The 72089-nt window shown below is 36.4% G+C and overlaps 2 protein-coding genes across 2 annotated transcripts in view; one reads left to right on the forward strand and one right to left on the reverse strand.

Moving 5' to 3' along the window:
* The first annotated feature begins 12961 nt into the window (after window positions 1-12961).
* Window positions 12962-16559, forward strand: LOC126966940 (39S ribosomal protein L52, mitochondrial). The gene is made up of 3 exons (XM_050811286.1): window positions 12962-13128; window positions 13235-13383; window positions 15956-16559. Exons 1-3 carry the CDS (start codon window positions 13095-13097, stop codon window positions 16142-16144), a joined length of 372 nt encoding a protein of 123 aa, XP_050667243.1. The 5' UTR covers window positions 12962-13094; the 3' UTR covers window positions 16145-16559.
* A 25922-nt stretch (window positions 16560-42481) lies between these two features.
* The window catches only part of LOC126967910 (GTP-binding protein REM 1), an 82074-nt gene continuing 52466 nt past the window's right edge, over window positions 42482-72089 (reverse strand). Inside the window, exons 2-5 of the mRNA XM_050812613.1 lie at window positions 59983-60189; window positions 51186-51271; window positions 48496-48685; window positions 42482-47683 (exon numbers count right to left, since the gene is read on the reverse strand). Coding sequence (XP_050668570.1) covers window positions 47406-47683; window positions 48496-48685; window positions 51186-51271; window positions 59983-60189 — 761 coding nt within the window. The 3' untranslated portion in view covers window positions 42482-47405. The remainder of the gene's footprint in view (window positions 47684-48495; window positions 48686-51185; window positions 51272-59982; window positions 60190-72089) is intronic.

The raw sequence follows: 72089 nt of genomic DNA on the forward strand, positions 1-72089 counted from the left end.
AATTTATCAACGTAGGTATGATCCAATGAGGTAGATGATGTTTGTGTGTTTATGTCCAAGAAATCACTTGGTAGACGAAGGTTATAGCCGTATGTTAGTTCGGCGGCGCTAACGCCTGTGTCCGATCGTAGAACTGCGCGCAGGCCTAATAATACGGTTGGTAGTTCATTGACCCATGCACAGGTGTTCGTTAACCTTGAACGAAGGGCTGTCTTCAAGCAACGATGAAAGCGTTCTACCTTTCCATTACTCTTTGGCTTATAGCTAGTACTTCGTATCCGTTTAACTCCCATAGTTTTCGTGAGGTTGGTAAACAGAGAGCTTTTGAACTGTCGACCTTGATCGCTTGTTAGTGTCGCTGGGCATCCAAATCTTGAGATCCAGTGATTGTATATGGTATCTGCAATTGTCTCGGCTGTAATATTGTCGCTAGGGATTGCCTCAGGCCAACCAGTATGTCTGTCGATCATTGTTATCAGATAACGATGTCCTTGAGCAGAGGTAGGTAGAGGTTCAACAATATCTATGTGTATATGCTGAAAACGATCGCTGGCGTCAGAACATTGAATTTTGCTGACTGTGTGGCTTTGTATTTTACTTTTCTGACAATTTATACAAGTTTTACTTCACTTCCCGATGTCGATATTCATTGATGACCAAATAATTTTTGAGATATTAATTTACGTGATGTTCGTATTCCTGGGTGAGTAATATTATGTACACTATTAAAAATTTGTTTGCGGAATTCTGTAGGTATGTAAGGACGTATATGACTTGTTGATGTTTCGCAATATAATTCTAGGTTCGTGTTAGGTACATTTATTTTCTTGAAGGTTAAGTTTGGTTGTTGAATGAGTAGTGTTATGCTGCTGTCTCGCTCTTGTGCGTTTGATAATTCGCTGTAGTTGATCGTAGGTGATACGGTTATTGTTTCTATTCGACTTAATGCGTCGGCAATAATATTGTTTTTTCCACTGATGTGTCGAATATCGGTTGTGAATTCACTGATGAATTCGCGTTCGGCGTGGCGTTTCGTTTGCAGTATGTGTTTTATTCATAGCGAATGTGAGGGGTTTGTGGTCTGTGAATATAATTAATTCACGTCCTTCAAACATCTTACGGAAATGTTTTACTGACTTATAGATGGCTGAGAGTTCTCTGTCATACGCTGAGTATTTCTTCTCCGCCTCTGAGAATTTCTTTGAGAAGTAACCGAGTGGTTGCCAATTATTTTCAATGTATTGTTGTAGGACTGCACCTACTGCATTGTCAGACGCATCGCAGAATATTGCGATAGGGGCATCATGTGATGGGTGAGCGAGTAAGGTAGCTTTGGATATACTATTCTTGCACTCTTCGAATGATTGTGATACTTCGTCGGTCCATTCAATTATTGTTTTATCACGTTTCTTGACATGGTGTAGGTAAGCTTTTAGCGGAGCTTGTATTGATGCAGCATTCGGTATGTGGTCACGATAGAAATTTAACATGCCTAGAAATCGTCTTAAACCTTCTATAGTTTTCGGTTTTGAATATTCGGTAATAGCTTTAATCTTCTCTTCTGGTGGCTGTATACCGTTTTTTGATACGATGTATCCAAGAAATTTGACTTCTGTTTGGCCTAAGTTACACTTCGCGGGGTTGATAGTGATACCGTTTTCTTCCAATCTACTAAGAACTGTTCTTAGGTGATCGCGATGCTCAGTCTCGTTTGCTGAGGCTATGAGCAAATCGTCGATGAATGGGAAAACGTAGTCTAATCCATGGAGCACTTCGTGAATAGCGGTTGAAATAATCGGGAACGCATTAGAATTTCGTAATAGCCATCCCGTAGTACAAACGGGTTTTGCAACATTAATGTACGAAATTAGAACTATTAGTCAACAGTCAATAGGTACTAACAGTTCTGGGGATTGTGACAACAAACTGTGCTATGGATTTCCTTTCATTATAATGTTATTCGGTTTTTTGAAGTTATACTTCTTTAGGCGTGCAATGAAAAAATTATGAGAGTGAAATATTAAGCGCGCGCGTATATAACATTATCAATAATAAATTTAAAGGCAACAGTTAAAATATTTATTTCTTTTTTTCTTAACTATTATTTTGAACCTTACTTATAAATAGCGCGAATAGCAGGGCTATCTGCAGCACAAAGCTGGTATTGATATCGGCTGCACTGACCCATAACGATATTCCATAGAACATTATCCTACGAAAACAACGAAAGTAAACTAGTCGCGCCTTATCTATGTTAGTTAATTGTCAAATCTATAACCCGTGTATGCTGCAGAAATCAATCTATTAGCCAATTCCTTTCGATTCGGGGGCCCCTTTGTAATCTGGAATCAAGACTAATGCCTTATCGATGATAGATAGACTCCACCTTCGCACGACACGCCACAAGTTAGGATATCATCCTCACCATCTGGATGTGTGGCGATCCTCCACAGTGCTAAGTACTAAGCTATGGAATGAGGTTCCTTGTGCGGTGTTTCCGGGACGATACGACATGGGTACCTTCAAAAAAAGCGCGTACACCTTCCTTAAAGGCCGGCAACGCTCCTGTGATTCCTCTGGTGTTGCAAGAGATTGTGGACGGCGGTGATAACTTAACAACAGGTGATCCGTATGCTCGTTTGTCCTCCTATTCCATAAAAAAAGATAGATAGATAAAGATTTTTTTATGAAAATAAGGGACGAGACGAGCAGGACGTTGATCTGATGGTAACTGATATGCCCTGCCTATTACAATGCAGTGACGCTCAGGATTCTTGAAAACCCCAATAATTCTGAGCAGCACTACAAGCGAGGAAATTCGAATAAACCCATTGGTGTGATGATAGCTGTTTTCTCTATATCCTGTTCCCTGGTCTTCAATTGTTGGTAAGCGCGGTTGAGGTCGATTGTGGAGAATATTGTTTTGCCAGACAGATGATGGGTGAAGTCCTTGACTCTCGGCACTGGATAACGATCGGGTTTGGTTATGCTGTTCAATCGTCTATAATCACCGCATACCCGTATATCGCCATTCTTCTTAGGTACTATATGGAGTGGTGAAGACCATGGACTTTTACTCGGTCTGCAGAGTCCTTGTTGCATCATGTTTTCGAATTCTTTCTTCACTATTTCATAACGATGAGGTGGAATGGGACGAGCACGGCAATGTAATGGAGGTCCTTGTGTTTCAATATAATGTTCCACATTAATTTTTGGCGATAATTGCATCGATGTTAATCTCGTGGTACCGGAGAATTCGTATTGTGGGTGAGGTCGTTGACATTATTGGCGCGTTGATTTTTAAATTTGTGACGGCATCAATTAATCTTCGATTTTTTAAGTCTACGATAAGTTGATGGTGGTTGAGAAAATCGGCACCTAAAATTGGTTTCGTGACGTCAGCTACAATAAACTTCCACATACAAGTGGAAGGTATGGTCGACGGAGGTTGAGATCGAGTTCTAATGTTTTCTAAAGTTGAAATTGTTGTTTTGTTTGCAGCGTACAATTTAAATGGTAGAGGCGTTGCTTTCAGGCCTGGTTTTCTTGGTAGGACGGATATATTAGCACCAGTATCTACTAAGAATGACATCTTTGTTTTCTTGTCTGTGACAAAAAGGCGGTATGAAGTGTGAAGGACGCCGGGTTCCGCCGCAGCTAACGTCCGTTCTAGTTTCCCGATGGCTCTTTCTTGAAACTGCAGGGCGTAGTACAACGACGTGCTTCACTACCAAATCGGCGATGGTAATAGCAGTAAAGTGTTGGTGAGCTATTGAGTGTGTGGGAACGGTGTTGTGACGAAGTTCTATTTCGAGATGACGAGCGAAATCGGTGGCGATGATAGTGTTGAGATGGCCTTTACTTGAGTTCGGCGACTTCTAGTGATAGTTTTCGTATCTCGTTAATAAGGAATTGTGTGTGATCTACCTGATTTGACGTCGATGATTCTGGACCTGATGCTGGTGGCTGGCTGCAGACGGCTGGTGGCAGGCTGGAGACGGCTGGTGGCTGGCTGGAGACGGCTCCAGCGTGGACTTTGCGCTGAATGACTCGCTGACGGCGAGCACGGAGCGGACGTGGGCTGGCAGCAGCTTACTCCACATCATGCGGAGGGTGGAGTCGGTAACCTTGTCCCTTGCAAGGTTACGCATGCGTCGCAGTAGCTGTGAAGGCTTCTGGTCTCCGAGCTCCATCTCGGCGAGTAACTTCTGGAACTTGCGGCTGTCGGATTCTTCATACACCGATATGAGACGTTCCTTGATTGCTGAATATTGTTTGTCTCTTGGTATGTTAAATAGGATGTCGGAGATTTGTTCGATGTCAGCCTTTTCTAATTGGACGAGCACCATCTGTGTCAGCTGGGCTTGACTCCTCTTGAGATCATCGGTGGCGATTCAAAGCTGTGATACCACAATCGCGGATTTTCCCGCCAAAATGGTGGTATGCGCATCGACAGTGAAATGCTGGAGATTTCTGTCGCGGTGGGCGCTGGGAGTGGCTGAGCCTGGTTTCTGTCTTCCATTTCTTCGTCGGGTTGATATTCCTCGAGCAGAGATTCGTCGAACAGGAATTCATCGTTTCGGCGAGCTGGTGAAGCTGTTCTTCGATGTGTAGCTGGGCAGAGGTTCGGTGTTCTTCTGTTCTGGCTTCCTTCCGTCGGTGTTCTTGTTCGGGTTCCTCCCGTCGGTGTTCTTGTTCGGGGTCACCGCTTTAGAGACTGAACGTTTGGCGATTAAAAAAAAACAACTGCTTGACTGTGAGGAATATGTGGAAGATATATGGAAGATATCCTTTATTAAAAGGTTACACGATATATATACAAAATTCTTAAAACTAGTTACCCAATTACAATCGTTACTTAAAAAATATTTACAAGTTCAGGAAATACACACCAATACTAAAGCTTACATTTTAACCAATAGTAAAACGTTTCATTCAATAAGAATTGAGAATAATATTATGTGTTCTATCTCGCTCTAAAACTAATGCTATTGCAGTTTGTGTAAGCTCGCGTCGAACCTCGATCGTACGATGTCAATGAGCATTCCACACCTACTCTGTTGCTCATTGAATCATTGATTAGAATTGCATGAATAGCGATCGAGTCGACAGTTCGATTCAGGCAGGCAACGCGAGCACACGTGCCGCGTTATCTGTCCTCCTTCTAATACTTATTACCTGCGTTATCGCACTATCTGCTCAGGCCACCTGGGCTAGCTATTGTTATCGCGCGCTATTGTTCGGGACTCTTTGAGTCTCGCACCTGTTACGTTCCTTCGCGGAACGTAGCTTAGTTATTATCAGTGTTAATTACCCGGTTTTACGATGGTGTTAGTTAGCACCTGTGCTGTGTTTCGCGATTCTGCACGCTAATTGTGTGTGTTTGTGAGTTGCAGTTCGTGCCGTGTGTGTCTTCTCCGCGGGGGCCTGCACAGCGTGCATCGGGGTTCCGGCCCAGCCTGTCTACATCCAGCAAAGCTAAGTCTTAGACTATTATTATTAATTTCTTTTAATTTTGCATATTTTATCATTATTAATATTATTTATTAATGTGCAAGTGTACAACTTAACTATAGTTGTCCACTCAATTATTATATTCCCCCTCTGCCTGACTCGGGCAGCGGGGGTTGTTGCCCGCTCAACCTAGTTAATAAATATGACAACCATGGCTTCACCAATGGTTGCCGACGAGGGCCTTCTAAGCGCCCTATTAGATAGGTTATTCACGGAGAAGATCGCTCCGCTAATTAAGGAAACAATAGATCAGACAGTGGATCCGGCTTTTAGAGCGAAATCCAAAAAATATAACTCATCATCTGACGTTTCGGGTTCCGACGGGGAATCCGAAATGGAATTAGGTAATGACTTCGACGCAAGCTCCGTAGCTTCGGTCATACCAAGGAAAGTGATCACCCGATCAGCCCGCCCGCCTGTCCTTCAGGCTTACTTTGACGCGCAGGCGACCCCTAAGGTCCCCGCGGTCACTCCTGACCGCACGGAAGCCCCTCAGGCTTCCAGTGCTTCACCGGCCCAGCCGGAAACCGCTCTACCGTCGAGAGCGGAGAGTGTCGCGTCGGACACGGATGGCTTCACCACCGTGAGCCGTAAAAAGAAGCGCAGTCGCGAATCCCTTTCTGTCGATGGCACGCCCGCCAAGAAAGCCGCGGCCACGATTATCTCCACTCCCGCGCCCGCGCCCGCTAAAGCCCGCGTACCGCCTCCGACCAAGCGCCCGCCCCCTATTTTTATAGGAGACCGAGGCCGCTGGTTGGTGATCAAAAATAGGATCCCAAAGACGCTCTCCTTCCAGGCGAGGGCGTACCAATCTCTTATCAAATTAGAGACCAAAGAGGTAGCGGACCACCGCGCCTTGATATCTCTTCTTAGAGAGCTGAGTGTGGGTTTCCACACGTACGCCCTGCTCGAGGAGAAGCGTCTGAGGGTCGTTATTAGGAACGTCCCGAGAGAGATAGACGAGGCCGACATTCTGTCGGACCTCAAAGAGCAGGGTTACCCTGCACACGAGGTGCACCGTATGCGCGGCACCAACAACAAACAACCATTTAACATGGTTCTCGTCGTCCTCGACCTCACGCAAGAGGGAAAGGAAATTTTTAATATAAAATTGGTTTGCTCCCTTCAGGGCATCCGGGCCGAAGCTCCTCTCAACCGCGGGGGGCCCGGTCAGTGTCACAGATGCCAGTTATACGGCCACTCGGCACGCAACTGTGAACACACCCCGAGGTGTGTGAAGTGCCTCGGCAAACATGGCACGCCGGAATGCCCTCGACCAGCGCAATGCGCGGAGCCCCCGGCCTGCGTCTTGTGCGGGGAGAAGGGGCACCCCGCGAGCTATCGCGGGTGTCCCTAGGCACCCAAACACAGGCGTCACCCAGGGTGCCGCCAGCCGCAAGGCAGAACAGAGAAGGTGGAGTTCACTCCGACCTTCAAACCTGCGCCGCCTCCTAAGGTAAACGCCTGGGCGAGGTCTCCTCCGGCTGCCAACGCTGCCACAGAGGCCACTCTCGCGGCCCCCGCGCCCCTCCGGCCACCGCTAGCGTCCCGCCCGGCGGCGTCGGTCCCGCGACCGAGGCTACCGGCGCCCGCGTCTGCGGCAACAGGCAACCAAGGCGGCAGCGCCTTTGCCTTTATGTTCGAGTTGTCAGAGCTGTTCGACATAGATGAAATCACAGCCCTGGCCAGCAGGCTCGAGGCTGTCCGGGACGACCCGCCGTCGCTCCTGCAAGTTATGACAGACAAAGACAAAATATTCCGAGCCCTCACCGATATAGGGCGAAAGTATAAAAACATTCGCGATGCCTAATTACGTAAGCGGACGGGTTAAGCCACATACGCTCCGTATAGCGTATTTTAACGCCCAAGGCCTTAAGCCGCAACTAGACTTGGTGAAGGAGTTCGCTCACGAACATCAATTAGACCTATTCTTAGTGCAAGAGACATTTCTAAAACCACGTATACGTGATCCGCGTATCGCTAATTACAACTTAGTCAGAAATGATCGCACCACCCGAATGGGCGGTACGCTCATTTATTTTAAAAGGTCTCTACACTGTGTATCTATAGATCCTCCTGTCCTCACTAACATCGAGGCCTCTGCCATCCGAGTCAGTATGGCGAATCACCAGCCGATCACTGTTATTTCAGCTTATCTTCCGCCCTACAAACAAGTATTAGACACAGATATAGAAGCATTACTCGGCCACGGGGCCGCAGTCATAGTGGGCGGCGATCTTAACGCCAAACACTCCAGCTGGAACAGTAGAGCCACAAATAGAAACGGAATCTTATTAGATTCGCTGACAGACACGCTGAACTTTTCAGTAATAGCACCCGACGAACCAACACGTTATCCGGATAACGTCGCGCACCGACCCGACATTCTAGACGTTGCGTTACTTAAGAACGTAACGCTCAATGTAAATTCAATCGAGGTTTTTCACGAATTAGAGTCAGACCACCGGCCCGTCGTCTTAAATCTAGGCCCACCGGTTAACTTTCAACCACCGACGAAAACAGTGATCGACTGGCAACGGCTGGAAAAGGATCTCGAGTCTATCAAGTCCGACGACCTTGACCTTATACCGGACGTCATCGACTCGGTCGACACGGCTCACAGTGCTATCTCTCATGTGACGTCACATATACAGAATAGGATCAAGGCCTGCTCCAGGCAGGTTCCGACGATGCAACCGCATCGCCTAAACCTGCCACCAGAGGTCAGGAACCTACTCACACAGAAGCACAGAGCCACTAGACTTTACGATAGGTATTCATCGGTCGAGAATAGGCGCCACCTCCGCTACCTACAGCGGGTGGTACGGGAACGTATCGCGGAACTCCGCGGCGAACGTTGGGACCGCTTGCTCGGCAACCTTAAGCCATCACATGTGGCTTTCTTGAAGCTGCCTCGCGCGTTCAAACAGGAGCCGCCCACTGTCATACCTCCTTTGGACAGACCGGGACTGCAGCCGGCGCTCGATGACGATGAGAAGGCTGAATGCCTCGCCGATAGTCTCGAGAGTCAGTGCTCTCCAAATGCAGCAGCCGACCCGACACACGTTGACGAAGTTGATCGTGAAGTTGAACGTCGCTCCGCTCTGAGCCCTTCAGGCGATGTAATAAAACATACCTCTTACGAAGAGGTGAAGCTAATCATTAAGGAGCTTCACTCCAAGAAGGCCCCGGGGCCCGACACTATAAACAATAGGGTTCTTAAAATCCTACCCTCGACTCTTATTACTTTATTGGTTACTAATTTTAATATTCTATTGTCTAATAGCGCGTTCCCCGAACAATGGAAGGATTCCATTGTTATCGGTATCCCAAAACCCAATAAACCTAAAGCTAATCTGAGTAGCTATAGGCCTATTAGCTTAATTAACTCGATCGGGAAACTTTACGAAAGATTAATTCTCGCGCGTCTTAATCATTACATCGCGGAGCTCAACCTGATACCCGACATACAGTTCGGATTCAGAACCGCTCACTCGTGTCCCCAGCAGGCTCACCGATTCACCGAGTACATTCTCGTACGGCGTCAACTTCACGCTACCACGGCAGCCGTGTTTTTCGATGTCGCGAAGGCATTCGACAAGGTATGGCACAACGGCTTAGTATTCAAGCTGTATCAATTGGGAGTGCCAGACAGGCTCGTGCGCATCATACGAGCCTACCTTACTGATCGCTCCTTCCGATATCGAGTAGAGGGCACCCTATCCTCACGCAGACCCATAGGGTCTGGCGTGCCACAGGGTTCAGTCCTCTCTCCCACTCTTTCTCGCTCTTCACGAGCGACATTCCCAAGTTTCCGAGTGTCCAGCTCGCTCAGTACGCTGACGATACGGCACTCTACTTTGGCTCCGCTCTATTGAACCGCTCAACCTTGAGCAGGAACATTAAAGTGCTTCAAACCGCCGTCGATGAACTAGGCAACTGGTTCAGAAAATGGCGGATTGAAGTGAACCCCACCAAGAGTGCAGCTGTACTCTTCGGTAACGCGAATAGCATCCGCGCTAAAAAACGACCGACCGACGTCATTAAATTGGGTGAAGGATTACAAATACTTAGGAGTCACGTTCAACAGCAATATGAACTTCAAGAAACATATTGATACGGTATGCAATAGAGCCCGATTTGTCCTCAGTCGCCCTTATCGACTTTATCGCCTTGTAACTAATTCTAGTAGGCTTCATAAGATACATAATAGCTTTAAGGGTAAATGTATACACTTCTACAATAAAGTCCCAGCCACTGTTCAGGCATTATCTATAAATAAATTTAAATGTTTTATAAAAAAATGGCTCTGTCGTAAATCCTATTACTCCACTGCTGAATATCTAAATGATCGGACAGCCTGGGACTAGATTGTGATTATTTTATAGCAACTGTACAATATTGTATATTTTTATTGCAAAGAGCGCAAAAAAAAGAATGCTGGGAGAGTTTCTTGCGCCGCTTCTTCTCTCTCAGAGCGTCATTTGTTTCCGAAGCGGTAGTAGTATCTAGTAGTATAAGAAATGACATCAAAAAGAATTCTAAAGGAATCAATTTTGAGAAAATAAATGCCTTTTATGCCTTTTTATGCCTTTTATCCACTTGTGTGTGGGCGAAGCAAATTTCCGCTCAAACACAAAGTGACGCTGTACAAAACCATCGTACGGCCCATACTGTCATACGCAAGCGTCGTTTTCGCGCACACCCGGTCGAGCTACTTACGTCGTTTGCAAGTAGTTCAAAATAAATTCACGCGCATGGCAACCGGAGCCCCGTGGTTCATCCGAAACGTTGACCTTCACCGCGACCTAGAGCTTCCGACGATAGCTCAACACTTTAAAGAGATCTCGCGACGCTTCTTTGACAAGGCGCCTAACCATCCCAACATCTTGGTTAGGAAGGCATGCGGGTACACCCCCCTTCACCATAGTCTCAACCCAATAAGACGTCCCAGACACGTAACGGTAGACCCGGATGACGACATCACCATCGCAAACGCGACACCCACACAAACACCGACACAGACACGCACACACCGCCTTCAGGCGTAGGCGCGGTCAACCACCGCAAACCAATGGCACTCGTCACTCTGACGATGGTCAGCGGCCCGCACCCTAGATACACCACACATTGTTTTGATACCCGACGAGACGCTAGTCCTCGTCCTGTAATCGTTTCACTACACTCACTCACACACGGACTGACTGACGGACTAACATACACCACTTACACAATCACAAACACACTCCACAAACAGACTCAAACATACATGCACACTAACATTTACACATACATACAAACAAACATACATACAATCATAAACACATACACACTTACATACATTACACAAAACATCACCACACTCGCCGGCGAGTGTGTTCTTATCACCTTTTCATCTTTCATCTTCATTTTCATTCTCTCTCCTTCGCACAAGCACACAGCCGGTCTGAGGTTCGAGTCTCCTTAGGAGACGCCCCGCGACTGTTGTTGCGTAGTCTTTGCAGCCTCCACGGCCCACGTCCTACTTCGCTGTGAAAGCCAGAGCTGCTAACAGCACAGAGTAGGTTTTAGTCGGTATGGGGTGTCCGCTTACGTGGACACTCGAGTCCGACGTATTACGCCCCGTTCCGGGGCGTAAATACGTAACAGTATTTCCTCCTCTCGAAAAAAAAAAGCGATCGAGTCCCGACGCTTCACTCGTCAGTCGAGTCCGCTCGGCCTTGCTGTGCGGTTGTGTAACGCGGAGCATATTTCTGATCACGTGAGTATGGCTGCGATCGTCGAGAGAAAGTACGATGCTTGAAACTTCACTGAGATGACTACTGGTGATCTGTATGATTCTATGAGTTGATGTACAGCATTATGAAATGGTTCTTATCAGAGCTAATATTACGTTATATAAAATAAAATGTTCTTGTCAGAGCTAATATTACGTTATATAAAATAAAATGTTCTTGTCAGAACGAATCTTTCGGCATACGCTTATTACAGTTATTATGCACGATTACTATTTCTACGATCTATAATGCTACGTTACAAGTTAGGTATTAGACATTTGTGTTAATTGATATTATTGGTTGTAGGTACACAGCCTTCATCAAAAAAGACATTAGGCTAAATAGTCAGTCATGTCATGCATTAATCTGCTGTTATAAAATTACTGTCACATTTATGGTTAATCTTTGTTAAATAAAGACCTTTCTAATTTCTTATTATGTTTAATTTCTAAGGTGTGTTCTAATATTACATCAAAGCCCGCCATCATCGGAGGTGCTACTCACTAACTTTGCATACTCACATACTACGATAATAAAACAAGGAACACTATATAGGGATGTTGGATAGTGTCTAGTAAAATAATAAACAAAAATATAATCTATTTCAGGTTTCCATTAGATCCAATACTAAAAAAAATGTATAAAAGTAACAGGGTGAACAGATTTATGGGAACCAAATAAACATGTAAGAATTTCTTCAGTCCACTTTGATGCGACACAAATAATAACAAAAAATATAAACAAACGGCTCATTAAAGGTGCAGTTAAATTTATTTATGTTAGTGAATAAATTTCCCGCTCTCACCTCTCACCGCGTCACGTCGCAAAAGAGCGACACAAGCACATCTCACCTATATAACTTTTTATGTAGCTTAAAACCTACCTTGGCTGACACCGATTTCAAAAATTAAAAATAATACCTACCTAGCCAGGGTAGTTCTTACGGCGGTCTTATAGCGAAGAGCCTCTATCAATTTATCAAAAGGTTCTCGCTGAGCGGTGTGCTCAAAGATCAAATACAGATGCCTCTGTCTGCGAACCTGCCACTGATAGCTCAGCCCTTAGGTGTCACTCCGCTGCCGGCGCCACTCCAATTTTATGATATTTGATTTGTATCTATTTAATAATATAATACATAGTTTGAAAACTTAGATTTATGAAAGAAAATAAATACATGTGAATAGAAATAGCGATTAACATAATATATTTCCTAATAATTATTAGAGTCCTGACTGTAGTATATTTTAATAGGCAATGATAAGTGATTTTAAGAAATTATTTTTATTATGTTATGGTCCTTAAATAAATTATTATCATTACATGCTTTTCATTATTATGTTTAATTCATTTACTTTCCAAATCATCTGTTGAGTATGTGATATTATGTCATACGATTTAATTCCGTGAGTGGTAATTTTAGTCATAATAATAATATGACAAAACCTAAGACTACTCCTGTCAAAGCTATTACTATCTAAAAGGGGCACGCGGGGACTTCTTCTAATTTCTATAGTGTCAATATTCATAGGTATGTGACGTGAGTGAGATTTGACATATAGTTTGAAATAATAATTACAGTATGGCGACGAAGTATAATCCGGCTAAGTTAGAGAGCGAACTGTTGCTTAAAACGTAGTAGATTTCGGCTATCTCCGTGTTTTACAAGATTATAGGCTTATAGCTGTCAATCTATCAATGACTGCACGTTTCATACATTCGAGTGAATCGCGATTTGCAAAAATAATTTACCAATAAATTATATATCACATTATCACAACAATAGTAAATCATAGCCATTTAAAAATGCTGCATGTTTTGAGTTGTTTCCGATATACAGGTTGGTATACAGTTTAACATTAGTTCCGCATCGGATTCTTTAGGGTATAATTGTTATTTTATTGAAAATTTATCGCATGCCTACATAGTTCATTTAAAACTTTCAGCTTTCACCCGTTCGATCACATGCACATCGGTATCACTAACAAAACAATGGAGACTTTCTAAAGGATTATCGGCAAACAAAAATGCTGAAGGAATTTTAACGGACGGCCCAGACTATACATTTTTGGATGGGAGACCTACTCCACTACTAGTGAGTTAATTAAATAATAAATCATTTTATTAATCTTGTCACCTGCTCTCTAAATTTAAATCAATAAAGTGGTCTTTTTGTCTTACTGAAGCGAAAAATTATATATATATTGAATAGCATTACCAACTTGTATTGGAATGAGCAGAGTATGTCTCATTTCAAAAAGGCTAGATATAGAGAACAAATTGATATAAAATAGTACTATGTACAAATTCTATATTTTAAATACTTGTCACATTATATTATTGTTAGCAATGCACATTAACATTTTATAGTATACTGTACAAGAGATATAGATTATATTATATAGATTATACCTACATAAAATGAAGTACAACAAGAGTATTAAAAGGCATAAAAGGCATTTATTTTCTCAAAAAGAGCATTTATTTCTCAAAAAAAATTTTGACAGAGCCATTTTTTTATAATAATATTATATATTATTAGAAAAATAATATATTATTGGCACCCCTAGTAGTATTGTTATTTGTCTGTGGTCTAACTATCACCTAGTAGTATTGAATGAACTATCAGTCTCGATGATGTAACACTTGTTTGTGTATTGGTCTCTTGAGATATATCTCTATATATATTATGGGAGTGATCGATCAGAACAAAATATTATGAGTAAACTATTTACTATTTATTTATTTATTTAAGACAACAAAATGTCCATATATAAATGTTAGTGAAATAGTCTTAACCTATGTTAGGAAATACAATAATAAATTACATATATGTTAGTAACAAACTCATTCTATATTAGTTGATGTAATTAATAAACTTACAAACTAAAGCAGACATCCAGTGCACTTTGAATGTGCTGTCCTGTCTGTCGGCTATCACCTTCAAAATAATATAGTAATGGTCATCATGTTATATTTTGTATTATTAACTTCTCCTTGACTTACTTATCGCTTCTCATCAGTGGTGTTATGTGATGAATGAATTCAAATAAAGATTGAAGTCAACTGGTTGTAGTACTCATTTGTACTTACATCTCCTTTGCAAATTGAAACAGATTATGTGAAGGATGCCGGAGGGGGTGAAGGGGAATGGAATTTCAGTACTACACTAAAATTAAACCACCACAGGTTCGCTTTAGGTAGAATGTCAATTTATTTGATACTTAATTAAGTACAAACACATTTGCAATAAATACCAATAGTGTGTTTTAAAACTATTGTACATTCCAGTACTAGAGCCATCTTGTCATGGCTATGGGAAGTAATAGGTAGAATTGAATTGCGGTTACATATATTATGAATGGTTGAATCCAACGTTAACATTATGTATTTTACAACCAAATAATAATTCCCTCTGTTAGCCATTACTCAACAAAGTTAAATAAATTACTTACTCAAACTATTATTACAAAAACACAGTAGCATAAATATCATATTTAACAGTCTTATTTCTGTCATTTTATTGTTTAAAACAGTCTTATACCATATTAATAGCCTCTATGCATAATTATGTTGGTATATCTAAGCAATGTTTAAAGGAGTGCAAATTTAAAGGTGTAAATAGATACAAATAAACCTTTTAATAATGAAATATAATATGTAAGTATTAGTTTTAGTTTAATATAAAATTTTGTTCAAAAATAATAGATGACATTGCAGATGAGAAATTCAAAATCTATCATCATGCCGGTTTTAACTAAGATTTTATGGGAAAGATCAAAAAATTCCACAAATTGTTATTTTTTTTAATGCATTTGTTGGATTGGGTTAGGTGAATAAATCTTTGAATAAGATTAATCTATATATATAAAAATTAATTGCTCATCGTTAGTCTCGCTAAAACTTGGGAACAGCTGGACCCATTTAGCTAGTTTTGGTCTTGAATAATATGTGGAAGTCCAGAGAAGGTTGAATAGATATGAAAATGCTCGGAATTAAATAAAAACAACATTTTTGTTTTTCCTTTGATGTTTCCAGCGTCAAACAGAAATGAAACTAATTAATTTTTTTATAACTTTCTAACTTTCTCAGGAGGTAAAAAAAAACTTAATTCTGGCTAACTATAGTTGGTAGATTATCTACAGTTGTTAATTCTCTATCAGATTATTTATGTAGATTGATAAATCTTAAGTTTATTACTGTGCCGACAAATCAGTAACAATTGGGGAAATGACAATAATTTATAAATATTGTAAGACGTTAAAATACAGCATTGAATCTACTGGATTATGTTGTGCTGGAGGCAAAGTAAAATTGCTACAATTGGTTCCAACAACAAGATCTTTAACACTCTTTAGTTTCTGGGATTGGAAATAATTTTAATTCTATTCTCGGTTTGACAGCAGACACAATTTCATTACAACAACGGGGTGCCATATTTTACGAAATAATTCTTGATGTTATGATATATTATTGACAAATTCATTAGAAACATTATTTTATTTATTATATAAAAAACAATGTCTGTCGGGTCAGCTAGTTATTAATATAAAGTGTTACACTATTTGATATTAACCTCCTATTTTCTATTATGAGACAACTATTTAGTACTCTGTCATAAAGTTAGCACACATGACATTAACTCTGAAAATAATGTTAAATTTCAGAAAAAACAAAAAGCGAGAATGGAGCAACATCAGCAATATGCAGCACGGATAGTTCAGCTCTGTTCTGAAGTTGATTTTGCCAAAACAAGATATGCAAACAAAATACAAGCTGCACAAGACGAAAGGGATAATATATTGAGGAACCGATTGAAACCGAAGGGAAAGCTCCTGAATGAGAAACATTCGTAGATTAAGTTGTTAAATGTGCATGTGAATAGTTTGTCTTTGTAGATAGTATAGAAAATGAATGTTGAAGGTTACTCAAAACCTAAAAATAATTGCATGTAATTCCTGAAAAACTTTCCAAGCCACAAACATCACATTTTAAGGAATTCGTGTTGAAAGTTTAATAAATATTAGTGTGTTCCATACATGTGGGTTGGTCTTCTAAGGCATGATATCATTTAAAGAGTGACAGTAGGGCTGCCATTTTTGTCAGTCCGTTAATATGAATCACATTTTTGTGTTATTAACTCAATTTCGTCATGATTGTGTTTTGGAATGTTTTTCTGGAATTACGTCCAATTATTGTACAGACTATATTTGTATAGTTTTTTAATCTAATGTAATTGATGACTCATAAGATAAAGTTATTTAAAGAGGTGCCTTTGTAATTCTTCTCAATTACAACAAAAATATAAAAATGCGGCCAAGTGTCAAACCTGACTCTCCCATGAAGGTTTCCGTAGCAGCAAGTAACATAATATAAAAATTCTTTAATAGTAATATTTGAGTTGATTGAATGAAAGGTAAATTGCGGTTTTGGATTTATGATATATTAAAAAAAACTACTAGATCTCATTCAAACCTATTTTCGGTGGATGTTTGTACATCATATATTTTTTTTAGTTTATCATTCTCTTATTTTAGAAGTTACAGGGAGAGACACACATTTTACCACTTTGCAAGTGTCGCTCGCGCAAACTATTCAGTTAATTAATTATTAGAAAACTCAATATAATTTTTGAAGACCTATACATAAATACCCCACATATATTTAGTTGATGAAAAAAAAAATTGAGTTTCATTTCTAAGTAGGTAACCCCCAAATTTATTTCTCTATTTTTGTGTGAAAATCGTAATGCGGTTGACAGAATACATCTACTTACTAAGTTTCAACAGAATAGTTCTTATAGTTTCGGAAAAAAGTGGCTGTGACATACCGACAGACAGACATGTCAGATGACATGAAATCCATAAGGGTTCCGTTTTTTGCCATTTGGCTGCGGAACCCTAAAAGTAAAATAACTCAAAGGTAAAATTATTACAACCTGATTATGAATGACATTTTGATGGATGTGGATTTGATAAATTGAACATAATTACTTCATTCACTACTTTTAGTCCACATACCTGCATACCTATCTTTTATTTTTCCTGTACCAAAAATTGTAATGTACTCATTATTATTATCATCTATTAGTAAATAGCTTCAATTATTTTCTGCTACTTTTTCCAAATTTACAAAATGTACATGTTATGAATAAGTTTATAAAATGAAAATGAGTTAGAAAACAATGTAAAAATATGGATTGGATGAAATGAGGCACAGAAATAAATCAAAATAGTAGGTATGCCAAACTTAGCAATATATTGCATACTATTCTACATAACTAATTAAAGAGACACAGTGTTTATGATATACAAAAATTATTAGAAATAACTACTGTTAAAATTCCATATTACTCGGTTGTTAAAACAAAATTGATGAAGTTAATATGATGCAATAAGGTATTTCCTATGGTATATAGTACCGATGATACTTAAGTATTTTAATCACTTAAAACCTAGTTTAACAGGAATCTAAATAAATACTCTGTCTTTACTATCTCGTCAGAAAGTTTTTTTTTTACGGAATAGGAGGACAAACGAGCGTAACACCTGGTGTTAAGTGATCACCGCCGCCCACATTCTCTTGCAACACCAGAGGATCACAAGAGCGTTGCCGGCCTTTAAGGAAGGTGTATGCGCTTTTTTTGAAGGTACCCATGTCGTATTGTCCCGGAAACACCGCACAAGGAAGCTCATTCCACAGCTTTGAGGACCGCCACACATCCAGATGGTGGGGATGATATCCTAACTTGTGCCGTCTCGTGCGAAGGTGGTAGGAATCAGGTTCAACAGCTCTTCGGAACACTCCCCGTGATAAATGCAGTAGAAGACACACAATGAAGCGACGTCTTTACGCAACGCCAAGTGATCAATAAATTCCTTATATCTATTTCTTACTAAACAAACCAATTTATTATGTTTCAACAATTTTCGTATAAATAAGCACACAATGACTACTTAAACTGAAACGCTCAAAGAATGATGTCAGCTCCGTTGCTCCATCTAGGCCTGCCTGTGAGTGTGATTGTTCTTGAGTAGGATGTGCTAGAGATACACTACAACTGCATAATATCGATTTATCGATAAATTAATTATCAGTTTATTGGATTTATTATCCTGTCTTACTTATATTATTGCATTTGGATCAAGTACAAATTAGGTATATATTATCTACACCCATGCTTTAAATACTCTAATAAAGATTCTGAAACAGTTAGCTTATTACCAACATTAAAACACCCAATGTCGTAACAACCATTACATCATCCAATGTTGTGTGTTGTGAGTGTTGTAATGTTGTACTGAATTTCATAACAACACTCTTTGGATTTTTTTTTCGATCCCTTCATGCGCAAAGAGTATAAACAAACAGCCACATCATTCTTATTGCTCGATGCGTGGTATCTGTATGAATTTCAAAAAAAGAAAATTTACGTTTACGCGCGTTCCACACTACCAGAACGTGGCGCGCCGTAAAAAAAGTAGGGTATTGGAAAACCCGACATTTTTCTTGAAAAAATTAGCGATTGAAGTTTTGACAGCACACCGCCGGATATTTTAAACGCTGCAAAAGAACATAATATTCAAGTGAATTTTAATAATTACACAATACAAAATGTAAATTACTACTAAAATAAATAATTAAGTATTTCATTAACACTTAGTTTATTTGTATAAAATCAGTAATGGATGATATTAAGTTACTACTAGGACTGGCTGTTTTAATGTTAGCAGTAAGCTAACTGTTTCAGAATCTTTTAAAGGATTCATATTATGGGTGTAGATAAAGTCTTGTATGCAACTGTTGATAATTAGGTATTAAAACACTCATGTGATACTATTATGGACCCACATTCGTGTTTTAATACTTCTTATTACACAACAGTTGCATAAATAACTATTGATGTACAGTTCACTTCTATCAATATATATCATAAATAAAGTTCCTACATTCCTCATTCTCCAGCTTTCCAAAGGAGGGAAACTATAAAGAAAAATGGATAGATGCCACATCACGTAACAACTGGATCCCTACGATTTTTTTTATAGAAGAGGAGGACAAACGAGCGTACGGTTCACCTGATGTTAAGTGATCACCGCCGCCCACAGTCTCTTGCAACTCCAGTATTACAGGAGCGTTGCCGACCTTTTAGAAAGATATATGCGCGTAATTTGAAGGTACCCATGTCGTATTGGCCTGAAAACACCGCACAAGGAATCGGGTCAAACAGATCTTCGGAACACTGCCCGTGATAAATGCGGTAGAAGACACACATTGACACATCAAGCGACATCAAATGACAAATGGTTCGAGCTCATGCTGAGGTGCACGAGACCATAGATGACAGCAATACACCATATGTGGCCGATCCTGCGCTTTGTAGAGCGCTAGAATTTTTGCATCCTAAACTTGGGACCCCTGAAAGAAACCCTTTTCTTTCCTTGTGTCGTTGCAGTAGCCGATGTGATGCTACAGGGCTTGGATATTTTTATACACAGCTCCGTAGTAGGTACCGATCGGTGGCAGATCAAGGCCCTGGTTGGATGCGTTAGTTAAAGCAGCATCTGACGGCAAAAAAACAGTTGTATCGAAGCTGTTGCGGTGCTGGCCACAAAGGATCCTAACTGCAGTTCTAAAGAGGAAATATAACCGAAGCACGTCGTCAAAATCGGCAAGCAGCTTTCTAGCCCTACCCGACTGTTCTAAGATTTGTTGAAAGCCGCTCTTGGTAACTTCAACCAGCTCTACCTGCACATGAGGAATGACATCCTGCAGGCATAAGAGAAAGATCTTCTGTGCACTTTTTGCCTCCAATTCGACTCTTGACGGAACTTAACGGAAAAAAACCGTCAACTATCATACGGTGTCAGAGCTCTATGACTGAAGTATAGTTCGGACAGCTTAGAACGTGTGCCCCTGAGTTGATGCCTATGCTAACGGTTTTATTCCTCCACTCATATTTTTGAAAAGGTATAGTCCTGGACATATGGACGTCAGCCCTTATCCATAAGATTAAAAAAAAACGACTGTTAGGATCCTTTTTTTTAACTAAACTTTTTTATTTATTATAAAAGTAGTACGAGTGACGTATCGTTGATAAATCTTGCATGCTTTGTTCAACTCTCAGGTTATGGCTTCATCTACAGAATCTAATTTACTGTTGATAACCTGCTCAACCCCCATATTTGCATATTAGGAAATTGACTTGAGATGTCGCTCTTTCAAATCTATACAATTCAACGATACGTCACTCGAATGGTTGGCTCAGTTGGAAGAGCGCTCGCACGGAAGGCGAGAGGTCACGGGTTCGAGTCCCGCATCGTTCATAAATTTTGATTTTGAAATTTTATTTTTGTAGAACTCTTTTACTTGCTAAGGCTCTTCGGTTAGTTTTGTTTGTTTTTTTATTGCAATTAATAACCGAATAGATACTAAGGCAAAAACCACAATGCCTATATTATGTATAATAAATGTAGATACGACGTATCAAAGAAAAGACTTATTTAAATTTAAATACGTAAATAAAAGTCCGTTCAAGTAGACTCAAATTTAGAGGTAATTCACTTAAAATTCCGATCCATGTCGAGACGTAGAAATAACAGCTGTAACCCGATGTCATAACGTCCATAACAGTTTGTGCCCGACAAATCTAATGTTCGCTACAGAGGAATTCATCAGTCATCCTTTGCTGTTGGAGATTGAACCTTTCTGTAATGCATTCAAGGTACAGTTTGTGATGATTGTGTTAAACACCAAAGTGGGACCTTAGCATGTTGCGGGAGCTGTTAAGCGACGCTTCAACTCGAAACATGGCGGTGACGTGTTTAAGTTTTAATTGAGATATGAGACCGAGGACCGATGAATATAACGAGCCTGCTGCGTCGGGCGCCCTCTCTCGATGTCGCCGAAACAAATTGAAGATCGCAAAAAATATTCCGCCATTTTGAAAAGTTTAGATTAATAATATAATACTTTATCTTTTTTATGATAATAATAGACGAGACGAATAGGATGTTCAGTTGATGGTAATTGATATGCCCAGCCCATTACAATGCAGTGACACTCAGGATTCTTGAAAAACACAAAAATTCTGAGCAGCAATACTTACAATTGCGTTCGTCACCTTGAGACATAAGATGTTAAGTCTCATTTGCCTAGTAATTTCACTAGCTACAGCGCCCTTCAGATCGAAACACAAAAATGCTTACACATTACTGCTTCACGGCAGAAATAAATGAAATGACGAGCGCAGTTGTAGTGCCACTCAGAATTTTTGAGTTTATCAAGAATCCTGAGCGCCAATGCATGCACGTTTTGCTATGCTGTGGAGCCGTGATGTGCAGCTATACAACGTGAACCAGAAAGGGTATAACATCCCTTCAATGGTACGTTATTTGGGTCATAGTATGCAATAGTATGGTGATGTTTAAGTTTTAATAAATAAATAAAAAAAAGGAAAAAACTTCCCTACGAAATAAAAATATTATTTCTCAATTTCTTTTCTTAGACAACCCTAACTTTTAAAGAGATTGCCATTTTTAGGCGGGGCCTTTGATTGTAAACAGAATGTGGTCACCTACCTATGGACTTAAACATAAACAATAATCTATGATTAAGGAGTATGCACACTACATGAAATGTGGCTTGTGTCTGTGTATTTATTCATTCATTTTTTACTTCCTGCCTCCTTCCTTCTCATAGTCATTAGAGATGACCTAAGGAATGTCTGGTTCAAAGCATAGTATACCCACTTAGTTTCACCTTATAAAAGGCATTTTTTTCTCAAATTCTTTTTAATGTCACTTCAAACTGCCACCGCTTCGGAAACAAATGGCGCTCTGAGAGAGAATTTGCGGAGCAAGAAACTCTCCCATCACTATTTTTGATATAATATTTTCTTATTCATCGTATTTACCGTTGTGTCATCGTTAGTCGAACTAATTGTGAACATTTCTAATGTCCAAGCGCCTCACTACAGAACTTGTTTGTAACTTCTGCATGCTCCGTGGAGCTGTAACTTGAAACAAACGGAACAGTTACCTAAGCCCTTTACGCCTCACTAAATGTGACGGGAAGCTGTTGGTTCACGGTTCACACCTAGTTGTGTTGTTTTGATGGCAATACTATAGCTGGGAATTAAATTTGTATCGAGAACAAACTACAATAATTCAAAATATGCATACGGTACGGTCTATGTATTGAAAAAAAAAAAATACATTCTCTTTTCGAAGACAATAACTTGCTTCGAAGTGAAAGAGATTACTCATAATCTCTCTGTTATGGTTTCTTATCACAATTTTTATTTTGATAAAAATTATATTAATTACTAGCTGATCCAGCGAAGGTTGTATTGCCGATATTAAAATCGCGATACAAAAGTAACTGTTGATCGTAGATGGGTGAAAATTTGAAGTTGTATGTATTTTTTAATGCTGAATCATAATTAAATAAATTAAAAAAAAAAATGTCAAAAAAATTGGCGTGGACCACCCTTAACATTTAGGGGGATGAAAAATAGATGTCCGATTCTCAGACTACCCAATATGCACTCAAAATTTCATGAGAATCGGTCAAGCCGTTTCGAAGGAGTTTAACTACAAACACCGCGACATGATAATTTTATATTAGATATTAATTTAAAAAATGTGAGTGGAGATATTTCGTGATAGTGGTACGTATATTTATAGGTATCACACACGTGTTAGGTTTTTTTAGTTGAGTTCCGAAGCAGAGCTTGTCATGGCACATATTGCTCGTGGCGGGGTCGTGAGGCAGGTCGTTACCTTTGGCACCGGTTACAGGGTGGTGCCTGGTAGGTCCTGCCTACGGGATTATTATTTTTAAATTGATTATATACCATTTTATGTTAATATATTAATATATAAATTGCTTAATATCTTTATTTATTTACAGTGTATACGAATTAAAATCCACTGCACTTGTTTCACCTTAAGGAAAATCAAAATAATTGAGTAATTTTGATGCACCACTTTACAAACACTGTAAAAAAAAATGTAAAATGCTGAAACTTTAAAAAAAATGTAGGTTTAAAATTTTATAGTAATTGTGGCACTTCTTCCCATTATGGCTCAATTTTTCCGAAATTTCGGTAAAATCTTTGACATACTTAAGTGTAATTTTGACCTATGTGAATAAATAACTTTTCTTTCTTTTCTTCTGAGATATATGCAAATAATATTATTTCCACCAAAGTTAGTTGTTGGTAATTGAAGCCCTTCTACACTCTCATCTCTTTATTAGATTATTTACTTAATAATGCTTGACTGTATAATATTTTCAAATAATTAAAAACCCCTGTTATGCGCTTATCAGAGATGTTTAACGACCGTAAGCTCCCATAAGTTTTATGCAAAGTCTCAAAGAAGAAATCTCTCACTACTGGATTCACTTGAATTCGCAAAGTAAGCTGTTCCAATAAACTAGATATCACAAGGAGAGGCACTTATCCTTTGTGGGTGAAATGACTTGCGACGTGTCGGAGGGCGGCGGACGATCGGCACTCCGCACTTGACAAGGAAGGCAGAGGTCGCTGAGGGCACTACACCCAACTACATCGCTGACAATGCCTCGAGAGAATTACATCATTGACTGTTAGAGGCTCAGGACACTTTATTGGCTGAGAAATATCGAGCGAATGTCGAGTGGACGCGATGAAGAGGACTAAGGGCTCGGACACATGTCTACGATGCGGCGCCGCGCCGGTCACCGTGCAACGACGCGGCACCACAGAGAAACACAGTTTGAAAAGGATATATGGAACGCTGAAAATATGTGGTCATATGTTTGGTTTTTAATATTTTAGAATCACCATATAACTAATAATAATCAAATGTTGATTTATCAAAATTTTATGAACGGTGCGGGACTCGAACCCCCGACCTACGACGTTCCGTGCTGGTGCTCTAACTGAGCTAACCGTTCGAGTGACGTATCGTCATAAAATCTTGTATGCTTTGTTCAACTCTCAAATTGTATTTGTGTATTAATCCTAGAAATGAGTGTTATCAGTTTAAATACATAAAAAATTTGTCATTTAAATTCAAAATATTCGTTTAATAATTCTGTATATGAGTGCCTATTGTTTAAATTCACATTAATTGCACATTACCTACGTGTATGCGCACCGTGCCGTTGCATGGTAGCCGTCGCCGCACCGTAGACATGTGTCCGAGCCCTAAGGGACTACGCGCACTTATTCGGCTCTTTTCAGCTTTTAGATACAATTTTGTATGGAGACGTGTACGCGTCGATTCAGCTTTCCGCGTCCATTCTGCTTTCGCGGCAAACCATCGAGGATAAATGTGTTTTTATTATGCGAATGCTATAGAGAGCGTTCGGCGCTGTTCCGCCGCGTACAGCGCTGTTAGCCGTCGAATGCGGCGGAACAGCTCTTTACAGGGATGGTTCGCGACTCCTTGTCGACAAGTTGCGACCTGTATTGTCCCTGCATTGATTTGACGTAATCATTATGCACGCAAAGATTAAAGAGTGCAGACGTGATTTAAAGTTATTATTCTCATTCTTACGACGCCGTACGCGGCTGATAGAAGCAGAGCTGTATAAGTGTGACCAAAATCGTTCAGCGAAACGCAAATGGAGCTGAATAAGTGCGCCTAGTCCCTAAGAGTTTCTACACGCGGAATGAGTGAGTAGTGCACCATACAAGCGTTATTACCCGTGACTTTGTCCGCATGCAAAAGTTACTTTGGGCAGCATTTTTTATTTTTTAATTTACTCGCTTTGCAAATAATACACATACAAATTTCTGTGGTATATAGGTAGTGTATTAATAATACATTTTTATAAGCTATTAACTATAGAACTACACATTACAGGATAGGGGCTTTATTGGTTAAATAATTAAATAAAGCAAAAAGTTTCGTGCCGGTGCTCTAACCAACTGACCTAACCGTTCGACTTCGAGTGACGTATCGTCATAAAATCTTGTATGCTTTGTTCAACTCTCAGGTTGTGGCTTCAAATTTTATTTGTGTATTAATCCTAGAAGTGAGGGCTATCACTTTAAAAAAACGTAACAAAATGTTTAAATAAATAAAACTTTCATCCCCCTTTTTCATCCCCACACAGGTGTAAATTTTAAAAACGTTAGAACAAATATTTATTTATTGTTTTACCAAGTTCCTTATAACAAAGTTTCATCGTGTTACAATCTTCGATAATGACGAACTTTCATACAAACTTCCACCCCTATTTGGACCCCGCCAAGCCTTTTATTCGGGATAAAATTTAGCCTTTGTCTTTTCCGAAGTTTTTGTCTATCTCTATACTAAATTTCAACAAAACCAGTTCAGTGGTTTAGGCGTGAAAGCGTAACAAATAAACTTACATTCACATTTATAATACTAGTAGGTATAATATAGTTATCATGTGTACGTCACATGATAACTATCTTAATAAGAAATTATCAAAATATGATTTGATGACGATTCCTATAGCCCAGAGGTTAGTAAGCTAAGTAATAATAATCTAAGTAATATTCTAATCTAAGTAATAATCTAATATAAGTGATATTCTTAATCTTCTACATCGTTCGCTTGTCTTCCAACATAGGCCTCCTCCAGAAATTTCCATTGTGATCTGTCCAGAGCAGATCGTCTCCACGTTGGTCCAGCCACTTTTTTAAAATCATTCATTCATTCAAGCCTTTTGTTGGTCGATGTAGGTTGTATATACAACATGTTACCAGAAAATGTCCAACACAAATATATTACGAAATTCAAAAGAATCGTAAAAAACCGTTTATTTCGTAAATGTTTAATACAAATGACTTTCTTAATAATACCATACATTGGGAATGAAGCGCCCGCCTTCAAGTTATTTAATAATAAATTGTATTGTACGATTAATATCGAAGTTTATTATTATATAACATTTTTTGTATATTTATTGGTACGAAATTTTATTAAAGAAGGAAGTCACCTGCTTTTCTTGCGCCCGTTCTTCTCAGATCTGAGCTCTGTTTTCCTTGGACGTTAAGGATTCGAGCGGTCCGGATGACATTTGTCTCATCGTGCTTCGAACGCGTGTACCTTAAGGTGACGCCCAGTGCTGGATTAGCCATATAGCAAGTGTAGCAATTGCTGAGGGCCCCGGGCAAAAGGGGGCCCCGCACGTCCCACTCATATCTGTCTGAGCATAATTTTTTGAGAGAAACTTATTAAGATATTGAATTTCTTGATATGGCAAAAACGTGAAACGTTACAACTTTTCCTACTGAGACAACCCACGTCAGACACTCGTTAACTGACTATTTCCAGTATTGGAGACCGTATATTCCAGACTGACTAGTACCGTTACTGGTGACGTCGGTGCCAGGGGCGTAGCTACCCCCGTATCTATTAAACAAATTTAATAAAATTTAAAGCAAATTTAATAAAAACTTTTGCTGCTTGCCGAAAAAAGGCAAGGAGTGTGTATATAATTATAATTGTTTGTAAAAATCTTGGAAAAAGTCACAGATAGAATATTATGAAGAAATATTTCCTTAATTTTTTTTCTTTGTGAGAAATCTTTACCCTTCCTAAGGGCCGCCAAACAATTTTTAATGCAGGGCCACGCCAAAGCACACTACGTCACTGGACGGTACTGACGCATTTATTTAGGAATTCATACTCAAATGGCGTGGAACGCTTGGAAGTCAACCCTTATAAAGGCGATCCCAAAAAAAGGTGACAACTCGGTTCCGGCATATTACAGACCAATCGGAAATCATTGAAAGTATTTTTTTAATGACAATAAGGGACAAGGCGAGCAGGAAGTTCAGCTGATGGTAATTGATACGCCCTGCCCATTACAATGCAGTGCCGCTCAGGATTGTTGGAAAATCCAAAAATTCTGAGCGGTACTATAATTGCACTCGTCACCTTGAGACATAAGATGTTAAGACTCATGTGCCCAGTATTTTGACTAGCAACCACACCCTTCAGACCGAAACATAATGTTTACACATTACTGCTTCACGGCAGAAATACTCGCCGTTGTGGTACTCATAATCTAGCCGGCATCCTGTGCAAAGGAGCCTCTCACTGGTATCTATTTTGGATCACGAATCCAGGTGGTATGGATGATAGTCATGTTTATCGCGTGTCGTACACAGGTGGCATGCAAAAATTCTGAGTGGCACTACAATTATTGCGCTCGTCACATTTGCCCAGTAAGTTCACTAGCTACAGCGCCCTTCAGACCGAAACACAGTAATGCTTATACATTACTGCTTCACGGCAGAAATAGGCACCGTTGTGGTACCTACCCATTATGTAGCCGGCATCCTTTGCAAAGGAGCCTCCCACTTATAATAATTAACCGTCAGTACTTGGATAGATACCTACTATCTAGAGGGTAATGATCTCCAAACTTTCAATTATATTTCGTTGAAAAGGCTGTGTAACACTTAGGCGACGCATAAATATTAAAAATAAAATGATTCAATGGAAATTTCTTTAGGTGGAAAATGTGAATGAATAATAAGAGGGTGCTGTGGTTCACTTTACTTTACTCTCGGTTACTTTTAAAAGCCTTACTTTTTAAAATGAAGTAGAGCTAATATTAGTGAACAGACTTCTTTTATATTTAAAATTCATTTGATATTTATAATATCTTCATAAGAGTTTAGCAAATATTCTCGTGTTTCGAATTATGTCGTATTATTATTACACACGGTGGTAGGAGGTACCAAAGAATATAATATAATAGGGGCTAAATTATGAAATTACCGTTTTAATGTAATACTAGCTGACCCGACAGACGTTGTTTTGTTCATAATAATAAAAAGTCTTGCGGATGGAATTCTGGAAAATCCTTAACTGACCTCTACTTGGTGGAAAGAATATTCCTATCAAATTTCAAGTCTTTAGCTCTAATGGTTCCAGAGATATCGTGATGAGTGACTATATACGTGGAAATCTCTTATATATATATATATATATATACATAGATGTACTTCGAATTGACATAGAACCTTCATGGTTTGAGATTTTTGAGTGTATATTATGTAGTTCTTCTTCTAAAAATGTGCAACATTCGATTATCGTCTTTCAGCTGTTTCTTTTTAATCAAGACAAGAAAGATGGATACTTCAAAAATTCGAGTGATGTTTGGAAACGAGTTTAGTTTATGAATTTAGTATCAATGTTATGTTTGGAGAGGGGACTGCTAATGAACGCACCGTGCGATTTTGATTTAAACATATTCGTGAAGGAAATTGAAGAACGAACCATGTGGAAGACCGCCCACACAGGTGAATAACTTGTGAATAACAATGAATTGAACTCTTTCAATCATCTGTATGGTCGAAGCAGATCCGAGCCGAACTACCCAGGAATTAGCGGAATGTTTTAACGTTACCATACAAACAATATTGACTCATTTCTCATATTCACTCAGAAAGAAACACTTGTTGAAACTTGTGTTGCCTTGTTGAATCGATACAGAAATGAAGGAATATTGGATCGAATTGTGACATACGATAACAAGTTGATTCTTTACAATAACCGTAAGCAAAAAATGCAATGGCTGATCGCAGGTCAAACGCCGGAACAGTGTCTTAAAGCAAAGCTTACCAATAAAAAGGTAATAGTAACTGTTTGGTGGTTTCAGCATGGTGTTATTCACTATAGCTTTTTCCGATCTGAACCGGTACCGATTACCCGTACCAATTAAAAAAAAAGTTAATGAATCACATAACTTATTCTTATAAATACTTTAATACATTAATTTTATATTATTTCATAGTCACTAGCATTATAAACGTTAATTACTTCCAGAGTCATTCGTAATATTATGTATAAATTCAGTACATTAGATATTAAATAACAATTAAATGTATGAAAACAATAATTTCCTTTTATCGTGGGCAAAGTTCAATTTTGCGCATGCATTTGCGTTCGCAAAGTACCACTTTCCCACACGTTGACAAGAGCGCGCGGTAATGTATCTGAGCGTGCGGGAATGATTGATAAATATTGTTGTGTTTATATTGATAGGAAAAATAGTATACGATACTCGTGCGCACGTAGGTCTTCCTGCATTCGCTCGTGCGGGAACGACTTACTTTGCGCACTTGTATCGTAGTGTACCATAATAGTTGGATGAGTACTTATGGGAATATTATTAAACGATTGGATTCAAAATACTTTTGACTGGTTTAGTTATTACAAGTAAGGACAGAAGATAAAAGATATGGGATTAATTTTGAACTTTTAATGACTTCAAAAAATCATTTATATTGTAGATTAATATTAGCTATAACGAGTATATAATACATAGTATGTTGTAATACCCCATAAGGACTAATATATGGACTGATCTAATGCAAAGTAAACATGTCTCAAAAGTTTAAGCTTTCCACACAAAAATAAGTTTTCTTGTTCTTTCTGACAGTTGATCGATTTGCAGTTTCCATGATAGTTTTATTATTTATAAACACAAGAAAATTCAGACTTCTTCAGAAATTGTCTTATAAGTATTTATAATTTTAACATTATATTTTGTTTGCATTCAAGAGCATAATGCATGCATCCGCCATCGCCTCCCTGGAACATATTTTAGATTTGTACATGTATTGAACCCTATTAATTAAAAATGGCTACCATAATTCTCATTAAAATGTTATATTAAAAAAGGTCATAATATAAATACTCAACATTTATTTTCAAAGGTCATGTTTACCGACCCGAGGATTGAGAATGTCAAGCAAACCTAAGTAAACAATTTAATAATATTTATGTCGTAGGGATATGATGAAAACAGTGATTTGGTCATATAGCAAAGTGGATGATAAATGTACGAATAACTCAATATTGCGTCAACCGATTTCGATGATTCTTTTTTTATTGGGAAGGATTTACTTCAAAGATACTTTGGTGAGAGTTTGGTTAGGTTCTGACTACGGAATCCATGACAAAGTAACGGAACTCTTCAATTCTTAGGAGCAAATTAACGATACTCGGCCGAATCTTTTTATGCTATCCGGATATTTAAGTCATCTACCATAACATAGTAATGGTCAAATAATTGTCGTAGTCGAATATGATGATCAGTGAGACTCCTTAACGACTTACAGTAATGGTGCAATCTGTGGCAGAATTTCTAACTGTCTGTAATCAAATTGCAAATCGCTTACGTTCATTGAAAATTTTTGTATATCTACACATATTTAGATAAATTTTAGTTCAAATTGACTAAAAATAAAAAAATTAAAAAATTTTTAACAAAAAAACAACCGTCTTCAAAAACACTATTCCAAAACAATAGTATAAAATAACAATAATCGTAACTAGAATTAGATTAATTAATTAGATTGTATAAAAATACGCAATTATTTTTATACTTTTTAGTGCATATTATATCTATTGTTTTAGAATAGTGTTTTTGAAGTCGGTTGTTTTTTTGTTAAAATATTTTATTACGGCAACTATTAGATGCTTGTGTGCGTGGCATCTTGACATTCAATGGCATCTTTAAAATTTTGTAACATGCGCTTTATTTTACATTGAAATTAATAAAATACAAAATACTTACTGATGATATGTGATCGCGGTGTCTTTCTAAATGCTTAATGTATTATTTTTACAAAGTTTTACTACGCACCCCGGCATTTTAGTTTCAATTATTAGCAAAGTCACACATTATTCGAGACTGGCTCGAGTACGCCCACTTGGGCGTAGTATTATAATTGACATTTCTATCATCATTGTTGATATCACTACATAGTATAAAACAAAGTCGCTTTCTCTGTCCTTATATCGCTATGTATGCTTAAATCTTTAAAACTACGCAACGGATCTTGATGCGGTTTTTTTTAATAGATAGAGTGATTAAAGAGGAAGGTTTATATTTATAATAACATCCATTAAATAGTGGAGAAATACTGTTATTTTTAAGGTTTCTAATATGATGTCGTAAATAAATACATTTTTTCCGCTTACATTGCAAACGCAGGCTGAGCCCTACGAGATTTATCAAAATAATCTACTAAGGACAAATAATGGATAATTTTCGAATTTCGACGTTCAACCCCAATGGCGCTCTATCCGTCCTAAGCGTCAGATTTTAGCGTTACACGAGAGCGTCAGATTTAGTACCGTTACACGATGTATGTATATAGGTTTATAAAACAAATAAAATTATTTATTTTAAAAACTATGTATACCTAGAGTATTTAATATCTTAATGTTATTTTCTTAGTTCTTAGTTCTTTAGCACGCATTTTTGCGTTAGAATGTTAGCTGTGAATGTAACTATTTATTATTAAGTAAAAATTGGTACTCGTGAAAATTATGTTTTGTTGCCGCGGTGAAATGTTTTATTTTATCATTCCGGTGATTTGTTGCCGCGACGGAATTTATTAGATAAACTTTTCTACCAACCGAAATAAAAGTTTAGTGTTTTTTGTCAATAAATCAGGACGAGAAGATGATCGAATAAATCCAAAATAATGTCAAGCATCATAATAATATCATACCCATAACAAGTGTTAACTAGCAACGCTAATGTGAGATTCAAATCTTCCAAAGTTTTCCTCACGATCTCCACTGGCCAATCAACGGCCACTCTTTTCAATAAATACAGTATTTTACAAAGGCTGAAATATCGTATAGTCCCGGAAACACCGCACAAGGAAGTTCATTCCACAGCTTTGTAGTACAATGTTTAGATAATATCAAATATTTCATAAGTAAAGTAATAAAGAATAAACTGTATAAATATTAAATATCTGGACGACCGAGCCTTGCTCGGATTTTTATGAAGTTACAAAAAAAACTAATAGGACATCTGGATTCGAACCGGGGTCTTCTGTTTTCCGGATCACCCAATGTCCCATCTGAACTATTATAGTATTGTATATGGTGGCGATAGAAGTTTCTCATTAAAACACGGATAAAACTACATTTTTTTAAATTGAAACCTAGCTTGATCAATTTCTAGCCCCCGAAACTACCTGTATACTAAATTTCATTAAAATCGTTGGAGCCGTTTCCGAGATACAAGAATAGCTCGCTTAAAGATATAAGATTATCGTATATTGGATGCGTCAACCTTTAGAGCTTGAATTCATTGTTTGTGTAAGGAAGCTTCGTGAACATGATGGTCGTGATTACTGTAATAATTATTAATCGCATCCAACAAATACAATAATTTATTATCAATAACAGGTCGACCTGGCACCACAAGCAGCATCCGTTCACGAGTTGAAGCATGGAGAAGCCATCGTTCCCTTCACTCAAATATTGAAAGAAGGAGACCACATGATAACAACAAAAATATGAAAATAATGCTCACAAAGCAAGCCACTAAACGACTATACAGGGTGGTTTTTTGAGAAGGGCGGTGATGGCCAAGTCAGAAACTACGAGACTTAGAGAAAAGTTTTGAAAGGAGTCATGCCCTTCAATTTAAAAGACCAACAACTGCATTTTTGGTTTTTTTTAAATTTTTTTAGCTTTCGACGGAAATCGATTCGAAAGATTTTTCAAAAAAAATTACACCTGTATTATTGGATCATTGGACTCTGTTGCTGATAAGGATCAATCTTTGCAAAGATATGTTTTACTAAAAATGAAAGGAAATACCATTTTTTTTTATTTATTATTTTAACACGGAAGAAAACTCACATCCTCTTCATACTTTTTGTTAGAAATCTTACCGTTCTTGTTGATTGTATCGAGGATGAATACTTTAAGATCATTAGAGAGACGTATAAACTTATTTTAACAACTTACTAGACAGGTGAAATTGAGATATGAAAACAATTTATATTTATTTTTATTTGCTTTCATTTTTCAAGTTCAAGAAATTACAAAAACTAAATATGCACTTGTTGGTTTCTTGTAAATCGAGGGCATGACTTTTCTCTGTCTCGTATTTTGCGACTTGGCCATCACCGCCCTTCTCAAAAAACCACCCTGTACAATGCAAATTAAAGTAGATTTTATATAAATCTATAGAATAATTTTTAATCATGTTAAATTCATGAGATTATACAATCCAAATAATATAAAGAATTATTATTATGAGGCGCAATATCCTAAGTAACAATATATTTGAGTAACATCCATGTTTGCCCCGCCTGTATAACGGCCCTCACACAAAATATTCAAATTCAAATATTTTTATTCAAAATAGGGTTCAAAATCACTTATTGAACGGCAAAAACTACCACTCATTCAAAATAGACTGCCTCAGGCTTGAAAAGAACGGGCGCCAGAAACTCAACGGGCTTTTTTTAAATATGGATTACAATATCGTACAATAAACATTTATAATTAAAGAGCCTGAGGGTATCCGCTTCATTCTCAGTCTGTGGTATCAATGAGAAAATCATTTATGTTATAATTAACCTTTCCCACACAAAAGTTCTTAAACAATTCTCTTAAATTCCGTAACACATCTGTTTTGTTCTGGGATCATATTGTAAAAGCATATACATCGCCCAATAAAAGACTTACTAAATCGACTTAACTTTGAATATTGTCATCAGAAAATATTGTTCAGTAATGTGAGGACGGACGCCTGGGAAATCTGTTCTGGGAGAAAATAGCAGCCTATGAAGTATGAACCCAATTGATCTGTTTCGTTCAATTTGAGACGATCTGCGTACATCAACAATACTGGGATAGCCTTGAGGGAAATTACCAGGGAAATCTTACAACTTAATTGGTGTCGACTAAGATTAATATTTTGTGCGGCCAATTTTAACAGGCATCTCTTTAATATAGGTGTCACGGACAGCCCTCTATGCAGCGGTTGCATGGGGGCAGAGGAAACAGCCGCTCACGTTCTGCTGGAATGCAGTGAGGTGGCAAACTACAGGGCGAAGCACCTGGGGTCACCAGGCGCTCTTCGGGAAGTCTTTTGCGACGTTAAGAGGTTGGGTGACTTCTTGGAGGAGCTTGGCTGGTTGGAGTAGCCTCTACCACCCTCGCACGCAAAATAGGCGCATATGACGTCGAGTTGCGGAAAGCGCCCGTATGAAGAAGAAGAAGAAGAGACGATCTGCGTTCCATAGCCACGTTATTGGTAAGATTACCTACTCTTAAGGCACTACACTTACATCTACTAGGCTCCGTAAAATTGCTAAATCTTTAAAAGTGGATTGTGTTATATTTTATAATAAACTCCCAAATGATATTAAACTATTACGTATTAAAAAAATTGAATTTATCGTAAAAATAAATTAACATCTAAGGCCTATTATAATGTGAAAGATTATTTGAATGATAGAGATAGTTGGAATTAATGTTTCTAAATTTTGTTAACGAATATTGTTATAATCATTTGAATGCTAGTGTAAGATAGTTTTTCATCCTGACTTGCACTAAATAACTTATAAAGTTTTACAGTGAATAAAGATTTTTGTGACTTTGACTATAGACTTAAAAAAATACTACGGTTACAGTTTTTTAATATGTTTACCTTCATTTCTTTAAATTTAATAATCACAATTTCGAAAAAACAATTGCGAAAAAGTTACGATAGATTTAATAGTATTTTTAAATTTTCTTCGTGGTTTATATCAATACGTTTTGTAAGTTATTTTATATAAATTTTTTTCGTAGTAAACCAAATGCAACGCCTTGGAAATATTGCTACCAGTTACAACTCCTTCCATAAGACCACATACAACGAAGAGCGGCTCTGCTCGAAGCACTAAGACAATATATACAAGACATTTTGAATTTCAACTTTATGAATTTAATTTTTTATACATTTATTTACTTTATAATTTAAAAAAATAAAATAAAACAGGTACGGCAATAAAAGGCGTAAAAAGATTACGGTGCATAACAAAATTCAAAATAGATTGTATAACAGTTTGTTTGTCTGTGATGTGTTTATGCCTTGACTACTGACGCAGCCAATCATGAAATTTTATACACACCGTGGATAGGAAAGGATATATTATATAGTAAAGTCAAGGCCAAAGGCAAATAAAATCAATCTGCCATTATTTTCGGAAAAGTAGAGTTCGTGAGACGAACACACAAGAAAATCAACGGCCACTTTTTCAAGTCAATTAAGAGTATTTAACAATGGCTGTAATATACGAGTACATAACAATTACTGGTACTTAGTCTTTACTAATTGCTGCATCCAACATATGAATAGTGTTCAAAGTTAAAATAGTTTTAAATATCAAGTATTTCATAAAAAAGTAATAAAAATAATCTTTAGCCAAAAGAAGCTGTAAAAAGCAAGAGTAAGTTTGTCTAATCAAAGTTGGCGGCCACGCAAAATGATATTTTATAACATACCAGCTGATGCCCGCGGCTTCGTCCGCGTAGATAAAGGGTTTTCAAAAATAATAAGCAAGTTTGGAATTGAAGATTATCTCATATCCTATTCCTCATGTCATATCATGTCCGTTCCGGCTCCCGTATTCGCTTCCGTTACCAGAATATTATATATATCTTATTTAGAGGAAGATTACTATAGGAAACTAAACCTACTATTGGTACAGTTATAGCTCATCGACGTGAATTTTAGTTTTTCACCAATCCCGCGGAAACCATGGATTTTTCCGGGATAAAATGTAGCCTATGTCTATGTAGCGTATGAGCGGCACTGCATTGTAATGGGCAGGGCCAATCAATTACCATCAGCTGAACGTCCAGCAAGTCTCGTCCCTTATTTTGATAAAAAAAATTACATATTGTAAGGAAAGACTTTCTTTTTGTGAATTTGTGTGATTGTTTATTTTGTAAACGTATAACGTTGCCTTAATATTTGTCACTATCAGCACAGAGTAGGGATAGATTTTTACGTATTCATTCGATATTAATTTATTAAAAATGTGTTTTAATTTTATAAGCACTAACCGTTTCATATAAAAGGAAGTTCGTTTGATGTTCAGCGGAGCGGCGCGGCGGCGTGCTCGCTGTGTGGATATAATAGTAATTAATAATGTGAACGGGATGAGTCTCGCGAGGACTGTCAGTACTCCGCGCTTCTTTATTTCAACAATCATTAATATACAACGTGTTACAAAATACCCCGTAACAATACAACTAACTAGTTGACTCGACAGTCGTTATTCTGTAGATAATAATAAAAAAATACTGTTTTGTAGGAATTTGCCAATAATATTTCAAAAGATCAAGAATTATTTCGTAAAAAATGCTCCCTGTTATTATTACGAAATTGTTTCACAGTGCAACTGTCAATCCGTGCCTCACTAAATTCTCTCATAGAAAATATGTCCATACAAAACAAATATTGAAAATAAAAAATTATTATGGGTCCCAAATCGCAATAAAAACTATTCTATCTCTCAAGTTGGACTAAACTGCACTCCATGAAGTAATCGCCATTAAAATCCGTTCATTAGTTTAGCAGTCCATCACGGACAAACAACATGACACGTAATATTTGAACCGATTGCCCAACGGTTGCCGAGATGGAACAGAGTGTTGGATCGGTTTTTCGCATCAATAACATCGAAGATGGTGCGAAATGCCACACAAGCCATATCCCGACGAGCGACGTTGTGTAATGAGCAAGGCGGAGTACACTTTGAGCCGTTTCTGTAAATTTGACGTTTATTATGAAATACTAATTGTTCGTTTAGGTTGTTTCGTTCGTTAGATCTTTTAAAATTATTGTCGTTCTGCGAATTAGGTAGAAATGTAGGTTTTGCATTTACATTCTGCATAGCTTACTCTTTAATTTTCCTGAAATAGAGTTTGCACAACAGTGAAAATAATAATATATTTTTATTTTTTTGGGGTATGTTATACAGCGTTTCTTAAATATTGTGAATGGACTCGTTATAAGGCCCCATATAACCTCCTTTTTTCTTTACGGGTAGTTTTTTAACACCCTGTATTTAGGTCCATAAATGATAAGTTTATGAATATCAAAATTATGCATTTTACTACCATTTTGAATATAATGAGTTTTAATGAGTGGTAAGAAAAACATGGTGATTAATTTGTATCACGCTTGTACAGTCGGAAAACTTGAATTGACCAGAACTATGCAAAATCTGAAGGGCTTGTGTCACCGAGATGCTCATGACTGGCGCACAAGATAAATAAATAATTAAAAAATAAATATAAATATATATACTTAATAAGACACTTTATGGATGGGTGAAATCTCGTTAGTTCGCGTCACCGAAATGCTTAAAGCGGTATATCTATAGCTATATAGCTGACGTATTGTGCACCATAAGTGCTGTGTATATACTGCGCATTGAAATAGCGTTTTTTTTATTAATTATATATTATTGAAAATAGGTTTTAATATAAATTGAAATTTATAATTTAGTTGTTTTTAAGCGTAATAAAATATCAAATTAAAAAGTTCTTAGTTTTCACTTCTATCAACAACTCTCTACAACTGCATTTTTTTTTATTTACTTGCGTGCTAAGCTTGTTAAATAGCTATATTGTCAATAAACCATATTGTTGAAATAAAGATTACATTTTCAGAAATTAGAATGAATGAATGAAAGCACTTTATTGCACTAAAAGATAAATATTTGTACATAAAAGTTATGGTAGCACAATAAGGTGACCTTGTCGCTATTCAGCGATCTCTTCCAGATAACCTACATGTGTGGAATATTTTATTTATAACTTGACTAATGGCAATTAATTATCATGCTGTTAGGTGAACATACACATATATATACATACAACTTACATTTTAACTGTTAGATATGCACAAAAGACAAAAAAAATAGATTTAACGACTACAAAAATAATAATAAAGTATAAATTGAAGAATAGTTTTAATATAGGTACATTTTCATTGGTTTTTATAAAGAAGAACAAACGAGCGCACCTGGTGATAAGTGATCACCGCTCGTTGCAACACCAGAGGGATAACAGGAGCGTTGTCGGCCTTTAAGGAAGGTGTACGCGCTTTTGAAGGTGTCCAAGTCGTATCGTCCCGGAAACACCGCACAAGGAAGCTCATTCCACAGCTTTGTAGTACGTGGAAGAAAGCTCCTTGAAAACCGTACTGTTGAGGACCACCACACATCCAGATGGTGGGGACGATATCCTAATTTGTTCTTGCGAAGGTGGAATTCGGCGGCAGGAATCAAGTGAAACAGCTCTTCGGAACACTCCCCTTGATAAATGCGGACAAATAAATAAAATCATCAGACGACTTGTTCTAAGAAATCGTTTTTACCAAATTTTTAAGTCCATTGAGCGTCTGAGCCTTTCTTGTATGAAATGATAATGACAATATTTGTTGATATTTCAATCTGCAGTGATTAATAGCAGTAGTAATAGTTGCAAAATAACTATTTCACTGTTTCTGGGTTTCGTCTCTCGCCCTTGTGTGCGTAACTCAATTTGTGTACACAGAGATCTCCCTGAGGAGCGGTGAGCACGGAGAAGCAAACTCTGAAATCAAGTTACCGAAACTCAAATGTCAAGTTCAGCTTGAGGTAACTAAGTTATATCGCCGCAAGTGAGCTCTGAGTTATGCGGTTGGATTAAGTTAATTAGTTGATAAGTAAGAGGGCTAGGCACAGCTACTAGCGACCAGCAAGCAGCGACCAGCTACCGGGGTCATACCAAAGCTTGCAGGGAAGATATTTTTATTTCATTTATTTATTTTATACTAGCTGACTCGGCAAACGTTGTTTTGCCACCTACATTATTTTTAGAGTTAGACCGTTTCTTGGACATTGGTACTTTTTTTTTGTCCCGTCAAAATCGCTCCAGCCATTTCACAGATTAGCTGGGACAAACAGACAAACAAAAAATGTAAATAATGTTATTTTGGTGTATGTACTGTATTATATTCATATGCAATTTGTTAAAAACGGTTATTTATATATTACAAACAGACACCCAATTTTATTTATATGTATAGATAGGAAGAACAATAATAATTAAAAAAAAGTCTAATCATAAAAAATAGTCAGTTAAAAGTCCTCACGGATAGCAAATTACTACGTTAAAATAGTTACGAACACTCAAGTTTTTAGATGAACAGTTAAATTGTTAACAATAGTAATTACTAGGTACTAGTAAGTATATATAAGTATTCTCTAAAAATTTGGTCAATAAATTCGTTACCTACTCAAAATCTGCCTGGCCGATGCTACCCTTGTGCAGAATATGACCTACAGAGCCTAGAAACGCAAATATTTCTAGGCTCTGTAGGTCATATAACTCACTGGCCAAATCGCAGAACATTGGTTTATTCATTCCGCTTGCTCAATATAAAAAGATATACTTAATTTACTCATGTGACTTAGAAACCTTGTTTTCATATTTTCATTTTTATATTAAATTATATATTACTGTTCTAGAAGCGTAGTAAAAATTATGATTGCTGTGGTAGCTTATAAATGAATTAACTCTTATCCATATTATTATTATATTTTAAGTTTAAGCATGTAAAGAGCGTAATTTGTTAGTTGCCCAAATATATAAATAATTAAATAAATAGGTCTAAGCTTAATCTAAATTAATTAAGTTTCTACAAACTCGCCATTAGTAGTCAACATCTCTCAATCAATTGCCGTGTGGTTCATAATGTATCTTCCCAATAACTTCTTGCTTTATCTCGGCAGTTGTTGGCAGTAAAGACCCAAAATAATGGTTCTGCCAGTTGTTAAAAGTTCATAATAATTAGCCTTTTCGATTCCACCATACACACAGCATCATTTTATTGCGAGTTAACCCTTAAATCTTTGATAACTTTTTTCTGACTTTCTTATCGTAAGTGTCCTACTTTTCATGACCAGTGGGAGGCTCTTTTGTAAACATTACTGTGTTTCGGTCTGAAAGGCGCTGTAGCTAGTGAAATTACTGACCAAATGAGACTAACCATCTTATATCTCAAGGTGACGAGCGCAATTGTAGTGACGCTCAGAATTTTTCGCTTTCTCAATAATCCTGAGCGGCACTGCATTGGGCAATGGGCAGGGCTTATTAAAAAAAAACAGTTATCAATCTGTTGGTTGTTGGTTCAAATGGTTACACAGTAAATAATCGCAAATGAGTTCAAGATTCATTAGTTTTCTTTCAGTGAGTTCAAATACAGAGCTATTTTTTGTCCATACCTTTTTTGAATTGGTCAAACTGTTTTATGGTCAATTCTCCGTTCACCATCAATATAAATGCTCCACTTTTTAAAAAGTGGCCCATTTTACTCGTAACAGGGCGATCGGAGCGAGGTGCATCTTTGACATCCAGTTGCCGCTTTGAAAACACTTAAACACTCGTTGTGCTGCTGACACTGCATTTGGTAATAAATGTCACACATCATATTTTACCCGTCCTTTGTGGAATTTTTAGGGTTCCGTAGCCAAATGGCAACGAACGGAACCCATATAGATTCGTCATGTCTGTCTGTATGTCCGTATATGTCACAGCCACTTTTTTCCAAAACTATAAGATCTATACTGTTGAAACTTGGTAAGTAGATGTATTCTGTGAACCGCATTAACAAAAATAGAAAAAATACAGAATCAATTCTGGAGGTTCCCCATACTTAGAACTGAATCCCAAAATTCGTTTTCCCTCAAACCCGTACGTTTGCATTGCATTACGTAAAAGCATCTATGGATAGGTATAGGTCATCTAGAGACAGTTCCAAAGTGGTAAAATGTGTGTCCCCACCCCTGTAACTTCTAAAATAAGTGTGTGATAAAACTAAAAAAAATATATAATGTACATTGCATTGCATGCAAACTTCCACCGAAAATTGATTTGAACGTGATCTAGCAAGTAGTTTTTTTTAATACGTATAAATGATGAGAGCTCATTAGCACTGTGAGATTTAGAGCAAAGATATTTTGCCTATAATAATAATTTAATATCATTTTCTTTTCCATATAACTTTTATATTATGTTTCTTGCTGCTTCTTTACTTTTTTGTAATAAAATTGTAAGTTTTTCACCATAAGATTCATTCATATGTCAAAAACAAATACGAATGAAAAATAGCTGGACACAATAGTATACGGATTGATTTCTTCTTTGAAATTGTATCTTTTTTAATGCCATCAAAAATCACCCAGACATTAGTCGCAGGGTGACTCTGAAAACTTTTGGAAGTGTGCTCTTGTTAACAATATAATGAAAAATAAGCTTATATTTTGAAAATCGAACTCTGCAATTTTATTGAGTATGTATTTTATTCATTTGTCTTTTTTTAAATATTGGGCGGCAAATTGAATATTGTCTGTGTCACGTTAGCATGAATTTAATGAGAGAAAATTTTCGTGCATCGATTTTTTTATAACTTTGAGCGCTTTCCTCACTACGGCCGATCCGAATCCGATCCATACCCGTGAAAACACAGTCTGGAGTAGTCGTAGAACTATTTCTATGGTAGTTTACGCTAAATTCGGCTTGCGTCATCCGATTTCTTTCTGTCAACCGTTCGGATTCGGATCGGACGTAATGCGAAAGCGCTCTTTCGATATCATTTATGTCAAAAAGAAGGATATGATAGACTATGATTGGTCTCTAACGATGAAGCCCCATCTCGTGTCATTGTTAACAACATATTTAGGGATGACGAAAGCTGGATGTTCTGTTATGATTCCGAAACCAAAAGACAGTCTGCTCAGTGGCTGATTTTTTCCGAGGAGTTGCCAAATAAAATTACCTGTCCTTTCAAGTTGCGTAAGGACGCTACAATTCTTAGAGGATCGAAAAACAGTAACACATACAATTATTGTTTATCATTTGTTTTGAAGCAAAGGATAATTTATTATAAGTTTATACTTACACACTATTTGGGAAAAGACTTTCCCGAGATATTATATACTTAACTATTAGATTTATTGAATTTTTCGTTGTAATATCAAGAAAAGTAAAGTAATCATTTGTCTAATAAGGATCTGTCTGCCGGTCAAGTGGAAATTGGAGTGGAACTATCAGTGGGAGGATCTATGCACAGGATACCGGATAGATTATGGGTACCACAACGGCACCTATTTCTGCCGAGAAGCAATAATGTCATTTAAAGCAAGCATTATTGTTCCGGTGTGAAGGACGGCGTAGCTAGTGAAATTACTAGGCAAATGTGACTCAACATCTCAGTCTCAAGGTGACGGGCGCAATTGTAGTGCCGCTCAGAATTTTTACCATCAGCTGAACGTCCTGCTCGTCTCGTGTCTTACTATCATAAAAAAAAAACATAAATATTGAATTATGTAGTAATAAATATACCAGTTACAGTAAACAAGTTTATTGTCAATCAAATTATTTACAATATCACTACCTACTTAAAAGTACTTACAGTCAATGTAATATGTTCACTTGTGTTAATTATAAATTGATACTGACATTGTCTTATTACTAGGTATAAAAGTAGGTATACATATACTATAATAATACAGTATAACTAGTAAAACGTGGTCATAGGGTGGGGTTGTGCCTCAGTGTAAATGTACTCCTTCATCAAAGAAAACATCTATAAATAGTACATATTCGCGATATGTAGGCGACATAGTGCTAAGAGACGGCGGCGAGGGACATGGGTTTGTTATAGAACTTTTTAAAAAAAGAGTTTAACACGTTATTATTTAAATATAAAACTGTCTTAAAGTATTGATTCGCCGGAAATTTCAACTGAATTTTAACATTGTTTGTTTACGTATAAGTTATAGTGTTATCACTAATTATTCAACCTGACGTTTCGTTGGCTTTGTAGGTGAACGTTTTGGGAGGGTTTTCAACTTAACTTTTGTTTTTTTTTTCGTCTAGTATCGCTAGTCTTCTAGTTAGTATAATATTAAATATTGTCGGTGTATGTTTCTTTAAAATAACAAAAAAAGTTTCCATCACGGAACACATTTCTGAACAAAAAAAAATTTCGATAAGTTATCCCACGAAAATAGCAAATCATTGACAAATTATAGAACTCGCAATTTTATTGATAAACCCGCGTTACTCCTCGCTACCTCCCTTGCTACACTTTTATTGATAAAAGTACTAATTTTTTAAATTTGTGGTGTTACTGAGTATCATGTCCGTTCCTTTTAACAGGCTTTTTGTAAAGTTCAACTTGTTATAAATCTGTAACTATCCAGAACGAACATCTACAGAAACCGTTCCGTCCACAAGTTTCAATTTACAATTCGCTCACAGTTGTTTTGTCTCTAAAATTTGTACATTTTAACTTACCGTGAGGATGGCATTACTATCTTGTCTAGATTGAGCTTCGTCATAAATCGATGTGTCACAGACAGCTCAATTTCCATAGACGTGAGACAGATACAAGCGCACACAAGCACTTGTATCTGTACACGTATCTTTGTGTGCGTGTAATGATACCATACATATTATCGATTCCGAATATGACATCTATTTTGAGATCCATGATGGCGGATGTGACTTTTTCAATAAATACAACATGGGTATAATTTTCGAGGTTTCCGGGAACGTCAGCTACGAATATGACATCTATTTCAAGAAACAAGATGGCGGATGTTACTTTTTTAATAAAAGCAATATGGGTATAAGTTTCAAGGTTTTAAAAACAGCAAAATTAAAAAAAAAGTATTTAAAAAAATATATTTCCAAGAAAAACTTTCAAAAAAAGGTTGTTAAAAAAACATTAAATCATCAACAGTCATCACGTACACTAAACTTTAGACACTGTATAGCAAACATCATACATAGGCTATTCATAAAAATATTACGCTTTTTTTAACGTTACGGACGTTTTTTGCCGGCGAAGGTACCCCTACGCAACGCCCTATAAGGAACTTCGTTCCAAAAATATATCTAATAAATATAATATATACCATCTTACAATAACAATCGTCCTATTTTCTAGTACTGATTTGGGGAGTTTTGAATTTGATTGAATTGCAACACTGAAAAAATGGCTGTAGAGAATCGTCAAAAATAATAATTAAAGTGATTATTTCTTAGGATATAATAGAAATAATGGATACTTACCGGTGTTAGATTACTGTTCCATTATTTTTCATCCCTATAGTCTTGGGCACACTTTAATCGCGCAACTGGGAGTCTGGCACCAACAGTTGGTGCCAGACGCTGTTTCCACCTAGACATGTATAGTATAATCGAAGTATTAAACTTATACAATAATTAAGAGTAACTGCGCTGTGACAATATATTTTTCATCACATCTATTCGAAAAGGATGACTTGGTCCGCCTTTAAGTGCACCCAAAGGTGTTGTTTTCTTGATAAAACTTTTAGCGGGCAGTAATAAGTCTTAAATACTCTTTAAAGGTGCGCCGCTAAAAAGATAATTCTTTGCCGCGCACTTCTTGAATTTGGAACATCTTAGTGTTTAGCGCCAAAGAAATCGAATCAAATTAAAAACGCGCGAACTGCAGCCCGCCTTTTCGTAAATTTTCACGGATTGTTAGAAATTCATGTTTTTGTTTCGGAAAATGAGTTCTTCAAGTGACAATGAAAGTATAGAATTAACCCCTGAAAGTATTAGAAGCGACGCAAGAAAATAATCTATTACCTGCAAAATCCCGGGAGAAATATATGAAAGCCTATAGTAATTTTATTGAATGGAGAAATGCAAGTACTTCGAGTACTTAGCCAAAACTAAACAATCTTCCACTCTTTGGAGTACCTACTCAATTTGAAATGACAATACAGCTCTAAAATTAGCGAACTTTACAGCGAAAGGCAAAATAACTGTGAACGGACTGTGTAGTATTTAGATACATTTTGCAACGTAAGTTAATACTTTGATAATCGTAACGGGTTTGTTATTTGTATCTAATTGCTGAACTGTTAGAGTCAGTTTTCATTAAAATCTAGCAAAAGTTTCTTAGGTATATTTAGACATTGATAAGTATAAAAGGCACTACATAATATTTGTGATTTCCACTTACAATTTAAATATAAGTTTACAAGTACAAAAACAACTATAAATAAATGATATTAGGTAAGTTTGTATAACTATTATAATTAGGAATACTTAGAATATCAAATCCAAACGTGCAGACGCAGTGCGGACACGAGTACGTTGGTATTCCGCGCGCCAAACATTTAGTTCGCACTTCGCTCCGACTTTGCTGCGAAAAGTTGCGCAGTAACGAAACATACCTATCTCGGTCTCGGAGGGGCAAGTGCGGAATGTATCTGAGCAAACAGGTGCGCGGGGCAACTTCAGAACTAGAAGTTTGGCGCGGGGAATATCTTATAGCCCAAACACATGATCGGATTTGGTCCGGCCGAACCATCTGAAGTATTTTTTTAATGATAATAAGGGACAAGACGAGCAGAGCATCCAACTGATGGTAATTGCACCCTGCCCATTAAATTTACATACAGTGCCGTTCAGGATTTTTGTAAAATCCAAAAATTCTGAGTGGCACTGCAATTATTGCGCTCGTGTCGATCGAAATAATTGTAGTGCCACGATTCGAATATGTTAAGTCTCGTTTGTACAGTTATTTCACTAGCTACGGCGCCCTTCTGACCGTAACACAATAATGTTTACACATTACAGCTTCGATGCTATATTCGATAGTTTGTCGCTATTGCCATCGCAAAAAATTATTATTGTTACCATCCAGACCGTACCTACCGAGTACGACGCTGGACCAATTGATGCGAAGCGCCCACCGGATTATCCGATGGTCTGGCCGTACGACCATGTGGTTAGGCTATTACACAAAAATTAATAAAGTACTTATGACTTATCATCATTATGGGTATCTACATCATAGTTACTATAATTTCTAAGAGGTGGTTGATAATATATTCCTGATAATGATATATATGTTTATAGGCATATTAGCCAATTTTCTAGTAATTGGTAACGTCATTATTTGACTCACTGAACAAATGTTATTTTGATTGATCGATATATATATATAATATTTTGCCTAGTATTAGTAATTCAGATGATATTCTATAAGATAATATGTATACCTTACGAGATAGTTAATTCATACATAACGTGGTCCATCGAATACAAGTAGATCTTATTCTAGTGCTATTTTGATCATGACCTGCACAACACAATACATGCAACAGATATACCTACATCTGTTAATTTAACATTATCAAATCTAAGTAATAAAATATTATAAATTCATTTACTTTGGCACAAATTTTGTAATTATAAGTACATAAGTATTCTTTGGTATTATACCAACTATAACGCCACTTTGGTAATATTAATCTTTGGTTTTATTCCAACTAAAACGCCACTTGGATAATAATCGCTGTGATTTAATTTAGTTTCTCCAACATATAACGTTTGTTGAAGAAATTCCATGCTGCTTCAAAATATTTACAACATTACCAATGATCCAAGTATAACAGAACGTGGTTGACTGACATGTGACGTCTGACGTGTGACGTGTGACTGACAGAATAACATTCGTGTTACAAACGAACTGCGATTTATGAAATGTCTTAGGAACAAAGATTATAATAATAAATAGGGAAAAAGAGAGCCCTCTCTACACATTATGAGCTGTCTATTTGAAAACTAGCGCCATCTGGATATTGGCCCCGAAAATAACTATTATAAGCTCCAAATTATAAAATTAATTTTTAATGTTGTGACGCAAATTAATAACTAACTCTACTTTTTAATGTAGGTATTGCGATTTTTTACCATGTTGAAATTGCGCGTAGAGTTAGTTATTTAATTTTGTCACAACATAGAACATAAAGGTTAGATTTAGTAGTGCATGTGCAAAATGGAAAACGAGAGCTACTCGTTAGAGTAAAAGTGTTCTGTGTACATACATGCGCAAACGCTAGAACTAGCCGCCTTCTGAAAACGTCACTTTAAGGCGTGTGTCCCACCCCTGCTTAGGACGCTTATAAGTAACATAACTAGTTTATTTTATTGTATTGTTGTTAAATGTAACACAATAATAAAACGGTTGCATAAACAGATTAGTTGAAGCAACTGGAACGCTAGATTTAACATTGAGGACACGTTCCTTATGATTATATTGCACTATTGAGCTGCAATGAGCTTCATTTGACTTATTTCGAGTATGTGATGTGGCGTATAGTTTGATAAATGAACACATTTTACAATAAACCATTATTTTATCTACATATAATAACACCGTATGTGTACCGGGCAGCCCGCGTTCCACAGTCTATACAAAAACGGGGCCGTCACTTTCCACTCACAGGACGTTTAGATTTTCACAGTTTTTGAATTTAGAATCTTCTTTCCCGAATATCCACGTGAGCATCTGCCTGGCCTTCATGCTAGCCCGCACCACGCCCCTGGATCTGTACCAGTGCGCGGGGGATGTCTCCCGCCCGCCCTCCATAGAGTATTGTTGTTTTTTTAATCGTATTTGGTTCAGGATGCCCACCAGGAGTTCGTCCACGTTGTGGTTGATGCCGACAGATACTTCGATGAATTTCGCTTTGTATGTGCACGCGAGGCACTTGCCATCTGCGAATCAATAAATGGAATTATTACAACGACAACACGCACCTCTATCTGGGACGTTGATCTCCTAATTTATATTACCTACTACTAGTTTGTTTTATTTATTTATATTTCCCTCAATTTTATTGTGTATTTGATTGAATTATTCTGTCCTTAATCGATCAATTTTCAAATCAATTCAACAAGCGCGCACACCTTCCTTAAAGGCCGACAACTCTCCTGTGATTCTTCTGTTGTTGCAAGAGAATATGGCCGGCGATGATCACTTATCACCACGTGACCCGTACGCTCGTTTATCCTCCTGTTACATAAAAAAAAAAATATATATCGTAGGTAAATTGCATTACACTTGAAATATGTAATTTTTTCATACAACTCGTTTGGAAGGCAGATTTCCTTAGAAAAGAACGAGCAAGAAACTCTAAGGTAGCTCTTTTCAAAATAGAATGGTATTACAGGCTCTTATTTTCAATTAAATTTACAAATCATTTCAATTACAATATAAACAAAATGATGTGGCAAAATACACAAACGTCAAGTACTAAAAGCCTAATACGAGTAAGTCAAAAAAATGTAAATTAATAAGTATAAAAATAGTTATAGTTATTGAGTACATACTTAAAGTACAATACAGTGGTTGCATCAATCCACACATACCGTAAATAAAATAAAGGCATTATGCGACTTTACTAACATTCCTTACCATCCAATACAACTGTTAATCCACGCTTAAATGTACCTACACTGTTTGTTTTCCACTTTTTGAGGGAATTGAATATTATTTCTTAGTCATGCCTATAAAATTACATATTTACCTTGTGTGGAGACGGCTCTGCTCCTGGCCAGGTCTATCTTGTTCGCCACCAGCAGTGCGGGCCGGGAGCGCAGCATGTCACTGTCCAGCAGGCGCGCAAGCTCCTGCTCAGCCTTCTGGAAGGATGCCTTATCCACCACGGAGTATATCACCACGAAGGCATCCGGAGGCTCGAACCGCTCAATTTCCTCCTGCCAAACAATATGGTCATATAAGTTATTTGTGACTGTAATGTGACATAATTTGTAGCAAATCGCTTTGCCCATAAATATGTTTAATAACTTTCTGCTCTTAACTTAAAATGAAAGAAGTAATAAGCAAAAATATGAGAAAATGTCTATAAAAATAACTATAACTTTTTAAAATATACACTTTACAAAAAAAATTCTTTAGACCAATCTTTTAAATGGTCTTTAAAGGATATTTTTTCTGTATATTTTTTTTAATTTTCTTCATTAAAAACGCTGTTACAGTGCTCCAAAGTTGACTGGGTTCGTCAATTTTTAGAGACCCTAGGCGCGTTTTTTTACGTAGTATTCCCAGTAGGCCTACTTCACAGACATCTTGCCGATGAGGTAATCCTCGACATAATCATATTTCCAATCAGTTATAAGCTAGCTATTCTATTCTACTTTTCTTCGATGGTCCAGGCTGTGGCTCAGAATGTAATCGGTCACGTACCAAGCCCCCACACCGCGCGATGGTGCACATACCATTCGTGTCTTACCGACGCCAAGATCAACGGGCTCGGGTTACAAAATAAAATTTATTGCTTTTGAAGTGTTTGGGCTTGTTTATAAAAACGAACGTCAACGCTTTTGTTTTTAAACAAGCTAGCGCTTTGTTAGATAACATAAACAATAGATACTGCGTAATTATATAATTATATATTATATAACGTAGGGCTGTCATGCATTTTTTATGATTTTTTTAGATTTACCTACAGATTTTCATGACATTTCGATTATTACTAATGACTGTAGTAATTTTTTATAACTAAAACATTCTTCAAAGGTACTAATTAGTAATAGAATAGTTACTAAAAAATCATAGATAATACAAAAAATAATTTTTAAATCGACTGCTACAGATAATTTTTACGGCTGACCGCATTTTGACGGCTTGTCGTATTTTACACAGATTAAGTTTAAAAATTAAATATTTTTACTTTTATAGTCTGTTAAACTACATTTCTTGTGGTATATAGTGTAGCTTGTTTTACTCTTACTTGTGTATATTTAACGAAAAAATATGTCTGCTTGGCACTCAACGGTAGTTTTTATAGCAGACATAATATATCTGATTGGCACCTCGGGGGACGTCGTTGAACGACAAATGTGAAGGTTTCGGGATGACAGGGACAGGAAGTTAAAATTTGGGTCACAGTTGGAAGTTCATCTTCAAATCCATTTTCTTCCATTAACTTAGATATTTCCATTATGTTGCTGCATGTTTCGCTAGAACAATGGAGGCATCTGTAGAGAAATTTCCTTTGCATTTGCAGAAAATTATGATCCTGGGGTATCATGAGATCGGGAGGTGCTGGAAGCTTGGAAGCTTGTATAGGCATCCAAATGTTTGCATGCTTATTCCAGCCCCAATCTTCAGGATTTTGTTATCTTCCGAGCCACGGCTGGACCTGGTGATATGCTCGGAGACTGTGATAACGAGTCGTACCAGGCAGATGTTCATTTGACCCCATACGGTTACTCGGACCTTTTATACCTGCTTAACATTCTCGAAAATGTACCAACACTCCTCTTAAAAAAATTCAATAAGAAACAATAATTTGGTAAATTCTATAAAAAGGATAACTGTTAGAAATGAATAAGTAAAGTTGTACGGACTCAAAGAAATATTTTTAAAAATGTATTTACTATAGAAAAAAGATCATAAACTTAAGTTAAACATTTCGTTTTGACCGGATTCTCATGAGCATTGACGAACCCGGTCAAGTTTGGAGCGCTGGAACAATGAATGAAATTAAAAAAAATATATAAAGAAAAATTTTCTTCAAAAGATTATCTACAAGATTGTTCTGAGGTAATTTTTTGTAAAATGTATAAAAAAAAGTTATAGCGCCAAAAAAGATATTTGTTATAGAAATTTTGTCACTTTCTTGCTTATAACTTCTTTAATTTTAAATTTAGGGCAAAAATTTATATGAACATACTTGTAGGCAAAGCGATTTGCTACAAATTATTTCAATACGAATTTTTTATAGGACGCATAGTTTCCGAGATATCGTGAAAACGGTGTTTAAACCCCTTTTTCCAAGATGGCTGCCGGGGGACAATTGCGGCAACCCTACAAACTTGGGGTTAAGCTTCTATTGAACCCCACACATGTCCCAAAAATAAAATTGCGTCCTCTAAAAAATCACCGGAGCTCCTAATACGACAATATTGCATTATTTTGCAGATTGGTTTTTAATGATATTTCTTGATCGAAGGTTTACCATGTGTATTGAATTTCTTAATTTATTCGGATCTGATCTATAATCTATGTCTCTCTGTCGCTTATTGTATGAATTAATTAATTTAAAATGAAACGTTAAATAAAACTACCTGAACGACACCACTATGATTGGAAAATAAATGAGCATATGAAAATTAATAAATCAATAATGATAATGTTAATTTTACTACTTAAAGAAGCGAGCTTGCCGTTCGTCGCTTAAAAATATAATACCTTAGTACTGGTGCAGTTCACAAAGTATAGCTCCGACTCTTCTCCATTCAGCAGTATTGATACCTTTTCTTCTGTGGTGTCAGAATCTGAAACAAAATAAAGATCGAATTTGTGTGACATATAGATATATAATGACATCTTAATATATATAAATTACGTGACACGTTGTTTGTCCGCGATGGACTCCTAAAGTAATGAACGGATTTTAATGGGGATTACTTCATGGAGTGCAGTTTGTGCCAACTTGAGAGATAGGATAGTTTTTATTTCGATTTGGGACCCATAATTATTGTTATTTCCATTATTTGTTTTGTATGGACATATTTTCTGTGAGAGAATTTATTGACGCACGGTTTGACAGTTCCGCTGTGAAACATTATAACAACAGGGAGAATTTTTTACGAATTCTTGATGTTATAAATTTTTTTTGACAAATTCATAAAATTCATTTGTCTGTAGGGTGAGCTAGTAATATATAAAATAAATACAATATATCAAATTAATAGGTACAATTTAAAAACATAGTCGTATAGATTTTAGGTCTAGTCATACAATAATAATAATAAATAGATATTAGTCACACAATGTCAAATATCAAAATATAAAACAAGGAGAAATATAATAGAACTAACAAAATAATTGTTTTAAACATAATATGATAAAAAAGATTAACAAGTCAATATTTTGTCTTAATATTTAAACAATTTCTAAAATACAAAGACCGCCGAAGAAACTCAGTCAAAGTACTAATAATAAGTACACCCAATTCTCTATTTGTACCACGCGGCTGGACGATGCAGAGTTAGAACCTAAGTCTCCAGATAACTCTCATTAACATGCTTCTGGCACCCTAAACCAGAATTCGTGCACCGTGTCAGAACAGGAAGTATTTCTCCCCACCGCACCTCAGCTTTTCATGGAAGCTTCCAATATGCTGCCACCAGGTGTTGGGACAATATACCACCTCCTTTAAGGAAAGTTCTTCCTTGGTAACCATTTTCGCATCACTTATTAATTATTTTTAGTTATAATTAGTTATGAAATTTTAATTAAAAGTACTCATTAGAATTTAGAATTAGTTTAATTGTTTTTGCTGTGTATATTCTTATGCTTTCATTTTCGGTTTTTGTTTTATTTTGATTTCTATTTTTATTTATGTTTCCAATATAAATCATATATAACTATATTTACAATACTATGATTACATAAAATTAAAACATCATCATTACATAAATTTATACATCACGGGGAAGCGTACCAAGAATACTGTCAGCATTTCCGCGTTGGTTAGCTAGGCTGATCCGTTGACAGAAATAGCTACCAGAGCTTCGGTTACCAGTAGCCTTATTAAGGCGCGAAGATAGTACTTTGTACATTCTCGGCGCCTCTGGACCCCACGGGCCAAGTGTCTCCACACCAAACGGCACAAAGATCAATCACTCGCTGAGACCGTCATATTCGGCAGTCGAAGCAGCAGCCCCAGCACCAACTGACGTAACTTAGACATGAGAAGATGCCACAGTGCCGACGCAATATCGTCTCATACCAGCGCCCTTCCCCGTGGCTTAGAATTCATTAATAAGAATATTAATTATATGTTACTTAAACATATAAAGTGTACCAACATTTTTTTATCTCTCGTGGAACGCAATATAACTTGATTTAAATGTTTATCATAGACTTGATTCAATTGAGTCCACGCGCGGAGCTTCATAACTGTTTAAAATGGAACGTAATAAAAGACACGTCGTTCGTTTGAAGTTCAGCGGAGCGTCAACTTGCTCGCTGTTTTAATATGAGTGCCGCATGATACACTGAACCGTCATTTATTTATTTAAATTCAAGCGAACAATGTGCGAACGAGTACGAATCAGAAGTTGGCTATAATTAGAAAATCGTAGAATGGGTAGGATAAGAATTCTATCTAGGTTGTAAATTTAGCAGCGTATCGATAGTGATATTTATTGAAAACTAGTTGACCCGACAGACGTTGTTCTGTATATAATAAATAAAATAATGTTTTTATATGATTTTGTCAATAATATATGATAACATCAAAAATTACTTCCTAAAATATGCACCCTGCTGTCGTAATGAAATTGTTTCACAGCAGAACTGTCAAATAGTGCGTCAATAAGTTCTCTCATAGAAATTATGTATGGACACATCAAAGGAAGAACAAATTTGTTGTTTTTATTTAATTTAGCAGCATTTTCCTATTTATTCTTTTAACCTTCTCTGGACTTCCACAAATAATTCAAGACCTAAATTAGCCAAATCGGTCCAGCCGATCTCGAGATTTAGCGAGACTAACGAACAGCAATTAATTTTTATATATATAGATTTAACAGTCTATTTTAATACTAAACTAGGATGCCGCAATCGCTCGTTGTACCCCTTCGCTGCGGCGTATATTTGAGCGAAGCGAGGTAAACTAAGTCTGTGTACAAAAACAAAACAAAATTAATCCAAACAAAAACAATAAAAATAATCTTTTGTAATTTGGCGCCATATTTAAACATGGGGAATTAGCGCCTTATTTGGTCACATGAGAAACTTGTGCTGATTTGCAAATTCATTAACTAAGAACCTGGCAGTCGAACCACTCTCGATTGATAGCAGTGTTACAATTATTAAAACTTATTGTGATTTGATAAATCGGCTCAATTTTTAAATAAATATAAATAGCGCGTACTAATTCAGAATAATTTGTAAATCATGTTTGTTTTTAATTATAATAATTGAATCAAGTCGATATTCAAAATTCTGTCTCGATAATAACCTACGAAATTTCGAAAGCTTTCTATGACTTCAAAAATTTTTAAAATCGCTCCAGAAATGCCCAAGAAACAATTTAACACAGAAATCAATTGGAGTTATCCAGTGGGAGCTCCGCTCAGCTTCGCTTCGCTCAATAATAAATAACACTAACCAGAGGGATAAACATTATAACATAATAATTCACAAACAAACAAAAATATAAAGAAAGGAATTGAAGCTCGTCTATTTAGGAAAGGACAATCCGTTTTTAATGAAGGAAAAGGATAGACCGTAGTTGCTCGTACGAGTGAAAAACTTTATCTTATCACCGTATCCTGGCACGAGTGGAGGTAGTGGAGGCAGTGGGGCCGACCCTCGCGACCCTCACTGATAAGTAATGTGACACATAAGAGGTAATATCCTCCGATCTCATTGAAGATAATATTTCATTTGTCTTGAGATACAATGTAGATGTTACCGGCAGTGTGTATAATCTTGTATTTTTTTAAAAGGCCTAGGCAATCTATATAGTGCGTAATAGCTTACAATAGGCCTAAATAATGTTTTCGGTTTTATTAAATCTTATTTTATTTTTCAATATAGCCCTTTAGCTTAATTTTTATTTTTATGAAAATAAGGGACGAGATGAGCAGGACGTTTAGCTGATGGTAATTGATACGACCTGACCCATTATAATTATTACCTTAAAAAAGTATACTTTCTTTTTTATTTAAAAAATATCGGTGTTATAACAACAAAGTTAAACACGTGTTGAACTATTGTTTTAAAAAGTTCTATCAAAATCCATGTCCCGCGAATATGTACTAACTACTAATAGATGTTTTCTTTGCTAAGTGAGTACATTCACTCTGAGGCACAACCCCTACCCATGACCACGTTGTATGTACTATACTATATTATTAGAGTATATGTATACCTACTTTTATACCAAGTAATAATACAAATGTTTTGAGTTTTCTTTAGTGTTTATTGGGCAAATATTTGTCTTTAAACAATTCGACACGTGCTAACGAACTGCTAACGTAATAATTTAAGACAGAAGGACCCTTAAGTATAGATTAAATAAATTAACCGTCGGTTTTTTGAAACGAAGTTTTTTTTATTTTTTACTTTTTAGTGTCAGTTAATAATAATCATATATGATCAACCTGAATGAAAAATCGTACACAAAAAACAATAACATTATCAACGTAAACAAAAAAATTCATAAAATAAAAACTAGTGGGCCAAAACCTATGTAAAATTTTTATGGGACCAAATGCATCTATTCTGCATCGAACCAAAAAAGAATTATGTAAAACGGATCATAAATCTCAGAGTAATCCGTGTACATACACAAAAAAAATCCGATCGAATTGAGATCCTCCTCCTTTTTGAAGTCGGTTAAAAATTACTCTAGATTTCAAATTAAAAATGATGATACTGAAATATTGCCTTCTGCTGCTTACGCATTAAAATGTTTAGACATTTAGGTAACTGACAATTGACATAGATACGGCTAACCTAGTTACTAAGTTAGTTTCATAGTATTATGTGCTGTGGTATAATCGAGGCTTAAGTATATAGCTGTTTCACGTTGGCAACATGTTCTGTTGTACCATGTGCTTTTACTACATGCTCCAGAAATTCAGAATAGTTGTAATAACCTTTTGTGTTTCACATCTTATACTCTCCATTGCCCTCTGATTAACCATGAAGTTTCTTACAAGGCCTATAGTCAGCATTAGTCATCAGGACACACCCACTGGTTAAAAAACTTCATTTTGAGACACTGTGGCATTTAGTCGGTGGTTTAATTTAATTTAATTTATTTATCAAAGCACACCACATCATATACAGTACAATTTTCTTAATCTAATGTAACAATTAGTAGTTCTAAAGTATACGACAATGGTGAACATAAAAATTACAAAAAATACTCCTTAATTTCTTCTGAAAAATAGAACTAATACTATCTAAGCTATAATAAAAACAAATTAAAAAATTAAAGTACAAATTATAACCTTAACTTATTAAAATAATGAAGACGAAAAAAGTAAAAGAAAAACTACTTATTTGACAAATGCAGGTTGAGTAGCACCTAAGTGTTTAACAACACTTTCTTTAAACCTGAACAGCCCACCACCGAATATATCAAGTTCTGAATTGGTATCGTTTAACTTATTGTACTCGCGAAGAATTCGAGCGAGAGGTGCCTGAACTCCCAGGTTGGTTTAATCAAAGTGTGCATTATTGAGTTCGGTGATGCAATGATTGATTGATGACAAACTCCTTTCATCTGATGATTGTCGTACTTGTTTGACTTTCAATGAGTGATTTCATATCTTATTTTGAATAAAAATATTTGAATTTTAATTGAATGCCCGTTTTCTTGCTATTCATAACCATACTACAAGCATACCTAGTAGTATAGTTAGCTGCTTTGACACAAGATGTTCAATAACTGTAAGCTATTGGAATATGCAATATTAAAATCGTTACACTTGTTATAATATTATTTATGAAATTCTTGCAAGATCGCTATAGTTTTTTTGTAAAGATTCTCTTATTGTTTTCTTTTGCTTTGTCGAGTAGGATTTTGTTATTTGAGAAGATTATTTAAGAAATAGAGGGTTAAGGGCCTCCACGCGTGGCGCAACAAATTCTACTTTGGTATTCCAATTATCAAATGAAATTATTATTGGTTTAGCGATATTCGGATTCCGGTTTGAAAGACGTGCTAAATATCTAATAATTCCTTTCTGGATGGATATAGAAATTGCTGACTTTTAGGACAGATCATATAGATTTTCAATTTTTGACTACGGAATCCCCCTTCAATCAATCCCTATCATCAAGAAGTCTATTGAGTCTCGTTATTTCTTATGATAGAATTCAATTACATGTGGTTATAAAATACATACTTAATATACCTATACCACTACAGCTATATACTTATATAACATATCGTGTAACGATACAAAAACTGGCGCTCTCGTGTAACGGTCTGACGCTTAGCTCGAATAGAGACCCCGAGCGGCCTGCGGCTCGAACGTCCGTATAAATGGTTTGAGGAAATCTTAGGTAGTCTTAAAAATAAGAAAAGCTCATTAGACAGTGGGCTTAAAAAAATCCTGTTGTTCATACTCAAGAAGTACCTCAAAAGTACCCGAAAGGAAACAAATAAGATTATCTACAAAAAGAAATGAGATGCCATCAAAAACAAAACATGTTAAAAACACCAAGTCTCGCAACTCAGTTCTTCTACTAAAAAGTTATGAGAAAATCCAGAAAAGTTATAACACCAAGTTGGTTAATATATTTAATCCATACTTCTGTCTTAAATTATTACGTTGGCATTTCGTTATTTGTAGTACATTTGAAATTTGAATACCAGAAACCTTGACTGATGAAAAAAGTGACTGCGCTCTTCGTTGGGCCTCCAGACTGCTTATCGATGGACAAAACCAAATTAAAGAGACTGAATATTTCTCGAGCTTCTTTGGAACTATAACAATAAGATCCAGTACATTTACGAATATCCAGCAACTAAATATAAAATAAACAGTTACATACCACGCGTCACCAAACTGTTCAATATGTATAATTAATTGTAATAGCTGATTTAATCTTTTTAGTGCAAAGGACTTTTACGAAATCAAAAAAAAAAAATGTGTTTTTATTCTAAATCTACATACTAACACTAAAGAAACTCAAAACATTTGGATTATTATGGATTTCCGCAAAGTAACGTCTACTTCAATAAATTTTCTAAATCTACAGTTAGACTAATCAAATTTCATTATATTATGTGGAAGCTTGTAATTGGCATTTAGACTTGTTTACTTGACTGGTTTGTAAATGTTGCTGTAAGCTCCCCAAATAAAATAAAATAAAATTACTTCATAAGAGTCTCTTTTCTGGGATAGTAAAGGGGTGGTCATGTGATCTCTATTAAACAATGATATTAAATATCTCGATGTTTCTGGATTTTTATATGGAAAACAAATACAATAGTATGTTAAATAATAAATAAAAAATAAATAAATAATAAACATTGACACACTTTTACACAAATTACATTAAATTAATATACAGAGTGTCCCAAAGTTATGGGACATGAAGGGAAAGTACGTTAAATATCGAAGATAGGCTATTTTACTGAAAGAAGACTTTATGTTATTTAAAAAGTTAGTACTTCTGCATTCAAAGATTTTCTAAAAATTACTTGCCTCGTCTGGTAATCGAACCGACTGAAATGTAAAAAAACAACACCCCCACTTTTATGATGCCAATCGACAGAATGGCCAAAAACTAATAACTCTTCTTAAGTAACATAGTATTTTAAAAGTGTGATAAACCGTGATCTGTACTGCTTCTCACTTTCAGCAAAATCTTATTGAGCGATGCGAAGCCAAGCTGAGCGGAGCTCCCACCGGGTGACTCCAATTGATTTCTGTGTTAAATTGTTTCTCGGCCATTTCTGAACCGTTTTTAATTTTTTTTGAACTCATAGAAAGCTTTCGAAATTTTCAGACAGACAAGAATTTTGAATTTCGACTTCATTCAATTATTATAATTAAAAACATTAAAATTGCAAATCCGCATAACTTTCTCATGTGCAATGTTAGATAGAAAATGTCTCGCGTTGGCCTGATTTTCTTATAATGTTGATATTGCTCAAAATGTTAAGTATGGCCAGATGTATCTTCAGGCAAAAATAATTCTATATGCTAATTCGTCGTGTTTAAATATGACGCTAAATTCCAAAAGATTCTTTCTATTGTTTATGTTTGGATTCATTTTGTTTTGTTTTTGTACACAGAGAGCGAGGTACGCTTCGAGCGACTGCGGCATCCTAGTAAAAGTTAATGTTATATCAACAACTCCATCGTTTTCTTGTAATTATGATTTTCTAGATACTTCACAGTTTTGTATCGCACACGGGAGTTTACATATTATACAATTAATATTGGTAAATGATGTGCATTTCTGTTATAGGTCTTGTAGATATTAGAATTATTGTAAGTAATAATAATAATTATAAGTATAAGTGTCGTAAGTATAATTGTTGGAAACTTCACTGGTGAAAGTGTATAAGATCTGTTAATATTTATCATAATACTGTTTGTTTCCTAAACATGAATAAATTAATAATGGAATTGGGTGAATATTATTTGTAACCAGAGCCCTAGTTTGTAATATTATTTTTAAAAATGCAAACCACTCACAAATTACCAAACCATCGTTCACATTACATTATTAACAAATGAATGTTCTAGAGTTCCGTAGTTACTGTTGCACATATCCAACACTAGTACATAAAATGCACTTTTCTTATACTTTTGTGAAAGTCACACGAAAGGGAGAGTATTCATTTGTATACTGGGAATTTGGCATCTTGATTTTAATTGTTGTTTTATAGGCAATGGTGATAACGTTGACAGACAAACGGGCGGAGACGGGAGCCACACAAACAGGGTGCCGTTGGTTTCCCTTACAGTGTTGTAAGAGGTGCCACAGAGGCACACCAAAGAGCCGCTGGTTCGATTCTCGCCCGCCACGTACCAATGTGTTGTCGGTTTTTAAATTCATATGTTGCGGTGATCACCTACCATCAGGTGACCCATATGTATGCTCGTTTGTCTTCCTCTTTCAAATATACTAGTGGGAGGCTCCTTTACACAGGATGCCGCCTAGATTATGGATACCAAAACGGCGCCGATTTCTGCCGTGAAGCAGTAATATGTAAGCGTTCCTGTGTTTCGGTCTGAAGGGCGCCGTAGCTATTGAAATTACTGGGCAAGTGATACTTAACATTTTATGTCTCAAGGTGACGACGCAATTGTAGTGCGAGCGATTTGATTTAGAGCGAGAATTTTTGGGGTTTTTCAAGAATCCTGAGCGGCACTGCATTGTAATAGGCACGGCGCGTATCAATTGCCTACAGCTAAACGTCCTGCTCGTCTCGTTCCATATTTTCATAAAAAAATACCAAAAGATAGTATGGGAGTAAAAGTTATTCTGGGCTTCTCACCTTTCCTGTCGTACGCGTTGATACACTCGCTGGTCTGGAACTGGCTGATGAGCGCCGTCTTGCCCACGCCAGGAGCCCCCACCATGGCCACGCGGTGGCACGCGGCGGGCGCGGTTGTGGCCGGTGGCGGCGTGCCTGCGCCCGTCCCCACCAGGCTGCCGGAGCGGGAGCGCCGCCTCCGGAATGAGTCTCCGCGGTTCACGATACCTGGCGACAACAGGGACACGTCAGCACTGCTTGGTAGCCATCGATGTTGATGTAAGAGAAGGTTGTCTCTCGAGGAAGAGCCATCAGAATATTATAATACAGCAGCACGACTGCACTTCATGCTTGCTTTACTATTAATAATGGTCTCTTGCATATTTTTAAAGTGGAAATATTTATTGACTTATCATAAATATTATCGTGTAATAAATGTCAAAAATTTAAATAATTAACTGAGCGGGTTCCTAATAATCATCATCTTACTCTTCGGTTGCTTGAAACAAGCACAGTGATGAAGAAAATGACTGTTTCTTGCTTTCTAGTATTGTTTCCATTTTAGGAACGTCATCTAACAGTGATGTTATATTATTAATACATTGTGCCCGAAAGACATAGAACTGGTTGGAGGAACGTGAATCTGTTTCTTTAATACTACATACTATATTTAATGCTGGAGATTTATATGAACCCCAGCACTACACCACATGCTGTGCGGTGTAATACCTAACATTGTCAGAAAGTGGTCTATGATGTACATCCACTTATACTAGTTGTGTTCATCTTTTCGACCATTCATTTTCATTTTTACATAAGAGGGGGCAAAAAGGTAAGAGGCTCACTAAATAGGAAGTGTTAAGGCAATTGCCCATGGACATCTGCCAAACTAGGGGTCAAGAGATGCGTTACCGGTCTTAAAGGTGGGCTTTAAGGTCCCGGAGTCGTATTTTATTAAAGTCAGTCATTGAAAGTCTTGATTGCAAAAATCAGGCAACTGTTGTTTAACGGCATTAGCAGCTTGGTTTAATTATAATAATTAAAAGGTATATTTCATAAAAAAAAGTTTACAGAAATCTTATAACTAATAACAATATGGACTTTAAAGAACCAAAATGGTATCTACGAGGTCAGCATTATGTTGGGAATTTTACTTATCAATGCTGGTATTCTCTAGACACCGATATACAGACACCGAGAATTAAATATTTACTAATTAAAATAGATATTTAATCCTCTAAGTCTACTGCTACCATATAGGCTTTTCAAAAGCTTTGGATTTCGTAAATCACGATATTTTATTACGAAAAATAGATATGGCATTAGGGGCCCTGCTTTTATCTTGGTTTGGATCATATCTAATTGGACGCAAGCAATGTGCGCAAGTTAACGTGGTAAATGTTAAGCAAGAACTAGTAACTCATCAGTATTCCTTTCCCAACTGTAATAGTGGAGTTCCTCAGGGGACTATTTTGGGTTCTTTGGTATTTATTATTTATATTAATGACTAAAAAATATCTCAATACCGTTATTTATTGTTCAATGACGATATATTGATGCTCATACCATGTAATATATAACTGGGGAAATTGTTTTTAAATGTGCATAAAAATCTATAATCACATCCCAAAGATAATAAAAGAGGTATCGTCAAATAGTAATTTCTCATGTAAATTGAAAATGCGATGACTAAACTTTTTGCATGATAATTTAAATTAGCCGAATAGAAGACAATACAATAAATTTAAGATATTTATAATGTATTTTGTATTTGACGTAATAAATATTTCATTACATTTCGTTACCTATCGGTTCGGTTCGTATTAATATTTATTATAAGCTAAGATTTAGTAAAGAGCTGGTATAACAACACTAGGACCACCAATTGCGAACATCAGCCGCTATAGCGACCCTAACTGGAGTGTGGTGCCTGGTGGCTGGCGCCAGGTGTTTACTGATGGTGCTCGTCTGCAGCAAGCGAGTCACGAGCCCGTGCAGCTGTAAGTTTGACGTCAATCCATGTTTACTCACTTCTTCAGCCTCCCCTTCTCCCCGCCCCGCGCCTTCCCAGAGCTAAATCCGGAGCCCGTACGTCCGTGTTGCAATCTTAATTGATTTGCGTTCGGCAACTAAATTGTTTATGACTGTTTACATATTATATTGGTCCGTTGTACTGCAACTCACATTTAAATAGGGACATTCGTACGTCAGATAGTAAAAGACGGGGTCTCTAGGAAACTTTCTACAACTATATGAAATTATTTTACTTTCGAATTGCGCAAATGAAGTAAGTCAAGTCGACATTTTATGCATTATGTTGGACAGTGTAAAATATGCAGACGTGAGCTCTACAACTTCCACCGCAGAAATGTGACTGCTGCGAATAAGAAGAAGGATTTACTGAAAACCTGGTGCGGAGAAGAGTGCTGAATCAGTTTGCTACCAAACGAGAAAGATGTGTGCATCTTTAGCTAGACAGAAAAATAAAGAGACTTCACGTTTCCACCTGATTCGTTCTCTTTTGAAATCTGTAGACAGTCTCAGGTTAATATCAAGTGAAGACTTCCAAACCTACTGGTCACGATTATTTGATCAGAAGTCTCAAAATATCTACACCAACGGGATCATGTCACATTCTTAAAAATACATTCAACAACGCTGTGCATACCTATAAGTCAGAAAGCATAGTATTAATTGTATGTCAAGTTGGTGATCCTTTTTAATAAATAAATATTAAATACTAAGTAAGCTTAAAAATAAAAATAAGCTTTGGAAAAAAATCTCTTGAGTTTTCCTAAAATGTGTAGAAACTTTATTATACTCCAATCTTTGTCACAACCTAATATTATTTAAAGCGAAAGACGGTTTCTTTGATCTTAATAAAAGTTTGAACACCATGTTTATCTCGTAATCTGAAGGCGTCATGTTTTGGGTCGTTCCATTCTTTAAGCTCTGGCGAGCAGAGCTCTGGTATATATATCTATGAGCAGAGCGATAGTGATAAAGTCACCCAAGACTACGATCTCAGCGGAGGGGATCTGTGCGTTACGAGCGATCAACAATAATCGTAACTAGAATTAGATTAATTAATTAGATGGTATCAAAATACGCAATTATTATTATACTTTTTAGTGCATAGCATAAATATGGTTATGGAATAGTGTTTTTGAAGTCGGTTGATTTTTTGTTAAAATTTTATTTTTTATTTTTTAGATAATAAAATTTTTCTTCTACGCTAACTAATAATTTGTCTAAACATATTTTGCAATGCAGTAAGCACATTGCAATTGGATTACAGACAGTTAGAAATTCCGCCACAGATCGCACCCTTAAGCAGTTCCTTTGATCATCATAATCGACTACGCCAATTACTTGACCATAACGACTTTATGGTGACTCAAATATCCGGATAGCATAAAAAAGATTTGGCTGAGTATCGTTAATTTGCTCGTAAGAATTGAAGAGTTTCGTTACTTTGTCATGGATCCCATAATCAGAAACTCTCACGAAACTACCTTTGAAGTATATCCTTTCCAATAAGAAGAAGGTTTTTTATAAGGTACTTTTATGGTTTTCTCATGGATGCCATTGTCTGATTCAAGATAACACGGGAAGCACCAGATTTCAAATAAAAAAAGAATTACCACAATCGCTTCACCCAGTCAAAAGTTCTGAGGTAACAAACATAAAAAAAAAACACCGACGAATTGAGAGCCTTTCCATATTTTGAAGTCGGTTAAAAAATCCAGAATTATTCTTTACTAATGAGGTTAATCCAAACTTGAAAAGCAGAAGAAGAAAAATAAAATTCAGGTACCTCAAACCAGAATAAATCTTTTTTCTAAAAACGCATATTACATGGCTACCTTCAACCATAGAATAATAACCCGAAGTGATAAAAACACACCTAGTGTAATGCTCCTCGTTTGCTCACGAGTGAAACAACTAATCTTTACTATGTAGCACTACACCCGGACACGTCTGCACGCAACCAATAGCTTAGAAACCGATTAGAACTGGCCTTCCGCTGTACTGGGCATTCGTTATATAGCACTCAACACACGGTTAATGTTACTGTCTATGTCGTGACAGTGACAATGATAGTTAACATATACTCTGTTAAGACTAGATGTCAGTACACTACACCTAGCATACTACAATAAAAGCGGAAACTACACGATCGTCTTTTAAAAAAAATGTATTACAAAATTATTGACTATTTCATGGATAAAATACTATAATATAATAATTATTGATGATTTTGGATACTTATATACGCTGACAAACTGTGACCTTGTTTTTTTAAGTGACTAGCTTATAAAGTGTTACTTATTAATGTATTTTTTTATTTTAACATTAACCATTTTCACACTAGGACCTGGTATAATGTTAGGTGACTAAATTTAATGTAAGACCTACTTATACCCACATTTCAGCGAATAAACTATTATTTTATTATCTGTGCTTCCATGTTACAATAATGTAATATTTTATTACGTAGCTTATCTTGTACTATCTGATATGGAAATGTTTTTCAGGAACTATTATTGCCCTGAAATAACTTTCAATTCATGAGATTAACTTTATCATTTATAATGTTATTTTCTCTTATATATTGAAACAATTGTTATGTAAGACGTAGGTATCAATGAGTCCTCATTCAATCACGCTGTCTACATAGCCACGGCAAAGAATATGTGATAGTACAAGTACAGAAGTCTCACTCCGCAAAATCAATTAAAGAAATAGGGACTCTTGCAGCCATACAATAAGGTGTAATTCAGACCGCACAGCGCTACTAACCTACATTTTTATTCAGCAAGAAGAAATTGCTGTCAGGGCTTGGATTTGCCTTATTGAGTAATGAGGCGCAAATATAGTACTTTCTACATTATCCGCGCCTCTGGACCAAGTAGAGACACCAAACGGCACAAAAATGTAAGACTCACTGAGACCGACATATTTGCGACGCTTGCTGTCTTCGGCAGTCGAAGCAGCAGCCCCAGGAGCCAGAGTGTGACGCAAGTCGCGACCCACACCAGCGCAGTTCCCCGTGCCCAAGCCACCAGAGTCATTCCATCAGAATCACATTTCAACGGATCAGCCTAGCTATCCAACGCAGAAATGCTGCCAGTATTCTTTGATACGCTTCCCCGTAATGATAATTTAATTTTATGCAATCATTGTATATATAGTTATAAGATTTGTTTGCTTTGAATAAATTTATATACAACAATGTACAACTGTCATGTGTCACTCGGTGGCTGTGTGTCGTCCGTTCGCCGCCATAGAATAAAGCACAGATAACGGCGCGTCATAATATATTGTGTAACGTGAAACCAGGCCACGACTGTTCCAGCGAATGAACACAGCCGCTTTACTGAAACTTTTGTTTTATACAACTTTGAATATTAAACTGAAATATTACTATAGGCCCATTATGGTACGGCGTAACCAGTCAGGCCACACATGTCCCTTATCTACTACGCTGTACCGTAGGAGCTGTTGGCTCTCCTGCCACTGAGTCCACCTAGCACGAAGCTACCAAAACATTTTTTTATGACAATAAGGGACGAGACGAACAGGACGTTCAACTGATGGTAATTGATACGCCATGCCCATTACAGTGCAGTGCCGCTCAGGATTCTTGAAAAACCCAAAAATTCTGAGCGGCTCTACGATTGCGCTCGTTACCTTGAGACAAGATGCTAAGTCTCATTTGCCCAGTAATTTCACTAGCTACGGAGCCCGTCAGACCGAAACACAGTAATGCTTACACATTAATGCTTCACGGCAGAAATATACACCGCCGTGGTGGTAGGTCACAACAACAAGCACCCAGTGTCATTATCGAGTATTGTAATCCATATTAAAAAAAAAACGTTAGCTGAGTTTCTTGCGCCTTTCTTCTTAGGTCTGAGGCAGTCTATTTTGAATGGGTAGCTTTTGGCGTTCAATAAGTGATTTTGAAGACTATTTTGAATAAAAATATTTGAATTTGAATTTTGGTGTCCTTTATTATTTACACGTGGACCTAAATAGTGGACAATACATTTGTTTCGCGTCAGCACACTCTCAGCAGAGATCTGCAGAACCAGCGACGATACTGGACAGACCTTAGTCTGGACATGAGTATTATATAAATCACAAACTTAACAGTGGTAGGCTCCTTCGCACAGGATGCCGGCTAGATTATGGGTACCACAACGGCGCCTAATTCAGCCGTGAGGCAGTAATGTATAAGCATTATTGTGTTTCAAGTTCAGTGTGTGAAATTACTGGGCAAATGAACTTAACATCTTATGTCTCAAGGTGACGAGCGCAATTGTAGTGCCGCTCAGAACTTTTGGGTTTTTGAAGAATCCTGATTGCCGGACCTTTTCATCAAGCCGGTGCTGTATCTATCGAGAACTGATCGAACGCCAGTAAGCCAACAACCCTGTTGGATTTTTCTCCGGTGGAACACACAACAAAATCCATTGGTAAACTCGATATGTTATGATTCAAACAGTAACAGGAAAAACACAATAATATTATGTTATTTGTCAAAATAATAACTCTGATTCAATTCGTTTCTATCAATTTATGATCCTACTGAAAATATTGTTGATGTATCAAAATATACACAAGAATTCATATCTTAATTTATTTTCTAAATATGTTTCCAGTGAACTCCTAAACTTATGAACGGATATTAATGAAGATTAATTACTTCATGGAGTGTAAATAAGTCCAACTTAAGAGATAGGATAGTTTTTATTTCAATTTGTGACTCATAATTATTTTTAACTCCAATAATTGTTTTGTATGGACATATTTTCTGTGAGATAATTTTGTGACGCACGGTTTGACAGTTCTGCTGTGAAACAATTACATTGTTACAACAGGCAGCATATTTTACGAAATTATTCTTGATGTTATGAAATATTAATGACAAATTCATAAAACAACAGTACTTTATTTATTATTATGTACAGAACAACGTCGTATGTCGGATCAGGCAAAAATATATCTCGTTTCACAAATACCATCTCGTGTTCACTGGTGACATCGGCAGTTGCTAATCCGACTTTTTAATTTAATTCTTAATAACGCTTACATTCATTATTTACATTCATAATAATTCATTAATTTCAATTATCTCATTCTTAATTTTTCTACATTAATGATACTATTTTAAAGGCATTTGATATATGTGCATAATAGGGTATCATTAATTCTTTTAAAGCGAGCCTTCCAAGGCATATACTCAATAATTATGAAACGTTTCAATAACATAAGTGGGTTGTTTTATGTCTTATCTATTTGCCTAACATTGTATTGCATTCTGTACCTACCAAAATCATTGTTTGTAAGTACCTACTTTAATTGTTAAAATATAAATTTCTCGTGTAAGTGACAATAGGTCTTAATGAGAATAAAGTTATTTAAACCTTATTCCTGGAATTGATTACTTATCACATGTTATTCAAAACAACTTTATGAATGTAAAACAATGCTAGTAAGTTGAATAAATTCACTCACTTATACAGAAACTGAAGAACTTATAACACAATCATATTAATTTAACAGTAACACAAGTAACACAATGGGAGTGTTCCGAAGAGCTGTTCAACCTGATTCCTGCCGCCGAATTCCACCTTCGCACGACACGCCACAAGCTAGGATATCATCCTCACCATCTGGATGTGTGGCGGTCCTCCACAGTGCGGCTTACAAGGAGCTTTCTTCCACGTACTACAAAGCTGTGGAATGAACTTCCTTGTGCGGTGTTTCCGGGACGATACGACATGGGTACCTTCAATAAAAGCGCGTATCCTGTGATTCCTCTGGTGTTGCAAGAGATTGTGGGCGGCGGTGATCACTTAACAACAGGTGACCCGTACGCTCGTTTGTCCTCCTATTCCATAAAAAAAACACCAACATTTAATTATAGACATACTTATACAAGATTCATTCATTTGATCACAAATACACATTGACTCACACACACTTCATAACACCTCTCACACCTCACTTATCACTCACAACACACCCAATGCACACACCTTACACACCTTATTTCTTACTATACATACTTTTTAGATATACTTCTTAGTAGTTAGAGTTTGATTGTCTGTAAATAATGTAATAAGTATTAATAAGCTATGGAAGAGCGGAGTCTTCTAACACAGGTGCTATAGTGCTTTTTTTGTTATTCAATATCTCGACAGCTTTTGATGCGATTGCTTTGTATTCATGGGTAAGCTCTCTCCGATCTGAGCTACATTGTTCCCAATACTTTAAGACGGAAATGGAAAGCTTCCTGCAGTAGGAACACAAAAGTGAGGCAGTGAACTTGGTTCCAACCTACTTCACACTATACTATGTTCGTATTTGTAAACACTCGCCGTTCCACGGAGTTATTTGTACTGGCCAGCTTCCAACGCGGGTCGGGTACATTCAGATCAATATTATTTTATATCCATACAGAAATAAGAGCGCGAACATTTTAAAAGAGGTTATTAGGTTCCCTTGTACGTCAGCCAGTGCGCCGTGACTATATATAAAATTCTCGAGTCCCGGTGTTTGTTACCAAACTCCTCCGAAACGGCTAAAACAAGTTGTTTGAAAATTTGTGTGTATATCGGGTATTTTTTTTTTTTTGACAATTTTTTTAGTTTTTTTATTATGATTTAACATTAAAATACTTACAACTTCAAAGAACAATGGCGAAGTTTCATACTACAAAATATCTGAAATTGAATGGTAGCGTCTCAAGAACTGACGTGTACTAATTAATTCACTATAATTTTCTAAATCTACTGGTATTATTCATTTTTAATTTGGAACCGGGAAAATGGAGAAATAAATGATTATTTTGTTTGAGTTTTAAGGTTAGTATTTTCTTTTTATTACTTAAGTGTTCTAACTATAATTTATACTTCTCTATTATATTCCAAATAACATGTTCCAACAACAACAACACTGAATAACACCAATTCCAAAAATCTTTAAGGATAGGAACTAGTTACCATAGGCAAATAGTTAATATTATTTAATACCTTATTACTAAACTGTCTACGGTTAACATCTCTGAGTATTATATTATGATAAAATTGAAAACTTGGTGTAATTGTAATAACAGTTTATTTTCAACAAACCAGAGAGAGGATTTATAAAAGGGAAGTCAAATGAGCAATCCATATTCGTAGATAGGTTCTAAAGTGTACCTAACCAACACCCGATTTTAAGGCTCTGGTCGACTTTTAAACTAAGTACTTCCATTTTTATAATCTTAAAAATCTGGTAAAATAAGTACCTAGTTTTTTAATGTCTTTTTTTCAATCCAATATCTTATTTTGTAGAAGTAGGTAGCAGTAAATGAATCAAGCAAAAGATTCTATTTTATGTTTATTATTATACTAGCTGACCCGGCAAACGTTGTTTTGCCATATAAAGTATAATTCACGCGATAGTTTTATAAGTAATAAAATATTGCCTATACATCATTTTGTTCTATTGTCAATAGTTTTTGCAGCGCACGCAAAAATAGGTTTTCGATTTTACACCTTGTGTTATAAAATAGCAATTTTATTACGGAACCCTAATTTTGAAAAAAAAAAACATAGCCTTCCTCGATAAATGGACTACCCAACACTGAAAGAATCATTCAAATCGAACCAGTAGTACCAGAGATTAGCGCGTTCAAACAAACAAACAAACAAACAAACACTGCAGCCTTATAATATTAGTATAGATAAACAGAGTACGTTTGACTAAATCGTGGGGCAAATCATAGCCCGGTAATAGAGTCAAAATGAGAGTTTAAAACGAGAGAAAGATATTATTCGAGTCCAAAAACAAGCCAGGTAAAGAAGAAACTACTTATTAAAATAAAGAAATCACAAAACAATACAACCGCGGTAACAATAATTGATAGGTATATATATTAGGTAGATCTATATATATTAGGTAGATCTATATATATTAGGTAGATATATATATATATATATATTAGGTAGATCATAGGTGACAGGTATAGAAACTCATTGATCATTCGCTCATCGCTGTCAATCATTTTGACAGATAGCTTTCCTTGATGTAACCTAAAATGGATGTGATTTCATAGTTGTGACACTTATAAAGTGGAAATAAAATAAATATTATATTTATTTCCCCGGTTCCTTTTGCAATACAATTTTATATAACAAGTCAATCCATCAGAAAAGTTTTTTTTTGTAACTATCCTAACCTTAGACGGTTATTCTTATAGTCAGGTAAAATTTCGCCATTGTTCTTTTCACTCGTCTACGATCAACATCTATTTTTGTATCGCGATTTTAATATTATTCTATTCCATCCACAGATACGCAATAGAGTTGCAAGATGGCAATCGAATATAATGATTATTGTAGTACGATAAATTTTATGTACGATATATTTGGTAGGTTCGGAATATTTTTTATACCCCAAAAATATTTATACTTTATATGGCCATACAGCGTTTGCTGGGTCAGCTAGTATTTATACCGACCTGTATAGCCGAGTGGTTAGTGATCCTACCTACTAACCTAGAGGTCCCGGGTTCGAATCCCGGTAGGTGCAAGCATTTTTATAATGAATATCGATGTTTGTTTTTGAGTCATGGATGTTTATATGTATTTATGTATGTTTAAGTAAATATATTTTATTAAATATATCGTTGTCTTGCAACCCATAACACAGGCTATATATGCCTAATTTGGGGCAAGATAATTTGTGTAAAAAGTGTGTCGATATTATGTGTCGATAATTTTGTAGATATAAAGTTGAGTACACTGCCCGTGATACCATAATACAACACACACGAAGCTATCATATACCACGATACTGCAGCGCGGCGGAGATATTCGTTGAGGCGCGCGTATTTTTACGCGACTTTGCGAAAACGGTGTACGTAACTGATGTGTAGGGTCCGGGCTAGCCCAATGGTATTCTGAGGGCATTTTCGTACAAGTTCCATTGTCAGCACCAGAACCACTGTTGTATGATACATGTGCAGCCAAGTCGGTCCTGTCCTAGGTGAGCAAGGCTTTGATTTTAAGATATCTTGTACTAACACTAGGTTTTACGTTACTTTGTAACTAACTAACATTATTATCCTATGCTGGTTGAAATAAAGAATATATTATTATCTAATATATAAAATTTTCGTGTCATGGTGTTAAACATTGAACTCCTCCGAAACGGGTTGACCGATTCTCATGAACTTTCGAGTGCATATTGGGTAGGTCTGAGAATCGGACAACATCTATTTTTCATCCCCCTAAATGCTAAGGGTGGTCCACACGAATTTTTTTTTTAATTTGTTTGATTTTGAGACAGCATTAAAAAATATATACAACTTCAAATTTTCACCCATCTACGATCAACAATTACTTTTGTATCGCGATTTTAAGATCGGCAATACAACGTTTGCTGGGCCAGCTAGTTATATATAAAATATTCAACAAAAATATAAATATCTATAATTTATACAATTTATAAGTATATTATTTTTCTTTAAATTACAAATCTTCTGAAGATCTTTTACAGATCGTTTTGATTTTACATAACATTATATCATAAAGGAGCATGGTTTTTTTCTTTCTCAATCACTAATCAATAGTCTGGCCCATAAATATATTTACAACTTAAAAAGTTATAAAGTTTGTTTTATTGAATTATTCAAAATAGGAACAAGTTTATCACGTTAGAAACTTTGATAATTTCCCGTCATTTCACATATTCTTTCAGAAGAAAAAAAATTGAAAAGATAAAACTAAAATACACGCTTTGGTTGAAACTTAAAATGAACATCAATTCCTGCCTTATCGACGATAGGTGAGAAATTATACAGATTAACAAAAATCTTAGGCAGCAAATTGAAAAATGGAATAATTTTATCAATCGAAAGTATTGTCATCGGTACTCGATAAATCTACGAAGTTTGAACGAAATCTTCAAATCGCGCCCAAATGAGTCGATTACAAGCAAATGATTCACTCGATTGTATGAAACGTGCAGTCATTGATAGATTAACAGATGACGGCTATAAACTTGTACAAAACCGAGATAGCCATCGTTCATAAAATTCTGTTTTTAAAATTTTATTTGTGAAAATAAAA

This window comes from Leptidea sinapis, chromosome 1, assembly GCF_905404315.1.
Source record: "Leptidea sinapis chromosome 1, ilLepSina1.1, whole genome shotgun sequence".
Classification (NCBI taxonomy): Eukaryota; Metazoa; Arthropoda; class Insecta; order Lepidoptera; family Pieridae; genus Leptidea; species Leptidea sinapis.

Coding starts and splice junctions, on each gene's coding strand:
- LOC126966940 (XM_050811286.1), top strand. CDS start 13,095: ATGCTGCATGTTTTGAGTTGTTTCCGATATACAG. Junction 13,129..13,234: donor GAGTTGTTTCCGATATACAG/GTTGGTATACAG, acceptor TAAAACTTTCAG/CTTTCACCCGTTCGATCACA. Junction 13,384..15,955: donor GGAGACCTACTCCACTACTA/GTGAGTTAATTA, acceptor GTTAAATTTCAG/AAAAAACAAAAAGCGAGAAT.